General features: G+C 39.9%; 1 protein-coding gene across 1 annotated transcript; it reads left to right on the top strand.

Annotated features, from left to right (window-relative positions):
* Window positions 1-12787: 12787 nt before the first annotated feature.
* LOC132651202 (zinc finger protein 120-like) lies at window positions 12788-54858 on the top strand. The gene is made up of 8 exons (XM_060376454.1): window positions 12788-12853; window positions 12989-13075; window positions 18669-18795; window positions 18991-19026; window positions 21074-21087; window positions 24065-24078; window positions 50272-50343; window positions 50428-54858. The coding sequence occupies exons 1-8, from the start codon at window positions 12788-12790 to the stop codon at window positions 51455-51457; spliced, it is 1446 nt and encodes a 481-aa protein (XP_060232437.1). The 3' UTR covers window positions 51458-54858.
* Window positions 54859-72089: the final 17231 nt, after the last annotated feature.

Below are 72089 nucleotides of genomic sequence, written 5' to 3'. Positions count from 1 at the left end.
ATGGATAAATATATAAAAGAAGAAAGTCGGTGAAATAATAGTAAATATTTGTGAGTTTTAAGCAACCATTCTCTGAATTATCTACATAAAATCCCTATAATACATGTAAGTCCATTCATGAATCTAAACATCGTAACCTAAATATTTTTAATAATGCACACAGATAAGTAAAGTTCACAGATAAGTAAAATTTCATCAATTCATGACTGATGAAAGAAGCTTTTCTTTACACCAACAATCATAACTGAAAAGCACAACCAATCATAAGGCAGAATTCTGGAGAACATTCACACATATCTACAAAACAATTCCCAGATCTAAGGCTCAGAGATCATGCAGCACAGCTGATGAAAAAAGTATATAAGGCAGAGGATCAGAGTAGGTTCTGGTATTTTGTCTCCTAATCATACCAGAAGCCACAGCCATAAGACTTACCAATATAACAAATAAAGAAAAAAAAAAAAAAAAAAAAAGAAAAGACTTACCGATATACTTGCATAAACATGGACTGAAAGTTGAAAAATATAAGACATGTGAACGTGTTCCAGAAAGAAACCACTGGCCTCAATCATATGAAAATCTGTACAGGGAACTGATAAAGGCTGAGAGTGGGATGAATATTCTTCCCAGGAAAGAGCGTACACTCAGTTATCCAACACCAAACAATCAGCCCTGAAAACATCCATGGAAGTCACAGTATTAAACTGAGCAACTAATATTAAGAGTATAATACCAATTAATGAAAAAAATGAATTTAAGAGAGAAGCAGGAGAGGTATGTGGGAAGGTTTGGAGGGAAGAAAAGAGAAGGCACAAAATGGTATAATTATATTATAACCTGAAAAATGAAATAAATATTGACTCTTTAGCTCATGATTTTAAAATGAATTGCTATTGAGTAGTATAAAAAAATTGCAGGTAAAGAGATGGAACTAGAAAAAAAAATCATGTTACATGAGGTAATCCAAACACAGAAAGACAAACTTCACATATTCTCTCCTCTAAGGTTCCTAGCTCTAAACTGAGTATGTATGTACTCAGATGTGAGTCCATATCTGGCAGTAATTGCAATAACAAGGAGTGAAAAAGAGAGCATTTCCAAAATGAGAATGGAGTTGTGGGAGCAGTAGGAAGTAGAAGGGTTTTAGTGATTTGAAAGAGGAAATTAGAAAAACATGGGGGGGTAATAATAATCAGGAGGTGAGTCCTGGTGACTGCCTCTGGCATGCAGACAGAACACTGTACAAATAATAAACAAATATTCTATAATAAAAGAACTACACAGTGAATCATAAAGTTACACTCCCTCCAAAAAGAACATTCACTACCTCTTTAAATAATAATAATAATAAATGAAAAACTTAGTTTTCTCCAAGGCACTTTCATTGGGGCAACAAACCAGAGTAATATGTAAGTCCCATGAGCAACAACAGATAGTAACAGAAACACTCAAGGGTATGCTTGTGGGGTGTTAATGCTTTATATATATATATATATATCATATATATACATATATATCATATATATATATGCATACATATACATATATATGTATATATACATACTGTTCCTTTGTGTATATTATGGCTTCTGGTTTCATGCTTTTATGGTATTTCCATGTGAACAAACATCTGTATCTCTTCCCATATGTATACCTCATATTTTTTCTTCTCTCTTTTTATTAATAACAATAGACACATCAATCATTTTAATGATTTATGGAAAACTGGAGCCTAACAATTTCCTCTTTATAAAATACAAAAGTGTGTGTCTGTGAGATAAAGCCATATTTTCAAACAAGTGATCTTCCCTGCCTTTTAGGGTCCTCTGGGAGTGGTTTTGGCATAGCTCTGTGCGTCTCTGTTACCACTGCTATGGGTTCCAGTCATTTCATGGAGTATTAAGCCTTGCCCAATTGTTGAGGGCAATGCCAGAATTCTAAGCTGTTTCTTGATTATCTGGTGCTGCTGCTGCTTCCTCTGCAGTGATGTGGCGATGTTGATATGTCCAGAGCCTAATAATGATTTGTGTTGGGCCATCTTTAGCACTTATTGGCCATTCCTTGTCAGCCTCTTTGGTGGACCTAATGTACTAGGACTGATGAATACCTATACTTTTGTTTTACCATTCCCAGTGCTAAGAATTTCACCTGATGGTACTGACGGCCCATAGTTGAGATTTCTATGCTCTGCCATAACCCACTTTTCTAAGGTTTAACTGAAGAGCATTTATGACTATTCTGAAAATATAAATCCTCCATGGGACAGCCTCTGTTGTGCCCAATCATGAGACCACAAAAGACCACCAGGAGTTGAGCCATTGCAGAACACATGAGGATCTTTTTATTACAAGCTATAGCTTGGGCCCACACCCTAACTGACTCAGCAATTGAGAGTAGAGTACCTCGTGCTTAGGGTAGGCGGACTTGACTCCTTTCTTTTAGTGAGTGCTCACCCTCCTAATCAAATCAAGGCTGGTCTCAGGAAGGTAGACACATACACAGAGATTATAAATCATTTTTAAAGACATAAAGCCAGGTCTGACATCACATGCCTGTGACTATCAGTGGGGCAAGCAGAGGCAGGTGTCAGTTCCAAGTCATCCAGGATTGCAAAGGGAGTCCAGGACATGCAAGGTCACATAGAGAAACCCTGTCTCCAAAAACAAGGGCTTGCACCCCCTGCCAGTTCTTCACACTCACATGTCTGGACATGTCCTAAGTTACACAGTATGACTTCAACCGGGCTATAAGAATGTCCTGCCTCAAGCATGGTGGTACAGACCTTTAATCCCAGCACTGTAGAGGCAGAGGCAGGAGGATCTCTGTGAGTTAGAGGCCAGCCTGGCCTACAGAGCGAGTCCAAGACAGCCAGGGCTACACAGAGAAACCCTGTCTAAAAAATCCAAAATAATAAGAATAAGAATAAGAATAACAATAATAATATTAAACCGAACATTAGAGACACCCCTGCTGGCAGTTTGCAAAGTTCCTTTCACAAGGAAGGCACACAGTAGAGTTTATAGAAAAAATGGCGGATGGAAGAAGATTTAAATTTTTATTTTATTTCAATTTTTAAATCTCCATTACAAGAAATTCTTAATGAGTTGAAAACAAAAGAAGTCAAAGATGGCAAGAGAAACTACAGAAGACCCAAGGGGCAAAGGCTAGGGGGAGACACAGGGTACAATTTTTATTTTGTATAGAGGACATGTGAACACGTTCTACTGAAGAAGAATGGTGTGAAACACTTGAGGAAATATTCTGCTCGTAAGGTCACATTATCACAGTGCTTCTCAAAATGTGCTTTTCTAGTTGTGATTGCACATTTACTTTTTAAAAGACGTTTGTGTGTGTGTGTGTGTGTGTGTGTGTGTGTGTGTGTGTGTGTCTGTGGAGGAGAGAAGAGGATAGTGGATACCCTGGAGTTGGCATTACAATTGGTTAGGGGTTGCTTGACATGGCAGAGTGATGCATTTTAATATTTTATTAAATGTGCAAGATACATTAAACACATCAAGTTTGGAATTCTTAAAAGATGATAATCCCTACAAACAGATAAATGTACCATCTGCTTCAGTGTTCTCACTTTAGCAGCCCAAGCCTAGAACCCCAGCATTCACAAGGCTGAGACAGGAGGATCACTAGTTCAAGGCTGGCCTTCCCACCTCTCCTTGAAAAGGTGCAATTTACTCATCCATCCAGTTAGATCAGCTAAAGCAGCATATAACCTCCTAGTAATCGTGAGTAAGAAACATCATCCTGAAAACACAATGATAAATTTCATTCACCACATTGTGACATAAGCCATTTAGATGAACTTGACAATATCATTCAAACTTATCTATGACCATAGTAAAGAATCATTAAGACATTTGTTAAGCATCTTGACTACCATCCATTTTGACACTTCACATTGTTTCCTTGAAAAACAATGCCTCCTTCTACATATGTTCATAACACATTCATTTATGTTTTAGAAAATTTAAGCAACATGAAGTAAAGAAAAATGGGACCAGGGCTAGAGAGGTAGCTCAGATGTTAAGAGCATTGGCTCTTGTAAAGTTCCTGATTTCAATTCCCAGCAACCACATAGTGGCTCACAACCTTCTATAGTGAGATCTCATGCCTCCTATGGCTTGCAGCAGTACATGCAAGGAGAACACTGTATAATAAATAAATAAATAAATAAATAAATAAATAAATAAATAAATCAGAGGAAAGAAAGGAAGTAAGGAAAGAAGAAAGGGAGGGAGGGAGAAAGAAAGATAGAATGAAAAAGAAAGGAACATGAACAATTTAATACCATAAATTCCTTCTTAAAAATGTTCTTGGATGAGGCTGGAGAGGTGGCTCAGAAGTTAAGAGCACTACTCACTATTCTTCCAAAGGTCATGAGTTCAATTCCCAGCAACCACATGGTGGCTCACAATCATCTATACTGAGATCTAGTGTGCAGGTAGAATGTTGTATAAATAATAAATAAATCTTTAAAAAGTTTTGGAAACATGATCCTCCTGCCTCTGCCTCCTGAGTGCTTACCCTGCAGGTGTGTTCCCCACACCTACCCTTACCAGGCCACAGAAGAATACAATGCAGCCACTCCTGATGAGTATTTATAGACCAGGATCAGAGGTAAGGGGAGGAGGACCACCCTTATCAGTGGACTGGGGGGAGGGGTACTACTAAGGGATAGGGAGGGAGGGTGAGATTTTGAGGTGAGGTGGGTGGGAGCTACAGGGGGGGATAATAAACTGTAATTAATAAAAATAAAAATAAATTTAAAAAATTCAAAAATTATGTAGCCTTGTAAGAGACATTCTAATTAACAAACATAAAGAGGGGGAGACAAGGAAAAAGATGAACTGTGCTTAGCCCACCTCAGGGAAATTGTATGAACAGTTCCTAAGTATAAAAACAATGGGGAAGCTGGGTGTATTTTGTCATGCCTTTAATTCAAACAACCTTCAGGAAGCAGAGGCAGGTATATCTCATATAGCTGGACAGGAGCCTAGGTTATGCAATGAGTTTCAGAATAGTCAGGGGCACATAATACTCTACAAAAATTAATCAAACAAACAATAGATAAAAGAACTGACAGATCTTTGTTCAAGTTTCTGCAAAGAGTATTTATTCCCTCTAGTTATGTACACATTTTCTAGAAACCTGAAGTCCTTCACTGTAAATTGTAACATTAATATGATCTTCCTAAAATGAAATCTGTGTTTAAACAGTTACAAAAAAAAAGATGAAAGCATCAGCAATGTAAATGTTGGTCAAAAATAGGCAATATAGGGCATGAAAGTTGGCTCACCAGTGAAGAAGTTTATGTGGGAATCAGGAACCACAGGGAATGGGAGTGAGTGGCAAAAAAGCCCCACGCAGAATCCTGGGAATCAAACTCAAGAGACAAGACTAAAACAGGCATATCTAACATCATCATGCATTGTAAAAGCCTTTAAATGACTGAAAGCCCAATCAGAACATTCCATGCTAGCCTCAAGTATCAGGAACAATCAATTTGTTTGGTACAACTATAAGGAAATGTCAATCAATTTGTTTGGTACAACTATAAGGAAATGTGGTAGCTGAGTGGGGAGGCAAGGTCACTTTAGGAGATTCATAAAGAAGGGGGAAGCAGTCATCACCCTTGGCTACCATCCATTTTGACATTTCACTAGTGTGCCAGCAGTCCCTAGTAGATCAACACTGTGTGCAGTGGATCAGGACCTTTCAAGGAGTCGTAGGAGTCACTGACGTTTCACTTGCTATCACTATGGAACTCTGAAAGTCTTAACGTGATATACGTAGGAGCACACACCTATCCATTACTCTAAATTCAGAAGTACTGAGACCATCTTTTGACTGCTACAAGGATCAGACACACATGAGAAAAATAATAGTATTCATTAAAAAAAAATTTAAGACAATCACTAAAAAGGAAAAAAAAAGTACCACACAGTTGAAATAATATAACTCAGAAGGTTCAAGTATTATTAATATCCTGATAAAGATCAACACAAGAGTATATGCTTGACATGTACAAAACCTACATTCCAGGCCTATCAGATAATAATATAAAAATGACACAAAAATGCCTGGAATGTGAGCCACAACCTCCATAAGATTAACTCTAAATGGATCTTACACCTGAATGTTAAATGCTAAGGGTAGAACTTGTTGAAGATTTTGAGAAATTAGTGCTCTCTGGGTTTGGCATCTTAAGAAAGATGCATCTGCACACAAGCCCCTGCTCCAAAAGTTGGCCAAATGTAGCCTCATAGTGAAGTTATTCAGAGGCCACCCTGGGTCAAAGAAATGACTAGGATTATAAGAGACCTAAGAGGTAGCTGAATATGGTCACTGCTTACCACCCAATTTCAGCGAGAATCCACCACACCAGCTCCTGGAGCTCAGCTTCTTGATCTTCCCAATTGTGGGCAGTGAACCAGAGCTCAACTTGCCAGACCTCCACTTCCAGTACCCTGTGGTGCTCAGAGGTGCTGCAGCAAGCTCAGAAGCAGCAGAACCTGCAAGTTGGGGCCTGGAAGAACACACCTCCTCTTATGCCTGCAGGCCCTAAATGGACAGTGTGTCTTGAGTGACATGAGCCCCTCAGGGTTAGTGTGTCGTGAAGGGGAAAAGCATAACACTACCAATTCTGGGCTTCCAGTTCAGGGCCATGCCTTTTCCAGGTGTGCACACGTTTTCATTTCAGCAGCCCTTGTGCCTGTCCTCCCATAGTTTACTCATTTGTCTTCTCATCCAGCAAGACAGGAACCACCACTCCTGCCAGCTGTGTTCAGCAGCCTGCTCCTCCCGTGGTCAATGACCCTCCACTCACCAATTTCAGACTTCAGAACTTGCTCTAGCTTCCCTCACAAATCCAGCAGCAGCTCTTACATCTCATCACACATGGACATTCCGCTCAGAAACAGCAGAACCTAGAGCAGGGCACCTAGAAGGACCTGCCTTCTCTTCTGCCTACACACCCTGATAGGCCAGAGAGTCATGAGTGACATGAGTCCTTCTCTTAAGGATGGAACATGCTGAGGGACACAGCATAATACTACCAGGCCCAGGTTTCCAGCTAAGTGCTGGGCCTTTTCCAAACCTACAGAGATTTGTATTTCAGTAGCACTTGTGTCTGTCTTCCATCTGTCTTCTCAACTATTTCCAGGCAGGAACCACCACTACATCTAGCTCTGATCAGCAGCCTGCTCATCCCATTTATGGGCAGTGACCCGCCACTTACCAAGTCCAGAATTTGGAACTTGCTTGAGGTTCCCTCTGAACACATAGTAGCAGTGCTCATAACACCTCACACAGAATCATTCGAGCCTGATCAGCTACAAAGTAGAATCTCTAGCATGACTCCCCAAAGAACCTGGCTCCTAGTATGACAGGCAATTCTCACCAATGTACTGGTTCTCCAGATAAAACCCATATTTTTGGCCTGGGAAGCTGTCCTGGGACTTGTGAGCCTAAGAACAAGACAGATCTGAGGAGAGATGGTATCCCAATGAAAAGGCATCCTGAGATATGGGAGCCCAGAAACCACACAGCTCTGAGGTGGGACAATGTCCCTATGGAATGGAATTTTGAGAGAGGAGGGCCAAAGAACCACAGAAGTCTGAGAGGAGGCCTCTTCAGCAGAGGTGTTGCAGCTCCCATGGGAGGGTATCCCCAGTTGAACTGAGGAAGGACATCAGGAGCCTTGGCCCTACTCCTACTTCACCTCTCCTTTGCCGTGCTTCTTGGCTCCTTCCAAGCAGAGTCAAACCTGGCAGTAAATCTCATAAAAGGGGTTTATATTGGAGGATCTAGCCAGTGCAGGAAGAAATCCAGGAGTGGCTGCCTCTGCTCCCTGGAGAAGGCAGCAGAGAAGTGAGCAGACACAGCCTTTTAATGTGATTTGTTATGGGGTAGAGCTTTCTAGGGCTGAGATTTTCAGAGTGAGGACTGGGAGGATTTCAAATTCTGTGGTTAGGGGATTTCAGGATTTCCTGGTTTTCCTATTCAGAGATTAGTCTGAACTCCAATTCATGGATAATGTGGGGAGGGGGGAGGTGTATCTCAGGGATTCCTGCTCAGATATTAGTGAACTATTGTTTAGGGTTTTCACCTAAACTTAGCATAATCTGAGGTGGGTCCTACATAGTGGCTCAAGATTGCCATAGTGACAGTTACAGAGGCAGAAAATGCCATTGTAATAGTTACAGCAGTGTGTAATAGGTAAGGGACCTATTGACTTCTGCCTCAAGGGGTTTACACAGACTTCATCTCTGAGCTAAACAAAACAACTTTACTCAAATAAACTGTGAATTTATCCTGAAGGGGCAGATACATGATCAAGTTCACCATGCCAGACCAACTAAAGTTCTCTGAATCAGGGGAATGGCTAATTTGTACATTGTTGCCACAGATATGGTGCTGGAGCTCACAAACTAACTTCATATAGATAAATCAGTCATCAGCAGCCCCACCTGAGGCTTCAGGAACTGCTGCCGTCTCCTCCTTTTATGGCTATGTACATTATTTCATATCAGTTTTCAGAGTTACACACTTAATGTAGTATGCTAAACACATGATTATGTAGAATAATATCTTTTACCCATTTGCATTACTGTAAACAACACCACTAAAATAATGTCTTAAAAAATAACAATTTGCAATTTGCAGTATAAATTCAATACAATTCAAAGAACATTTTTGGAAATGTATAAGAGGAAAGATGATTCCAAAGCTATGTGTAATTACAAAACTTCAGAATTCTCATTAGGACTATGAAGAAATTGTATGCACATTGGGACAATGTGACTTCTGTACTCAATACAAAGCTACAACCATCATGAATGTGTACAGTATTTCTGAAAGAATTAGTGGGTGACAAGAAAAAGCCCAAAATATAAGCCTAAAATATATTCAAGTTTCAATCCAAAGACCTAAGGAAGGTCTACCAAGACAAGTGTGAGTTTGACCCAAGTTCATTCATTCTATGTGTAAAACAAAATAATGCAGAGTTTACACCTCCTACAAAAACAACTCGAAGTGACCCCTAAACTAATGTATTTTTAACCCTTCACCTACTACTGATCTCTCTTCCAAACTGATGTTTTGCTCCTGTGACAGAACTGTGTTTTTCTCCAAAAGAAAACTGCAACTTTATGGCACACCAGGCTTTACTGTTGGCAGTGATTCTGTAATGGTTCACTAAGCAGCTTGTTAGATGCCTCTACTTTGACATGGAGATTGGCCAATGGTTGGAATAAATCAGGGATGTCTCCTTGGTTATAATTGGGGACAAATTTTTTGACAATTCTCTTGAGGAAACATGTTTCCTAGCATCCTAACATCTAACACGCCTGGTTGGCATGCTACTTATCTATGGGGTGTTTTAAAACATCCCTTGGCTGTCACTTGGTGTGACTTCTTGTCTCCTAAGCACTGGCAAATCCTTTATATCAACAATTATATCTGTTTACATCACAGCTTTCTAATGCAGTGCTACTCAACATATATGTTATTTACAACCTTAACAACATTAACTTTAAGTGAATCTTACACCTACATGTCAAATGCCAAGGGCAGAACTTTTAGGAGATACTAACAAAAGGAGGCCTCTCTGAGTTTGCATCCTGACAAGGACATTTCTATGTTCAAGCTCCTGCTGAAAATGCTTTTTGAACATGCAGCCCCATTGTGTGTAAAGAGGCAGCCTCCAGAGCCCAGCCTTCTCCAAGCAACTCTTATATTTCACTTCCCTATTTTGCAAGAAAAGTTAAAACAACTTCACATTCCCAAGTTTGAAGAGCAGTCTACCACCTTGCTCTTTGAAACATTTTCCTAAGTATCTGTTAACTGGTTAAACTGTTACCTTAATGGAGGTGCCTAAATTGTAAAATATATCACCTTCAAAGCCCTCACTATGGACAAAGGACTCACTTCTTTGTTCCCTTGTCATCTTGATCTCTGGATCAAATTTCTAGCTGTATAAAATAAGGACCTTAGATTTCAGACTTAATGTCTTGGAAAATAGTTAAAGGCCTTGAGTCCAGGTGTCCTGGATCAGCACAGCTTCCAACAGAAACTCCTTTGCTTAATCCATATCCAAAATTAACTGCCAGAGGACCCTGGTTCGAGCCTCACTCCCCACTACATTGCACCTCATGGACAAGGTGGCTCCTGAGGCACCTAAGGGCAGGTATCGAAACTGCCTGTGGTGTGTGAAACTTTTAGGATCCTGGGGATGGGGAGGGAGTGAGCGATCCCTGGGTGCCCGGGTACCCCGATCTCTGGGTCTCTGTTTCCCAGATCTTCTCCGGCCTTGGCCATTTAGAGATTTCCTTGCCCAAGGCTGTTTCAGCCTCCGCGGCAGAAGGATTGGAATGGGCAGCTTGTTCTTAAGCAGCTGCAGCTGCACCTACACTCCTGTCCATGTCTCTATGCCCGACCTTAGATAGATAGTCTAGAGAAACTTATTACATTGACGCTGAGAAACTAGGAATGCTGCTGTGTGGCAGTGTGTAAAAATTTGCATGTCCCTGGACTCCCAACACACACAATGGCCAGAGGCCTGGGGCGAGGTCCTTGCCCCAGGCGGGCCCCTGGCCCCTGCCCCCTGCCCTATAGGTGTCTGTCTCTTGGCTCCCACCACTTGGCTTGCCTCGCCCAGCCAGGACTCCCCCAAACCCAGAGGGCAAAGGATGGCCGCCCAGGGCGGGGCCTCCTCACAACAGCCTTGGCCTCCTTAGAGCAACTGGACCCCAGTCTATGGATGGCTCCGCCCACAGTGGGCGTGGCCGCCGTGGCCTCCCCTCCTCCACCCCGGCATTCCCCAAGTCCTGCAATCTCATGCCTTCTTTCCAGGGACCCAGAATCCAAGCAAGCCCCAGGGTCGGTCATTACTTCTCGTCATTGCTTTTCATGGGTTTGTGTCTCTGAGACGGGATCTCTCTGTGTAGCCCCGCATGTCCCAGTGTTGTGCCAGATTCTCGAGACTCTCTCCCTCCTTTTTCTTTCCCCATTCCCACCCAGAAGACCACCAGAAGTTGAGTCGTAGGCCAAATCCAGGAGGACGTTTTCATCGAGAGCTGTCTCTGTGGCTCACCTACCCTCCCTCCTGGAGTCTGATCCCTCTGGCTCCCAGAGAGGGTGAGTGGGAATATTCCTGCCTGGTGAAGGTCTGTTGGTGGAAACAAGAAATCAGATGATGTCGCCTTCTGAACTGACTGACTGTGGGAGGGAAACCCCCCCAATCCTGAATGGTCTGGCTTCCCCTATTTGACAGTACTAGGAGAGGAGGAGACCGTCCATTGCCTGCAGTGAGCTAGACTACAGAATTCCTTTCCCGAGGATTCCCTGGGTCCCCAGGTCCCCTTTCCCCTATCTTCTCTGGCCCTGGCTCTTTAGGGATTTATGTACCCAGGTCTGTTTCAGCATCAGCAGCTGAGGGAATGGAAATGACATTTTGGCAACCCTCGCCTCCCTGTCCTACAGTGGCAGGTCAAAGTTCAGACTGCGCCCAGAGGCCCTAGTCACTATCACCAGGGCACACCCACCAGGGCACATGCAAGTCTGCTCCCTTTGTCCCCCACCCCCCACCTGCGGGAGGGACACTCCTGCTCAGAGGTTGTGGCAGGAGCCTTGGAACGCTGATGGGAGGGAAATGGCAATGGAAAGCCCCATCCATTTTTCCTACCAATTCTACCCACCCCTCCTTACTACCCATTCCCTCTCCCCATCCCACTCCTCTTTCTAACCCTTTCTCCCCACCCCTCCATCATAACCCTCCTCCCCACCCACTCCTCCTCCCCACCCCACCCCCAACCCCCCAACCCTGCAACTCCAGGGACCAAGAATCCAAGCAAGCACAGGGATCTAACATTACTTCTTTGTTATTGTTTTTAATTTTTTTTCTGAGTCAGGCTCTCTCTCCACTTAGCCCTGGCTGTCCTGGACTTGCTCTGTAGAGCCGGCTGGTCTCCAACTCACAGAGATCCTCCTGCCTCTGCTGTCCAGAGCACAGGGGTCACAGGCATGCCACATTCAGCCCTGATGCCCTAGTCTCTACTTTGAAGAAGTTGATTTCTATCAGGCAGGGTTGTACTCTTCCTCTCCTCTCTCCTGCATGCCTGTCATCTGCCACACCTCCAACCTGCTCTCTTTCTTTCTCCCAGGACAAGAACAAAGCCCTCCCTGCCTCCCTCCCTTCATCTGGCCCCAGGCAGCCTAGCACAGGCATATGGGAGCTGAAGGTGCCGCTTGGAGAATGGACTTCACACCTCCTCCTGATCCATCACCTGTGATCTGACACCTGTGAAGAAGAAGATCGGTACTAGGGATATAAGTAAATATGGGGATGCTGAGGATGTAGCTCAATGGTAGAAAGCATGCTAAGAATGTATGAGAGAGAAGATTTCATCCTCAATGCTGCAAAAAATGCGCCTTATTTTGTTTTGTTTTTCCTTTTCAAATAGGACCTCATTTAGCTGAGGATAATCATAAACTCACTAGCCAAGGATATTCTTAAAATTCTCTTTCTCCCTTTGTGTACCTCCTAAGTGCTTTGATTACAAGTAATGCTATCATGTCAATTTTTATGTGGTGTTGGACTTCAACCCAGTAGGAAAGCACTGTACTAACTGAGCCACAACACCAGACAATTTTTTTCTGTGATTTCACTGAAAAAAAATCTCACTGCATTTTCTAAAATTACTCTTTAATTATTAATAGTCTTGGCACCCTTCCACCTATGGGACAGATTGTTTACTCTGCTACAGGTTGAATAATGGACTGTGCAGCTATCCACCTTGATTCCAGGAGGAAGATAAGTGTGCCTGCTGGAAGAGAGAGGGTAAGCTAGGGAAAGACAGGCACAAATGATGATGAAGCACAAATCTCTGCAGATCTGGAAAAGGTCTGGCTCTGAAATGGAAGCCTGGTGTGGGAATCGCTAAGACTTTTTCCTTCCGTATATGCTAACCCTAAGGGAGGTGCTAATGTCACTCGAGACTCGCTGGCCAATCAGTACCCTGAAGCTGTCTCTTCAGTGAGAGGAAGAGGCGGGTTCTTCCGGGTACCGTGCTGCATGGTCGCTCTGTAGCTGAGCAGGCTTGAATAGTCTGTGTGCTGTGGTCTGAGTGCAGCTGCCGTGTGCTGAGAGGGGATTTCAGGGGAGTTTCAAAAGTCGCAACATGGTGAGTGTGTGTCCGCTGCCCCAACCTGGTGGAGTAGGAGGCTGAACAGCAGGAACTGCATTTCAGTTCCTTCCGGGGGCTGGGTAGGAACCAGCAGCCAGAAGCAGCCAGAGAGAGATCCCTTGCCCTAGCCATGAACGCAGAAGGGCATCTGAATATCTTAACTGTATTGGGATTGGGGTAGAATCTGAGAAAACTTACTACTGGAACAGAAGGTTAAAATGAAAGCTTTATTTTCTGAGCTCAGGGAGGTGGCCCATTCAGGATCTGAACGGTGCCCCAGGGTAAGCTTTATTGTATATTTAAAGGGTTAAATCCACAAGGAGAGGGCCCCTTGAAAAGAGTCGGGGTCATCCAATCAAATTTTCACATTGGGTTAAGCAAGGGAGTTTCTGTTGGAGGCTCTGTTGATCCAGGACACCTGGGCTCAAGGCCTTTAAATGTTTTCCAAGACATTCGATCTGGAATCAAAGGCCTCTAATTTGTGTCCCTTGACTTTAGTTCCGGAGCTCAAGGTGATAAGGGAACAAAGAATTGTGTCCTCTATCTGTTAGTAAGTGAGGGCTTTGTAAGCGATATAGTGTTTACAATTAAGGCACCTTGGTTAAGGTAACAGCAAGTTTAACCAGTTAACTGATAATTAGGAAAATGTTTCAATGTGTTCAGTGGAAAACGTCGCTGCAACCTTGGGACTGTAAAGTTAGATTTATCTTGCCAGTAAAATGGAAGAGCTGCTTGGGGAAGGTTGGGCTCCTGAGGCCACCTCTTACACTATGTGTATGCATGTTTTGTGGAAGTTGTAAATGTACTGAGTAGCACTTCAGTGTAAAGCTGTGATGTTATTGTATAGAACTGTTGATGTAAGGGATTTATCAGTGCTTAGGTGACAGGACGTCACACCAAGTAGAATTTAGCTTAGGGCTGTTTTAAAACACCCCATAGATGAGTAGCATGCCAACCCCACCTGTTAGAGATTAAGATGCTAGGAAACATGTTTGCTCAAGTCAACAAATTTGTCTCCAGCCATAACCAAGGAGACAGCCTTGATTCATAGCAACCTTTGGCTCATTTCCATGTCAAAGAAGAAGCATCTAACAAGCTGCTTAATTTTTTAATTAAGCAGACTCACAGCCATGACTAAAGCCTGGTGGGCCATAAAGATGCACTTCTTGAAAAAGCATAGATCTGTCACATGGGCGAAAACCAATTGAACAGGGAAAACTCTGTTGTGTTAAGGGCTACCTTGATCAAACAAAGCTTTCCCTGAGGTCCTCATGTATGGAGAATGACCTAACTTCTCACAGTCTTCAAATATGTTTGAAAGAGCCAGTACAACCTGTGGCCTAGGCCTTGGGAGATTTCCCCAAAATTCTGCGGTATTTAAAATAAATCAGTGTTCCTTTTTTAAAACCAGGAATAGGGTAAGCTGTGGGGCCAGGGCATTTGAGGAGGGGAGGGCTTGCTTTAAGATTCTGAGAACCCAACTCTTTCCAACACATGGAGATATACTCATCAGTTCCAAAGTCAGTTATTGATTTCTATTAAATTTGTCTCTAAGTGTGTCACTGCTCTAATCTCTCATGTGTTGTTCTTCCCTGATGTTTCCCTGTCATTGGAAATGTCTTTCCATTTTTCTCAAGTGCTGTTGATTATTTTTTTCTATATAGAGCAATGTCTCCTATAGCCCAGGCTTGCCACATGCCATGTTATCAAGAATTGCTTTGAACACCCTATCCTACCTCTGCTGCACAGTGCTGGGGAAACAGTCCTGAAACTCCTTCCACACTGGGCCTTGACCAGTCAGTGAAGAAGAGAAACAGGCCAGTAAATGAGGGTCCTCCAGTCTTTCTGGCTCTTATTCCGCTTACAAATGAAGAAGGGCTTTTGCAAGAATTGAGCTCTGTGCCTTATTCTGCCTCCTGAATTCTGGGATTAAAGATTTATTTATTTGTTTGTTTATTTTTTGTTTGTTTGTCTTAGTTACAAACTTTTTGTTTTATATGTGTTTGTCATCTAAAGAGGTCAAAATAATTCTTGGTGTCCTGTGGAGGTGGATCAGCTGCTGTGAGCTACCCTAAGTGGCTACTATGAATCAAACTTAGCTTTATTTTTGAAATAGCAGCAAGTGTTCTTATCCATTCCTTTAGCCCTCTCCTTTTTTTTTTTTTTTTTTTACTTTTAATTGATATAATTAACTTTGGGGAATTTGACCATGTAGCTCAATGGTAGAAAGCATGTTCAGCATGAATGAATGAATGAAACCAAAGATTTCATTCTCAATGCTGTAAAAAAAAAAAAAAAAAAGCTTGTGTAGTTTTGCTTTTCCTTTTCAGACAGGACATATTGGAGCCAATTATGGTCATAAACACACTAGCCAAGGATGTTGGCTATTCTCCCACGTATACCTCCTAAGTGTTTTGATTACAGGCAATGCCACCATGTCAAGTTTTATGTGGTGTTGGGCTTGAACCCACAGCTTCATGAATGCTAGGCAAGCACTGTACCAACTGAGCATCATCCCTTCCTTTTTTTCATTGCGTTTTCTAAAATCCCTCTTTAATGCTTAGTATGCTTTGCATCCTGCCACCCGTGAGACATCCTGTTCACTCTGCTGCAGGTTGAATAATCGCCTGTGCATCTATCCACCTTGATTCCAGGAGAAAGAGGGACAGTGCCTACTGCATGCTGGAAGACAGAGGGTAGGCTAGGAGAGGAAAGGTACAAATTATACTGAAATACAAATCTCTACATATCTGGAAAATGTCTGGTCCTGAAATGTAAGCCTGGGCTAGAAATCACTGTAACTTTTTCATTCAGTTCACTCTAACACAAAGGGAGGTACTCATGTCACTCAAGACTCACTGGCCAATCAGGATCTTCAGGCCATCCCTATAGTCAGAGGAAGGGGCAGGTTCTTCCGGGTGCCACCCTGCTTGCTCACAGTTTAGCAGAGCAGGCTTGAGTGGTTAATGTGAGTGCAGCTGCTGTGTGCTGTGAGGGGATTTCATCTGGGTTCCAAAGTCACAACATGGTGAGTGTGTGTCCCCAACCTGATGGAGCCAGAGGCTGAACAGCAAGACCTGCTTGTAGAGTCCTTCCTGGGGCTGTGTGGGAACCGTCATCGAGAAGCAGCCACGAGAGAGATCCCTTGTACTAGCCATGAACGCAGTGGAGGCATCTGAATATCTTCACTATATTTGGGTTCACGGTGAAGGTTGAAAAAACTCACATCAGGAACAGAAGGTTAAAATGAAAGCTTTCTTTTCTAAGCTCAGAGAGGCAGCCAGTTCTGGATCTGAACGGTCCTGGAAGGTAAACTTTCTTGTATATTTAAAGGATTACATCCACAAGTTGAGGGGCCCTTGGTGAGTGTTGGGGTCATCCAATTAAATTTTAACATTATGGGTTAAGCAAAGGCATTTCTGTCAGAGGCTGCACTAATCCAGAACACCTGAGCTCTAGACCTTTAACTGTTTTCCAAGGCATTCGGTCTGGAATCCATGGCCTTAATTTATACCCGTAGATATTTGGTCTAGAGCTCAAGTTGATCAGGGAAAAATGAAGGTGGTCATCTGTCCATAGTAAGTGAGCTCTTTGCAGGTGATATAGTTTTATAATTTAGGTGCCTCAGTTAAGGTAACAGCAAGTTTAACGAGTTAACAGATACTTAGGAAAATGTTACAAGGGCCGGGTGGGAGATAGCTCTGTAAGTAAGGTTGGGAATGTGAAGTTAGTTTATCCTTGCTACCAAAATGGGGGAGAAGGCTGGGCTCTGGAGGCTGCCTCCTTACACACCATGGGGCTGCATATTCACAGCATTTGCAGCAGGGACTTCAACATAGAAATGTCCTTGGCAGGACACAAACTTGGAGAGGCCTAGTTTCCTTAGTATCCTCTCAATGTTTTGCTCTTGGCATTTGACATGTAGGTGTAAGATTCATTTGGACTTAATCTTGTGGATGTTGAAAATACATATGTGTTCATAGCACTTCATTAGAAAGCTCTGTTGTAAACAGGTAGCATTTTTGATGTAAAGGATTTACCAGTGTATAGGCGACAGTAAGTCATACACCATGTTGACTTTAGCTAAGGACTGCTTTAAAACATCCCATAGCTTACATTCCCACCAGCAATGGAGGCAGGTTCTCTTTTCTGCACATCTTCTCCTGTGTGTGTTGTCACTTGAGTTTTTTATCTTAGCAGTTCTAATGAGTGTAAGGTGAAATCTCAGGACTGTTTTGATTTGCATTTGTCTGATGACTAAGGATGTTGACTATTTCTTGTGTGTTTCTCTGCCATTCAGTGTTCCTGTATTGAGAATTCTCTGTTTAGCTATGTACACCATTTTTTAATTGGCTTACTTGGTTTGTTGGTGTTTAACTTCTTAGGTTCTTCATATATTCTTAATATTAGCCCTCTGAATTTTTAAATTTGGCAGAGTATATTCTGTTTCTGAGTCTTCAGGATATTGCATTCCAGGTGCATGACATTCTTACTACCTATCTGTTTTGAAGTTTTTTTTTGTTTGTTTTGAAGTTTTTAAATGAATGAATATGAGTATTTTACCTGTATGTATGAATATGCCACCTCTTGTGTGCCTCACAGTAGTTAGAAGTAGTCCTCAGGTTATTCATGAGATGACCTCAGAGCTTCTGAAGTTGTAATAGTGGATAGTTGTGAGCCCCATGTAAATACTGGCAACTGTGTTCAATTAATTTCCAGATCAGCAGGAACTCTTCACTGCTGACGCATTTGATCTGCCTTATGTTGCTTATGTATGATCAACACCTGAATTTCTAATATTTCATTTGTCCATTTATAACTGTTCAAACCTGCATATACTTTTAGTAAGATTTTATTAATATTATCGTTTAAACTGGGACCCTTCAGGTTTTTAGAAGGTCAATAAAGAGCTTAGGTGAATTTATACTTCTCTGAAGGGAAATGAGGAAAATCCCCTGAGTCCTTCGATTCATTTATGTATATTAGAGTGATTATTGCATTTTATTTGGAGCCTTGATATGTACATATGCCTGTCCTAGGACAAATACCATAAACCAGGATGGAATCCAGTTCAGTGAGATACACCTGTTTTTGCCTCAAAGTGCTAGGATTAAATGCATGAGACAACACTCACAGCTTGCGCATCAATTTTTGTAGTTAGTAATTGTTCATACAAGTTCTCTGATGTGTGCTCAGTACTTTTCTTCTGTTGGTTGCTTCTCTCTTTTTCTGTCTGTGAATTGGCATTTCTCTTGCCCGGCCATATCCTATGCAAAAGCTGAAGAAAATACAGAGGTGAACCTTATTAATTTTCATTCTAAAATGACGTAGTGATTTCATTAGTACTTCTGTGTCAGGAAATAACTTGAGGAAGCACGAGACTTTTGTGAATATATTTTCCATGATATATACAGTTACAGTGATGCCACTATCATGGTTTCTGTTGTACACATGTATGGAATATTGTAGGATGCATTGACCTATGATGATGTGCATGTGAACTTCACTCGGGAAGAATGGGCTTTGCTGGATCCTTCCCAGAAGAGTCTCTACAAAGATGTGATGCTAGAGACATACTGGAACCTGTTTTCTATAGGTAAGACTACTAATTTACTTCACTTTCTAAAACTATGGGGCAACTGTTGTTGTTGTTTTTGAGGTAATTCTGTAATTTTAACTGTAATGAAGGAAGAATAACTCAGGCATCATTCTGCAGTTCACAGAGGATAGTAACTTTTTATTTGTGGGATTTCTTATAATAGATCATTACATTTTCTGTTATACATTTTAGGTTACAATTGGGAACACCATAATACTGAAGAACCTCGTCAAAGTTCTGGAGGACTTGAAAGGTAATCTTCATGTGCAAACGGACGCAAATATGTATTTTCACAGTGCCTCTGAAGAAATGTTAATGTGTCCCAGAAGTTTTAAAGAAAAGCAACAGTGTAAAAAACACTACTTTAAGTATATTGATGATTATTAAATTCTCGCAAGTCCAAATACCTGAGTGTCAGGTATATGAATTGTGTTTGCAAGGCATTCCTCTAAGAAAGCAGAAAAGGGAACAATGGATTAACAGATATCAACCATTAGAATCATAGGTACATCAGAGCTATGCTGTAGAACTCCAAATGTATTATCTCATGCCACTCAGACATTGCAAAATGAATACGCATTAAATAAGTGAGAAGTATATGTCCAATAATCTTCTAATAAGCAAATAGTCCACAGTAAAGCTGGTGATACTCATTCATGTACTTGCTAGTAAGAGAGGCATTTTTTAAGAGTGAAGAATATTCTTGTGGAGAAACCTTAATCCTTAAAGCACATGTCCATGAGTAACAGAATGTCAAACTGTGAATGTGGTAATCTTTCACCTAGTATTTTTCTTTTGATAGGTATATCATTTGTCAGAATAATTGCAACCCACATGGGCATAAGGATACTGAATGAAGCAACATATTTCTCTCTTTGAATAAAGTTGAAAAATATGTAGCAGTCCCCACTTTGAGTACAATTTCTGACTGTGATACAAGATTAGTTCCTTTATTATTAATTAATAATTAGTTAATAATGGTTAAATTACTATTAAATAGTAAAAAATCACTGTTCAACCTGTAGGCATGGGGTTCTTGTAGTTCACCAACATCACATGCTTGTAGAGACTTTTCTTAGTGCAAATCTGGCAAAGTGTACTCTTTCCAAGTGAAGTTCACATTTGCAACATCATAGGTCACTACATTCTAAAATATCCAATACATCTATACAATAAAAAATTGGATAATGAGAACACTGTGAATCTATATTTCATTTTAGTTAAATAATTAATTGTTAATAAGTTCATTGTAAATGTGTATCACATTCACAAAATCTGTTCTACCTGGGGGATTACTACTCCGTTAAACTAATATAATTAACTACCTTTTCGACTTCATTGGGAATACATCTATGATCTTACACTGTGGAAAATCCCTGGAAGTACTATGAATGTGGAATTTCTTCTGTTAGTCCTGGTTCACTTTACTAATGTAATATGACTCACTCTATAGAAAAATCTATTAATGCAAATCAGTATCATATAGCACTGAGTTCTTCCAAATAAAGATATGTAAAATCCTCATAGTAAAGTACACTATAATGTGAGCCATGTAATTAATGTTCTCACCATCACAGGTATCTTCAAAGAAACAAAACATTCCACAATGAATGGGAAAACGACGAATGTGAACAAAGTGATAAAACCATAAGATTTGATTTTTCTTTACAATTAGACAAATTATAAAATTAACTCATACAGATAAGAACATTTATCACTTTATTAAATATGGAAGAGCTTACACATGTACCAATTGTTTTTGCAGGCATGAAAGAACACATATTGGAGAGAAACTGGCCCAGGCCAGTATATATAGTCTTCCCTGTAGCTCCAGAAATTCAGAGCCATGGAACCAGCAATTATTTGCTAAGGTATTTACTACTTTGTGTTTTCCAATGTTCTGTTTCCAAGGCAGCATAGGGTCAGATTCCTGTTAGTCATTAATGAATGGAACTCTGCTGAGAGAGACTGTAGTTAGGGCTAGTTGAAATGAATCTTTTTGGTCCTGCATATAAGTGGTTGTGGCTTTATTCTGAGCCAGACTCGTCAGGGGCAAAAGCCACTGTATTCTGAAGTTAGAATAGCTCAGTCTAGGTTTCATCTAAGAACTGCAAACACAGTGTTCATAATTAACTTTTCTGTGATGTTTTCTACATTAGTGTTCTCTCTCCTTTGTATATGTGAGAACTTCCACAATCACAAATCCTTTTAGATTATATATTATTGTCTAGAAGATAGATTTGCTCTCTAAAACTCTGTGTGCTTATGGGGCTAGACTTTCAGTCTTCTGTCCCTATTGGAATTCTTCAAAGTTTAACCTGGAACCTGAACCTAAAAAAGAGATTTAAGGGTGACAACATACATGGAATGTAAAATCTGTTGTAGTCAGTTCCTCTTTAAGCAGTATACAGAGTTGAATGCATTCTATCTTTGAAGAAGTTTTTCTTCATTAAACTCTTAGATGTAGGAAGTGATTTCTCCCTGTGAAAGATGTAAATTCTAGAACGGCTGCAGCTCAAGGCTTCTAGAAAAATGTTTCTGAGTGAAGTTCTTCTACATTGACTCAGATGACCTTGATCCCAGTCTGTTACTCCTCAGGACAATGACCTTGCCATCTTGATTATGGTAAATAAAACTTTCAGTTAAAGGGCAGTACCATCACTGAGTTTGAAAATTACTTATTGGGGTCATATAGTCAACTCTCCATTGCAATCACAGGAAAAAATATGCATGTAGAGCTCAGCTTCTGATTTCAGCTAAGAATAGGAGGACTGGCTTATTATGCACATCACAGGCAGAAATAGATTAGGCCAACAACTGCTGATGTCACCATTTTAAAAAAAGGTTCTGATCATGATTTTGTTATTTCACCGCATATATGAATTAATGTCAGATAAATGAAGACAAACCAGATTGGTGGGTGTACAATTTGGGGAGACTAGCTTGATCCAATGTATATTGAATATCCAAATGGAGGACTGTCTTTTGCAGATATGTCTAATCCACTTACACATTTATGCCAGTCCTGAGGGTTGAGACAAAGGCTGTTCACTGTAGCTGTGTGTGTCAGGTTACAGAACTAAGCAACATCACAATTGAGGGAAGGTCACACAGTATCTTATGAATGCTATTACCTCTGCCAGGGATTTGCTTGAGCTTTTTCCAAGTCACTATACCTATGGTCTATTGCTTTTTAAATTATATTTATCTTTTTAAAAAGTCATTATTGATTTCTATTATATTTGATTGTCTCTAAATGTATCACTGCCCTTATCTCTTCTTATCCCCAGTGATTCTATATCATTGGGAATGTCTTTCCATTTTTCTCAAATGCTGTTGATTATTTATTTCTGTATAGAGAAATGTCTCCTAGATCCCAGGCTTGCTTCATGCCATGTTATGGGGAATTTCTTTGAAAACCCAATCCTACCCCTGCTGCCCTGTGCTGGGAAAAGAGTTCTAAAACTTCTTATAGGCTGGACCTTGACTGCTCAGTGAAAACGAAAAACAGGCTACTGAATGTGTGTCCTCCGGTCTCTCTGTCTCTTATTGGGCTTACAAATGAAGAAGGACTTGTGCAAGAATTGGCCTCTATGACCAGATTTTAAACTGGTATAGTCACAGCACAGAAAGTGATGGAAGAGAAAGAGATGGACAGCTTTTTTGCATTGACAGTAGTTGGCACTAGCTGTTTGTAGTGAGGTAACCAATGTTATGATGATCAACAATTCTCAGGCCAGTACACCATGGTACGCCTATGGGGAGTGGGATTCAGCATTATCTTCTGGGAAGTCCTGCATGTTCATTTCTTCAGGAAGCTGGGGTCTAGATGGGTCAAAATCATCAACAATGTATAGTCCTCTCAGAAGACAAGAAATGATTTTTATGGTGGTGCCCCTGATGAGGAGGAATGCCAGATGATCAGGCTGAGCTGATGTCTATGGATTCAGTTGGGAAACTTCTCATTTAAGAGGCAAGGCATGGGATGTTGAGGAGTCAGAAGGAAAGGGCACAGGGTTCTGATGTTGGGTACAGGCCAGACACATAAGACAAACACAAGTGAGGGGTTTAGGATGACGTAAATAAAGGAAATGGAAGTACAGATGGGAGGGTTTCTGGGACACTGCTGGTGGATTGGTGAGGGACACACATGGTGAAGGGCAGTTCTATAGATTGGTGTATGGGAAGCCAAGGATAGGTTCTGAGAGAGGGGTCCTGTGAAAGATGTCTAGGGATCCTGATCTGTGTGGGGAATTGTGAAGAGGAAACATGAGGTCCTAGAAGCCCTGAGAGGGATGTGGAGGGAGACTGCAAACGTGGTGGGATGAGGATCGAGTTCCAGCGTCCAGAGCTGGGAATGCTTTGTCCATGCTTCTAGCATGGTTGTGGAGGTGAGGTGACCCCATGTCATGCCCTAAGCTTGGCTTCCCCCACAGTGCCTGGGAGCACTTGATGCCTCCAGGAGAAGAGGCCATCTGGAGCAGGTTTAGCTGCATTGAGAGCGCCACAATCACAGAGCAGAGCTTCCCTGTCCTTTAATTGCTTCTCCAATGCTCGTGATCATATCTGTGCAACCCATGCAGGCCAGGCTGTCTCTGAAGGCTTCCTGGGGCCAGAAACCATTGACAGGTCTGCAGGTGCCATTTCATCCACTGAAGGGAGCAGCTGCCCTCCCCCCCATCCCAAGGAGATTCAATCAATTTGCCACCCCCCTTAGGTCCACCACAGAAGACTGATAAGAGACATGGCCATTTGATACGTGATCCATGAGGCTGGACCCTGGTTAGGGGATTCCTACCCAATAATGAGAGGTCCTGAGATGTCCATTATTTTCTACTTCAGTCTCAGCCCTGGTAACTGTTGAGATGGGAGAAGGTGTGCTGTGAAGAAGATTGTCATCTAAGCAGCCAGTGATACTGGTCAAAGGTGGGCTCTTGTGGTATTTGACCAATGGAGTCATGAGAATGGGAATAAGGTTGGAGTCCTGGGCAGCGGGACTTAAGGCCAGAGTCTGAATGAAATGGAGGAGGAGCTAGTGGAGGGGCATGTTCCAGTGTAAGGATAGGCGGGATCAGACAAGGGTGGGGCTTCTGGTTTGGGTCTTAAAATGGGTATGACCAGAAAGAGCATCTTCAGAGCCCAGGTCTGGACCAAGGGAAGGGTGGTTAAGGTAGGTCTTAAGCCTCCATGTTGGGTGAATCTGGCGTCAAAATTCAGACTGCATCTTCCACCCATTCCAACTGTTACCTGTCTTGGGGCAGAGTAGGGTAGGGAGGGCAGGTGTGTGCATGTGTCAGGTCTTTTGAGGTCAAGAGCCATACATGTGAAAGCTGCTTGTAAAAACTTGAAGAAAGAATGAATGGGCCCATGGTAGTTTTGTCACCCCTTCCTCTTTCTTTCCCTTTCCTTTTTATTTATTTTTCATTTTTTTTTATTTTTGAGACAGGATCTTCTATAGATCAGGATGACTTCAAACTTTTCCATATAACAGCGGGTGACTTTGAATTCCACATCCTCCCTCCTCACCTCCCTTTCCCCATCATGGCCAGACCCTAGATTCTTTAATAAGTGAGGGAAAAGACCATGTTTGGGCCATCAGTGACAGCCAGCATGACTCATAAAATAGATTATTCTAGGATGTGGGGATGGGCCTTGGACAGGGTGGGCAGGTTGGGATGTGTAATAGAAGCAAAGGTGAGATCATAGATACAGCAGGCATGGTGGTTTTCCTCTGGGGGAGACTGCTGAGTGCTGGAGGGCAGCCTGATTCACAGAAAGAGTTCTAGACCATTCTAGGTAAAATAAAGCTCAGTACAGTAGCTGTAGATAGGGAGACAGGAAGAAAAACAAGGTCTATTATATAGTTAGGGGTTCTCTTTCATTTTGTGAATAACAGTTGACATTCATGTGGCCTTTTTTTTCAATTTATGTTTGACATTGGGTCTCAACACAGCCCAGGCTGACCTCCAACTCACAGCACAGCCTAGGCTGGCATCAAACTCTGGATTTTCCTACCTCATATTTCAGAGTACAGAGAATCCTGGAGTGTATTACTGAGCTTACACATACTCTTTCCCTCTACATGGTACCTACTAAAATACTGAAGGTGTCAAGAAAATCTAAACACTAAAATTTCATGTGATAACAATTCAATTAACTTCTCCTGCCATCTGTATTCCTCTATTTCTTTACCCCATTAAAAATATGTTCTTCTATAGCCACTTTGTATGCTGGCTTCTGTTGAACATTAACATGAAATGGGCCTCCTGTTGAGGCTGTAGCTCAGTTGGTAGAGTGACTACCTAACATGGATGAAGCCCTGGGTTTTATCCTCAGTACTTTTGTAAGTGAGAGATGGTAGTAAACATATGTAGTCTTTAGCACAGTAGAGGTGAAGACAGAAAGACAGAAGTTCAAGGTCATTCTCAGCTATATAGAGTTTGCAGCCATCCTAAGTTACATGGAACTATGCCTCAGAAGGGAAGGAGCACCTGACCAGGTAGGTAAGGAGTTTGCTCTTGCACAGGACCAGAGTTTGTTTCCCAGCACCCATATCTCATGGCTCATATCCAACTGCAATTCCAAGTTTAGGATATCTGATGCCTCTATATGCCTTTACTGCAATGAAATTAAATTGAAAAAAAATTAAATTCTCATATTTATTTTTGTTTTTTCAGAACAGGGTCTCATTATGTAACCCTGTATGTCCTGGAATTACTCTGTAGACCAGGCTGGACTTGAACCCACAGGTATCAGCCTGCTGCAGCTGTCATTAAAGACTTTATTTATTTGTTAGTTTGTTTGTTTGTTTTTGTTTGGTTCCTGTGTTTGTCATCTGAGGAGGCCAGAAGAAGTCATGGGATCCAGTGGAAGTGGATCAGCTGCTGTGAGCCACCCTAGGTGGATACTATGAATCAAACTCAGGTTTATTTTTGGAATAGCAGGAAGTGTTTTATCCACTGAGCCATTCCTTTAGTTCTCTCGTTTTTTTTTTTTTTTTTAATTTTAATTGACATAAGTACATCTGGGGACTTGGAGGATGTAACTTCATGGTAGAAAGCATGTGAGGAATGTATGAGAAATGATTTTATGCTCAATGGTGCAAAAAAGCCATGTTTTGTTTTGCTTTTCCTTTTTAGACAGGACCTGAGGATAGTCATAAACTCACTAGCCAAGGCTATTCTTAAACTTCTGATTCTCCCATGTGTACTTCCTAAGTGCTTGGGTTATAAACAATGCCACCATGTCAAATTTTATGTGGTGTTGGGCTTGAACCCACAGTTTCATGAATGCAAGGAAAGCACTGTACCAACAGAGCCACTACACCAGCCAATTTTTTCCTCTGATTTCATAGAAAAAAATTTCCCATTGCATTTTCTAAAATTTCTCTTTAATTATTAATAGTCTTGGCAGCCTTCCACCTGTGGGACATATTGTTCACTCTACGACAGGTTGAATAATGGGCTGAGCAGCTATCCACCTTAATTCCAGGAGGAAGAGAAGAAACATGCCTACTTAGTGCTGGATGACAGAGGGTAAGCTAGGGGAAGACAGGCACAAATGATGATGAAGTACAAATCTCTGCAGATCTGGAAAAGGTCTGGCCCTGAAATGGAAGCCTGAGACAGGAATCACTAAGCCTTGTTCCTTCAGTATACTCTAATCCTAAGGGAGGTGCTCATGTCACTCAAGACTCACTGGCCACTCAGGACATTGAGGCCATCCCCCCAGTCAGAGGAAGAGGCTGGTTCTTCTGGACATCATGCTTCCTGTTCGCTTTGTAGCTGAGCAGGTTTTAATGGTTGGTATGCTGTGGTCTGAGTGTAGCTGCTGTGTGCTTTGAGGGAATTTTAGGGTTCCAAAGTCACAACATCTTGAGTGTATGTCCTCTGCCCCTAACCTGGTGGAGCAGGAGGCTGAATAGTCGGAGCTGCTGTGTAGGGTTCTTCCTGGGGCTGGGTGGGAACCTGCAGCCAGAAGCAGTCAGGGGAGAGATCCCTGTCCTATCCATGAACACAGAGGGGACATCTGAATATCTTCACTATATTGGTTTAGAGTGGAAGCCGAGAAAACTCACTTCAGGAACAGAAGGTTAAAATGAAAGCTTTATTTTCTGAGACCAGGGAGATGGCCAGTTCAGGATATGAATGGTGCCCTGGGTAAGCTTTATTATATATTTAAAGGGTTAAATCCACAAGGGGAGAGCCACTTGATGAGTGCTGGGATCATCCAATCAAATTTTAAAACTGTGTTTAGTTAAGCAAGGGAGTTTCTGTTGGAGTATGCACTGATCCAGGACACCTGTCTGCAATTCCTTAAACTTTACTCCCAGGTCTGGAATCCAAGGTCCTTAATTTACATTCCTAGATGTTTGTTCTGGAGTACACGGTGATAAGGGAACAAAGAAGTGGGTCCTCTATCCATTAGTAAGTGAGGGCTTTGTAGGTGATATATTTTAACAATTTAGACATCTTTATTAAAATAATAGCAAGTTTAACCAGGTAACAGATAATTAAGAAAATGTTTCAAGAGGCTGACTGGGAGATGGCTCTGTAAGTGTGGGAATATGAAATTATTTCACATTGCTAGCAAAATGAGGTAGCAAAGTGTAAGAGTTTCTTGGAGTAGACTGTGCTCTGGAGGCTGCTTCATTATATGCCCTGGGGCTGCATATGCACAAAATATTTGTAACAGGGGCAGGAATGTAGAAATATATGTGGCAGGATGCCAAACTTGGAGAGGCCTACTTTCTTTAGTATCTTCTAAAAGTTTTGCCCTTGGTATTGGACACGTAGGTGTAAGATGCATTAAGAATTGTGGAGGTTGTAAATAACATCTATGTTGAGTTCAGTAGACGTTCAGTAGAAACCTGTTATGGAAATGAGTAGAATTGTTGATATAATAGATTTACCAGTGCTTAGAAGCTGCAAGTCACACCAAGTATAATTTTGTTAAGGGATGTTTTAAATCATCCCATAGATAAGTATCATGTGAACGCGGCCGGTTAGAGATTAGGAAACATGCTTGCCCAGGAGGATTGTCAACAAATTTGTCTCCAACCATAACCAAGGGGACAGCCTTGTTGCATAGCAACTATTGGCTCATATCCATGTCAGAGAAGAGACATCTATCAAGCTGCTCAATGGTGCATTACAGAATCACAGCCAACATTAAAGCCTGGTATGCCAAAAAGTTGCAGTTTTTTTCTTGAGAAAAGCATAGTTTTATCACATGGGCAAGATATCTGGGGACAGCCATTTGAACAGGAAAAACACTGCTGTGTTGAGGGCTGGCCTGATGAAACACAGCTCTCCTAGGGGTGGTGATATATGGAGAATGGCATAAGTGCTTCTCACCCCCCTTCTTAGATATACTTAGCCAAGTCAGTATAGCCTAGGGCATAAGCATTGAAATTTCCCCAGGATTCTGAGGTATTGATAATAAAAAAGAGCTCATTTTCTAAAGCCAGGTATATGACTGTTGAGATTTGGGTCAGGGTGTTTGAAAAGGGTTTGCTTCACATTTGGAGAGGCCAACTCTTTCCAACACATGGGACTATGTTTCAAGGCCACTGTGGTTTTGGTAAATAATGTTCACCTTTTGCAGCATTGTTTCACGAGACTCCTCATGATTTTCTCCCATTATATGAATTTCTGATCAATTCATAGATGTGTCCTGTTTCCTTCCATTTATTCTCTGGAAGGATACAAGATGGCATTCTTCTTAAGAAGCTTAGTTAGGAGAAGACATAGCTTGTGTCAGACCTTCTAAAACCAGCTTTTATACTTTCTCCCTTCAACTTTTCCTATCATTTGAAACCTCTGTTCCATTCCACACATGACCGTGACACTGTATCAGGGGAGTGGAGTGCTTAAATAATTCTAGTAACATCTTTGCTGTACAAATCTCCCATCTGCCTCACTGGCCATACTTGAAATCTCTAGTCCATATTGAAATTGTTTACTATGGGGACTGAGCTTAAAAGATACTTAAGGATGACTGCATATAGGGAATTCAAAATCATTTTAAAGCTGTATTCTCTTTTAGCATTAACTAGAGCTGGATGCATGCTAGTATTAAAGAGAATTTTTTATTAACAACTTAATTGCATTACTTTCTCCCTGGGGATGCATACTAATTATAGAATATGTCCATCTTCAAATTGTTGGAAAAATATTTCTCAGATAAGATATGTTGGTTCAGGTCACATTGATCACAGTCTGTTGTTTGCGAGGGCTTTCCTCTTAGTTGAAACTCCTAAATTCTTAAAGTTAAAGGTTGTACCACAGCAGAATTTTAAAAATTACCCATGTGAGTCATGTAATGAGCTATCTATTTTTGTATGCAGTGGAAAGACAGCTTGGAAAAATGATGGTCAAATTTATAGACGTTTTCAACATTGCTTTGTAAATTCATTTTTTGCAATAAAATTAATTTACACATCGGTTAGAAACTGTTGTCAAGGAAGGACTGTAGATCAACCTTCAGCAATATTTGATTAACATCCTTTAAACTTTCCACAAGTAGCAACCACAATGATGTGATTTAAAGAACTCAATTCCAACATATAAAAGGAGTTTTTGAGCTGCAAAGGTGTCTCAAGTGTGCAGGCTATGTTGCAGTTAGATAGGGCAGATTTCATATCTTGTGCTATATATGATGTGGCTGGAAGTAGACATAAAATTACTTTTTAATTTTGTTTTCTTTATGGAAATGAGAGGGGGTGAGATTGTCTTAAATCGCACGGTGAGTGGAGGGACTGTAGTGCCATAGACCACATTTCTAATGACCTCCATTTACAAAGAGCTCTAGCACATGGAAACTCTGTTCAAAAAAAAAAAGATCAGTTGTATCAGAGGTTTACTTGAACAGGATAGTGTTTACTTGAGTTATTTTTGTGAGAGTTTTGATGTTTGTATTTATTTCTACATGTATAAAATCATAGGTAACATTGGACTACTTCACATTTTTTTGTGGCTGAGTTCCCATAGATACCTTGATGAAAACTGACTATTTTGTTGGACTTTTGTTCTTGGCATTATTTTCTGCCTTGCTTTATTCTTTCACAAATAATTGTGCACAATCCTCATTGCTGTGGCTGTACAGTAAATACAGCAGTCACTTTTTTTCTGTGTGTAATATGCTTTCTCAATCATAATGAGAATTCTGAGTTGTTTTCACATGGTGATTTCATTTGACAGAATGCCATCATAAAATGGCTGGATCCCACCAACCATAAAGCATGCATGGACTGGACCTGAGCATCTGACATATATCTTGCTATGGGGCAGCTTTGTCTTCATGCCATTCGCCTAACAGTTGAAGTGGGGGCTGTCTGTGACATGGACAGAGTTGACTGCTTTTGGATCACTTTCCCCTAACTAGGCTGCCTTTTCTGGCCTGAGTGGAAGCAGATGCACTTAGTTTGTATGCAGCTTGATGGGCTGAGGAGAGTTAGTATGGAGAGGGTCCCCTTTTTTGAGAAGAATGGAACAAGGAATCGCAGGGACAAGGAGGGTAGGAGGATGATATCAGGAGTAGAGGAAGTATGGAACTGCAAGCAGGATGTAAAGCAAAAATAAATAAATAAACCATTGAGAAAAATGGCTGGTTTCTGTGTATGTGAGAGATTCTGTTGATTGATGGTTTCTGTGGAAGGGTCTTCCATTGATGGTGGCAATATTCCTAAGCAAGTGGCCCTGGAATGGATAACAGAACTAGCTGAGCATGAGACAATGTAGAAACAAGAGAACAGGCCATGAAACATTTGCCTGGTTTTTGCCTTAGGTTTTTTGAAGCCATATTCTGTAGGTTTCTGAAGTTTTTGAAGACTACCTATCTTTATGTAATCGATCTGTCTACAGATTTATATCTATCTGTGTAACCTAGGATGTATACTCCTATGATAAATTATACTAGTGTCTTACACAACTATGACTTGATTAAAAATTTAACAAGCATTCCTTGTTGTTCTCATGGATTTCTTCTAGCTGACATTTTGGACATGCAGAAATCCTTTTAGGGGTCCCAAAGGAAATTGGGAAAAATCACCAATTAAGCAAGCATTATCATCTGTGGTCTAGTCCTTGAATGTTGAGAAATTTCAGGCTTAATGAAAGTCCTGTTTGGAACAGTCTAAAATTCTGGACAAAGTGAAATTAGTAGCTTTCTTCAGCGTTCTCTTGGGAGCATGCTTTGATGAAAAATCACTATTGAAGCAGTTGAGGAAGGAACAAGCAGAATGCTGGAACTTGTAATGCTGGAACAGATATGTCAATGTCTCAGCATGTTCAAAGGATGATTTCTGTCAGGTTTCATCTAGTGTCTCTAGTGTCCAGTCCTTTTGTTCTGCAAACATACAACTTTCCACAAGCATTATGCAGTTATAAAATTATAAATGTATGAGATGTGCAGGATAAAACTAAAATGTAAGCCATTTTTATCTATGCCAATTGAAAGAATGGCATAATAAATTTTGAGACTATTATAGCCAAGGATTTCTTGGCCGTGTATTGTTGAAGTTCTTACTAGAGACATATTTTATGTGTCAGTCAGTTTCAGAGTTTTTCCCATGTAAAGGGATCAGCAATATAAGTTACCATTATTATTGAACATACAATCATTATCATGTTAAAAATCAAAACAAGGTTGTATAGATCAAAATTACATTTTTGGGCTCTTGAGTGCCTGTTTTATTAGGCCAAGCTGCTACCTATTTCCTGAGAGAAGACCTCCCATTGCTGAGACAAATTGGTTGCCTTGAGCAATTAAAAAGGCATGCTTTAAGTAAACTTCATATAAACTCCTTTTTTTAATTTAGAGTTTAAGCATTCCCTGGCCATCTTGTACCTGTTTAGAGGTTTATGCCTAGGTTTTTACATAAGTTGTAGCTGTTTTTGTACTATCCTCTATAGTATGGGCAGTTATCCCTTCATAACCAAACTTAATAAAAACTCCGTTTTACCTTTAGTATTTAAGCAAACCCTAGGCATCTTGTACCTAGATTTTTACATTGGCTGTGGCTATTCTTTGGCTTGTCTCTTTTTTATACAGAATGGGAAATTAAGCCTTTATAGCTAAACTTTATATAAACTCCCTTTTACCTGTAGCATTTAAACATATCCTAGGCATCTTGCACCTGGGTTTTGACATTTGTTTTGTCTATCTTTGGCTTGCCCCTTCTTTGATATGGGATGGACAGTTCTGCCTTTTAAACATATGAATTATAAATTTTGAGCTTTTAGGACTTAACTAGGCTGGTGTGTACTTTGCCATCTGTAAGCCTCCTGTGTCTTTTTTTACATCAAGCATGATCAACATTTGTCTCCTGTGAACATGTCTCACAGTTGAAAGGATAAGCCTGCTTCCAGAGCAGTGTGACATCTTAATTTAGTCAGCATTTAAAAGTTTTTATACATGGGAGACATGCAGTTTGCATGTTTGTCTCCCAGCCTAATTTTGAGTACTGACATTGACCTACAGAACATATTTCTTAAGCCAAAATACCCTTTTATACCAGTTTTGTGGAAGTACCAGTTTTTGAGATTGGCTGGCCTTTTTAGGTCAATGTGATATAATTTCTCTCTACATAAACCTAAAATTAGTATGTATCCAATCTTTAGAACAGTAAAGACATAGAATTTATTATTAAGAAAAAAAGAACTTACATGGTAACCTTAAGGAAAATGTTGTCATTTTGAATCTTATCTCTGCAAGTGGCTATACAGCAGGAGATACCACCCTTTTATTATGTAAATTAGACTGATCAGGAACTCTGTGATATGCCTGTTTCTTTTTACTTTGTGTTGGGATTAAAGGAATGTGCCTTCACCAACTTGTTTAAATATTCTCAAATCCATATCATTGTAAAGCAAAGCCTTTAAATGAAAATCAAGCAAAGAGACAAGAAAATACTACATTTTGGGTCAGTTGTGTGAATTAGACTGTAACAAGCAAGTTGGTTATTTTTTGGATTTAGTTGTTGTTATATTTAAATGGTGGACCTTTACCAGAAAGAGCTGACAAGTATCTTGCAGTCAGAGAGTTTTGGATTTTAGTCATTATTAATCTAATTTTTGTTAGGGGGAATGCCCTTTTTATTGTCTGTAACTTAGTATTCCAATCTTTGGGTTTTCTCCCATTTTCTCCTTGAACTTTCTCTTAGAAGGCATGGAGAAGACCCATCACCCTTAAACATATTGCAACCAGATCCATGACTATGACAACCAAAACAAAGCCAAAGGGATTAAAACCCCCTCTGCCATGGCATTTTTGTTGTTGTTTTAGACGCACTTCTATCCCAAGCTCTGTCTAGAGATCTGTCTGCCTACAGTTCCTTTTCCTTCCAGCCATGGCTGCTGCTGTTGCTCTAAGCCAGCCACAGTGTAAGGAAGCCATGCTTGTGTCCCCCTCCTGTTAGACTGTAGCAGCCTTCAGTTTTATTATGTTCAGTCTCAGATCTGCCCACAGTAGGCTGTCTTTTGCTCTTGGGCCTGTTTGGGAGTCTCTCTTAAAGGGACAGTAATTGACCAGGAAGATTTTAGGTTTTAAATTTGAGTTGTATCACTGGGAGCTTATTCCTCCCACCAAATTATGTTGAAGTATGATCTAAAGGGTGTCGATACTTAGATTAGTTGGGTGCCATTTGTTGTGTTTCTTAATGATTACTATTATTTACCTTTAGTTAAGCAGTGTTTTTTTTGCTGCCCGCAGTGACAGTTGAATCTGCCTAAGTGAGGCCTGGGGGAAAAAGAGCAGGGTGACACAAGGAAGACACCAAGTCAAGACTCTGATCAAGGTGCCATTTATTGAGCCTTTAAACAGTGCTTATAAATCAAAATGTCACAAGCAATTATCTCACGGTAACAGTTTCACTTATCAAAGCAGCTGAGGATTTACTTAAGGTTACAAAAACTTTACTTATCTGGTATCCATGGTTGCAATGAATTTATATCTAGTTCTCAGGGACAGAACACCCAGCTGTAAAGAATGCCCAGGTCAGTCTGTGAGAAACTGAGCTTTAGATAATACCCATGTTTGCCAAGGCCATGTTTGCAAAATTCCAATTACCAGAAGCCACTGCTCAAATTCAGCACCAAACAGCAATATGCACTCTTTTTGGCTACCAACTCCATTTTGGCTGCCACAGTGGTTAATTCTAAACCAACTATATACCCAAATACCATACAGAGAATGGGATTTATTTAATTAACCCAGTGCACAATGCTGGGCAATAGTTATTTCATCTTAAACCTCCAAGCCTGCATTGTTTCCAACGATTCAGATTTCACCCATTATTGCTTTCAGTCATATTCTAGGGTCTGGCTTATCTCTACTCATGGTTCCAAGTTCTCTCCTGCTGATCTCTCCTCCTCACTTTCTTCTCTCCTTTCCTAACCAGGATGTCCTACCTTATTCTCTCCATTGCACAGTATTGGGGCTGGTTGTTTAATTGAAAATATAGAGAAAAAGTGGTGGCATGTTTACACAAACTTGAGACAGGTGATACTTAGAATAAGCATCACAATGCAGTGTCTGGATTGAAACCAGATAGTGGGGTAGAGAAATCAGCCTTTGAATGAACAAGGATAAATTGTATATATTCCAAGAGAACATAATACGAACCTATATGTTCAATAATATTCTAATAAGCAAATAATCCACAGTAAAGCTGGTGTTACTCATTCATATACTTATTTAGAGAGGGGAAGTTTATGAGAGTCAAGAATGTTGTTGTGGAGAAATCTTAATACTTATACCACATGTCCACAAGGAATAAAATGTCAAACTATATGAATGTGGTAATCTTTCACTTGTTATTTTTTTAATAGGGATATAATTTGTCAAAATACTTACAAGCCATGTGACTCTAGGGATACCTAAAGAAGCAACATAATTCTCTCAGAGAATAAGCAGAAGATATGTAGTAGTCACTACTTTGAGTGCACTTTCTAGTTGTGATAGAAGATTACAATTACATTGTTATTAATTATTAAGTAGTTAACAATGGTTAAATTGTAAAATAATCACTGTTCAACCTAAGGAATTTGTAGGTCACCAAAATCACATGCTTGCTGAGCTTTTCTTAGAGCAAATCTGGCAAAGCGTACTCTTTCCAAGTGAAGTTCAGATATACAACATCATAGGTGAGTACATTCTAAAATATCCAATACATCTTTATGATGAAAAATTGTATAGTGATAACACTTTGAATCTATATTTCATTTTTAGTTAAAAAATTAACTGTTAATAAATTAATTGTAAATTTGTATCACATTCCCCAAATCTATTCTAATAGATCACTAATACATTAAACTAATACATTAAACTAATCACTGATACATTAAACTAAAACATTATACTAAGATAATTAATTACTTTTCCAACCTCATTGGGAATACATCTGCAATGTTACACTGTGGAAAATACCAATAAGTATTAGGAATGTGGAATTTCTTCTATTTGTCCTGGTTTAGTTTATTAATGTAATGTGACTCACGCTACAAAAAAAAAAATCTACTAATGCAATCAGTGTCATATAGCTCTGAGTTCTTCCAGATCAAGTAATATATATATATATATATATACTTATCTATGAGGAATGTTGTTTTCCTTTATCATCCAGTCTGTTATAACTCATTTAAAGACTGGGGCAGATTTCTATCATTTTACAGAGTGAAACTCAGGCTCAATGAGATAAACGTTTTGTAATGTGTAACTGCTCATCTTACTCAAATAGTCATTCTATAACATCACTAAATGAACTGAAGCCACAACAGCCAGGTATTGCAACACAAGTCTGTAATCATGGTGCTTACAAAGAGGAGGCAGGAATTTCAAGGTTTCAAAGTCACCCAAGGAAAGAATGGTCAGTGGTATGGTGGGAGGCCCTCAGAACAAAGAGAGGTGTTGATTGGCCCAGGACACTATCCATAGTCTTCCCTGCGGCTCCAGAAACTCAGAGCCATGGCACCAGCAATTATTTGCTAACATATTTACTTACCACTTTGGGTTTTCTAATGTTTCTTGTCCAAGGCAGCTTAGGTCACTTCAGGGTCAGACTCCTTAAATGGAACTCTCCTGCAAGTGGGAAAATTAGCCTCAGGTGGGGATGAGCTCCCTCATTACATATCCAGTGGAAAGTCTTCAGCCCTGAATCCATATACACAGAAGCAACAGAAATGGACTCAGGTATAATTCATATATTTGCACATAATTGCTCACATACTTAAAAAGAAATATTGGAATGGAAGAATTTGGGAAGAGATGAAGAAAGGACATGGCAAGGGGAAATTGATGTAATATATTTTAATTAACATGTAAAATAATAAATTTTAAAGAAAAAATGGCATAGCACTTAAGAGCACTGGGTGTTAAGAGGACACAGATCACATTTCACAAACCAGCTAGTAGCTGACCATCTGTAGTTTCATTTCCAATGAATTTGATGGCCCCTTCTGGCATCTGTAGGTACTGTGCAAAGACACATGCCAAACATCCATATAAATTAAAATAAAGCTTAATGAAATGGAATTTGCTGCAGTGATGTCATAGCCCTGAGAGAGACTGCAGCTAAGGCTAGTTGAAATGAACTCATTTTGGTCCTGCATATTAGCAGTTGTGGTATTGTTGTGAGCCAGCCTCCTCAGAGGCAAAAGCCACTATATTCTAAAGTTAGAATAGCTCAGTATAACTTTCATCAAAGATCTGCAAACAGTGCTCATAGTTAACTTTTCTGTGATGCTTTCTGCATGAGTGTTCTCTCTCCTTTTTATGTGTGGGAATTTTGACAATCATAAATCCTTTAAATCTATCTTATAGACTATATATTGTGTTCTAGAAGACAGATGTGCTCAGTAGAATTTTGTCTGCTTTCAGGACTATACATTCAGTCTTCTGTCCCTATTGGAATTAGTCAAAGTTTAACCTGGAATCTGAACCTGAAAGAGATTTAAGGGTGACAGCATATGTGGAATGCAAAATCTGTGTAGTCAGTTCCTCTTTGAGCAGTATACATAGTTGAATTCATTCTGTCTTTGAAGACATTTTCTATATTAAAGTCTTAGATGTAGGGAGTGATTTTTTTCCTGTGAAGGATGTTAATTCTAGAACATCTACAGCCCAAAGCTTTTAGAAAAATGTTTCTGAGTCAGCCTCTTCTATGTTGACTCATTTGACCTTGATCCCAATATGTTGCTGTTCAGTGCAATGATATTGTTATCTTGATTAGGGTAAATAAAATTTCAGTTACAGCGCAGTACCACCACTATTAGAGTCATATAGTTAACCTTCCATTGCAGTTAGCAGAAAAAAAAATGCACTTTGAGCTTGGCTTCTGACTTCAGACGAGAATAGGAGGACTCACTTATTGTGCACATCATGGGGAGAAATAGGATAGGTAACTAGCTGCTGGTGACACCATTGTGAAAAAGGATCTGCTCATGATCTAATTATTTTACAGCACATATGAATTAGTGTCAGATGAATGAAGACAAACTAGATTGGTAGGTGTAAAATTTGGGGAGAATAGCTTGATCCAATGAATAATGAATATCCAATTAGGTAACTGTCTTTTTCAGATATGTCTTATTCACTTACACATTTATGTCAGTCCTGAGGGTTGAGGCACAAGCCATTCACTGTAGCTGTATGTGTCAGGTTACAGATCTAAACAAGCAACATTGTGCTTGAGGGAAGGGCACACAGTATCTTATGAATGCTATTAACTCTGCCAGGAAATTGCCTGATCTTTTTTCAAGTCACTATAGCTGTGGTCTTTTTATCAATTATATTTATCTTTTTAAAAATTCGATTATTGAGTTCTCTTAAATTTGATTGTCTCTAAATGCATCACCGCTCTAATCTCTTATGTGTTGTTATTCCCGATGTATCCATGTCATTGGGAATGTTTTTCCATTTTTCCATGTGCTGTTGATTGTTACTTCTGTATAGAGCAATGCCTCTTATAGCCCTGCCTTGCCTCCTGCCATGATATTGAGAATTGCTTTGAACACCCTACCCTACCTCTGCTGCACAATTCTGGGAAAACAGTCCTAAAATTCCTTCTATGTTGGATCTTGACTGGTGAGTGAAAAAGTAAAACGGGCCATTGAATTGAGTGTCCTCCAGTCTGTCTGGCTGGCTCGTAGTGTGCTTAGTAAGTGAAGGCCTTGTGCAAGAACTGAGCTCTATGACCAGATTTTAAGCTGATATAGTCATAACACAGAAAGTGATGGACAAGAAGGAGGGGACAACTTTCCTGCTTTGACAACAGTTGACATTAGCAATGTGTAGTGAGATAACCAATTTTATGATGATCAACACTTCTCAGGCCCACACACGAGGGTGTGTTTAGGGGGAATTGGTGTTAATTTTATCTTTTGGGAGCTCCTGGGTGTTCATTTCTTCAGGAAGCTGGTATCTAAATGGGTCAAAATCAGCAACAGTCTATATTCTTCTCAGAAGACAAGAAGTGATTTTTATAGTGGTGCCCTTGACCAGAAGGAATGCCAAAAGAGCAGGCTGAACTGATGTTTATGGATGCAGTTGGAAATCTCATTTTAGAGGTGAAGCATGGGTTTTTCAGGGAGTCAGAAGTAAAGAATATAGGGTTCTGTTGTTGGGTTCAGGCCAGCCACATAAGATTAACACAAATGAGGAGTTTAAGAGGACATAAAGGCAAGGGAAGTGCAGATGGGAGGGTGTGCGGGAACCTTCTGGTGGATTGGAAAGGGTCATGCATAGTGGAGGGCAGATCTACACATTGGTGGATGGGAGGCCCTGGACAGGTTCTTAGAGAGGGTTTCTGGGAAAGATGTACAGGGATCCTGATCCTGTGTGGGGAGCCCTGGAGAGACAGGAGGTCCTACATGCCCTGAGAGGGACTTGTAGAGATATTGAAAAAGTGGGTGGGAGGAGACCTGAGTTCCAGGGTCCAGAGCTGGGAATACTTTGTTAATGATGCTAGCATGTTTTTGGAGGTGCGGCAATGCCAGGTCATGTTCCTAGCTGGTATTCCCCACAGTGCCCTAGAGCACTTGATGCCTGCAGGAGAAGAGGCCATCTGGGACAGGTCTACCTGCATAGAGAGTGCCACTATCTCAGTGCCAAGCTTCACTGTACTGCTTCTCCAATGCCGGCGGTCATGCCCTACAACCCCTGCAAGCTGGGCTCTGTTTTTAGGCTTCCTGGATCCAGAGGACATTGACAGCTCGCTAGCTGCCATTTCTCCCACTGATGGGAGCCACTGCCCTGACTCACTACAATCACATTCAATTAATTTACTGCCCCTTAGATCCAGTAGAGAAGACTAACAAGAGAACCGGCGCATCTATATGTGACCCATGAGGCGGGGCCCATGCTAGGGGATTCCTACCCAGTCATGAGAAGTCCAGAGATATCTATTTTCTACTACAACCTTGGTCCTGGCCCTTGGCCCTAGGAGGAGGTACGCTGTGAAGAAGATTGATGTAGAAGCAGCCAGTGATACTGGTGGAAGGTGGGCCCTTGTGGTATTTGACAAATGGAGTCATGAGAAAGGGGATTAGGTTGGTGTCCTGGGAATTGGGACTTGAGGCCAGGGACTAAATGACATGGTGGAGGAGCTAGTTGAAGAGGCATGTCCCAGTGCAAGTATAGGTGGGATCAGACAATGGTGGGGCTTCTGGCTTGGGTCTTAGAAGGCGTGAACAGAAAGAGTATCTTTGGAGTTCAGGTTTGTGCCATGGCAGCGTGGTCAGGTCAGGTCTGTTGTGCGATTCTGGCATCAAAACTCTGATTGCATCATCCACCTATCAGAACTGTTACCTGTGTTGGGGCATAGCCGTAATGGGAGAGGGCAGGTGTATGTGTTTTGTGTCAGGTCTTTTTGGTCAGCAGCCACGCATGTTAAAGCTGCTTATAAAAGCTTGAAGAATGAGTGAATGAACCCGTGATGCTTTTGATTCCTCTTCTCTTCCTGTTCCTTCCCCTTTCCTTTCTTTTTTTTTTTAATTGAGGTTTGAGACAGGCTCTCCTGTAGATCAGGATGACTTTGAACTTTTCTATGTAACAGAGGATGACTTTGAACTTCAGATCCTTCCTCCTCCACCTCCCATTCATCACCATGGCCAGACCCTAGATTCTCTTAATAAGTGAGGGCAAAGGCCATGTTTGGATCATCAGTGACAGCCAGCATGACTTATAAATTTGATATTCTATCTTTGTGGGGATGGGCCTTGGACAGGGTGGGTAGGGAGGGATGTGTCATAGAAGGAAAGGTGAGATCATAGACTCAGCAGGAGTAGTGATTCCCCTCTGGGCAAGACTGTTGAGTAGTTGATGACAGCATGATTCACAGAAAGAGTTCTACATGAGTCTAGGTAAAATAAAATTCAGCACGGTAATGAATAGCTTAACTTAGCTTGAGTGACTCCATTTTGAGGTGAGAAACCATCCTGTGTGCACCTGTGACAGGCCACTGAACTCCAGTTCCAGGAAAAAACATGGAATGTACATTTGGCAGAAAACAAAGTGAACTCCCTAGCAACAGCCAATGAAAGCAAAATAGAATATTCCCAAATGTTCCAGATGTACTTTCAGATAGCTTAGAATAGCAGTTATTGTTAAGCATCAGTGGTCACCTCACTCCTGAGGTGTTACCCCGTCCCATAACACCAAGGCATGGAAAAATCCCCTGCTTGCAGTTTTTCCCTTTAAAATCCCTGTTCACCCAGGGCTCAGGGTCACACTTTTCTACTGCTGTAGCAGTGAGATGTAGGTCCCAAGATTGATTGCTCTCTCAATAAAGCTCTCTTGTTTTCTCAAGGGAGTTGTCTCCTGGTGGTTTCTGAGGATCTCAAGATCAGGGCATAATAGTAACTGTAGATAAGGAGACAGGAGGAAAAACAAGGATATCTATTTAGAGTAAGGAATGTCAGGATCTCTAAAGTCTGAGATCTTAACCTTTCATTTAATTAGGGGTTCTGTTTTATCATGGGAGTAACAGTTGTCATTCTCGTGGGCCTTTATTTTTTTTTTAATCAGGTATCATCATGGGAGGAAATCTACCCTATCAGGGCACTAGGGAAAGGGCATAAAGGGAGAAAAGGGAGGGTGGGTGGCATGAGAAGGAGATGAGGGAGGGGGCTGCAGCAGGGATACAAAGTGAATAGATTGTAATAAATGAATGAACAAGCAAATAAATATATATATTTTTTTAATTTTAAAAAAATATTTTATTTTTGATATAGTTTCTCTACATAGCCAAAGATGGACTTCAACTCACAGTGCAGCTGAGACTGGCAACAAAGTCTGAATTTACCTACCTTGGCTTCCAGAGTATAGATATTACTGGTGTGTATTACTAGGGCCACACATACTCTCTTCCTCTACATTGCACACATTAAAATTTTGAAGCTGTCAAGAAAGTCCAAAGTATTACTAAAATTTCATGTGAGAAAAACCAATGAACTGCTCCTGCCATCTACTTTCCTCTGTTCCTTTATGCTATTTTTAAAAAGATGTTCTTCTACAGCCAGTTTGTGTGCTGGCTTCTGATGAACAGCATCAAGATGATATGGACCTCCTCCTGAGGCTGTAGCTCAGTTGGTAGAGTGACTAGCTAACATGCATGAAGCCCTGGGTTTGAGCCTCAGCACTTTTGTAAGAGAGATATGGTAGTAAACACCTGTAGTCCCCAGCACAGGAGAAGGGAAGGCAGAAAGATAGAAGTTCAAGGTCATTCTCAGCTACATGTAGAGTTTGCAGGCAGCCTAGGTTACATGGAATCATGTCTCAAAAGGAGAGGAGCCAGATGGGTCAGGAGTTAAGATTGGTAGTTACTCTTGCATATGACCTGAAGTCACTTCCCAGCACGCACATCTCATGGCTCATGGCTACCTGTAACTCTGCTGTAAGGTAGCTGCTTTGCCTTTTGGCCTGTTAATGCACTGAAATTAATTTGAAAAAAAATTAAATTCTCTTATATATTTATTTGTTTGGTCAGTTTGTTGGTTTTGTTTTTTCAAGACAGTGTCTTACTATGTAGTCCTAGATGTCCTGGAATTGCTCTGTACACCAGGCTAGACTTGAACTCACAGGAATCTGCCTCCCAAGTGCTGTTATTCAAGGCTTTTCTCTTTCTTTCTTTCTTTCTTTCTTTCTTTCTTTCTTTCTTTCTTTCTTCCTTCCTTCCTTCCTTCCTTCCTTCCTTCCTTTCTTTCTTTCTTTCTTTTCTTTCTTTCTTTCTCTTTCTTTCTTTCTTTTGTTTTCTCTTCTTTTATTCTTTTCTTTTCTTTTCTTTTCTTTTCTTTTCTTTTCTTTTCTTTTTCTTTTAGTTCCGTTCCTCTTTTTGTCATCTGAGTAGGCCAGAAGAAGTCACAAAATCCTGTGGAGGTGGACCAGCTGCTTTGAGCCACCCTAAGTGGATACTGTGAATTAAACTTAGATTTATTTTTGGAATAGCAGGAAGTGTTTCATTCACTGAGTCATTTAGCTCATTTTTGCCCTCTCAGGTTTTTTATTATTATTATTTTTAATAGATATAAGTAAATTTGGGTAAACTGGGGAGGTAGCTCAATGGTAGCAAGTGTGCCAAGCATATATGAGACCAAAGATTTCATCCTCAATACTGAAAAAAAGCTTGTTTTGTTTTGCTTTTCATTTTCAGACATGACCTCATTTAGCTGAGGATGGTCATAAACTCACTAGCCAAGGATATGCTTGAACTTCTGATTCTCCCACATGTACCTCCTAAGTGCTTTAATTACAGGCAATGCCACCATGTCAAATTTTATGTGGTGTTGGGCTCGAACCCACAGCTTCATGCATGCTAGGCAAGCACTATACCAGCTGAACCACATCCCCAGCCCATTTTTTTTCTGTGAAGTTACAGGAAAAAAAAAAAGCTCATTGCATTTTCTAAAAATATTTCTTTAATTCTTAATATTCTTGGCACTCTTCCACCAGTGGGAAAGATTTTTCACTCCCCTTCAGGTTGAATAATGGGCTGTGCCATTATCCACTTTGATTCCAAGAGAAAGAGGGAAAGTGCCTACTGAGTGTTGGGAGACTGAGGATAGGCTAGGGGAGGACAGAGCAAAATGATACTGGAATATGAAACAGCAGATCTGGAAAAGGTGTTGCCCTGAAATGGGAGCCTGGACCAGAAATCACTAAACCTTTTTCTTTCCGTACACTCTAATGCTAAAGGAGATGCTCATGTCACTCAAGACTCATGGTTGGGTTTCCTTAGGTATCTGGATGGACATTTGACTAGATTATTGGGCTTATGTTCTAGGAATTTTTGCGTTATTCTTTCACAAATATTGTGCACAATCTACATTGTTTTTGCTGTAAAGTAAGTGCAGAAGTTATATTTTGTCTCTGTGTGTAAAATGTCTTCATAATCCTGAGAATTCTCAGTTTGTTTGTTTTTTTTCACATGGTAAATTCAGTTAGCAGCATGCCATCATAAAATGACTGGTTGTCACCATCCAAAGAAAATGCATGTGCTGGACCTAGGCTCCCTACATACATCTAGCTGATGGGCAGCTTTTCTTCATATCAGTCATGTAACATTTGAAATGGGGGCTATCTGTGACATGGACACATTTGCCTGTTTATGAATCACTTTACCCTTGTTGTGCTGCCTTCGCTGGCCTCACTGGAGGAAGATGCACTTAGTTTGTATGCAACTTGATGTGCTGAGAAGAGTTGGTATGAGGAGCCTCCCCTTTCATGAGAAGAGGAGGAGGAGTAGGGGAAGAGGATGGGAGGATGATACCAGGAGGAGAGGAGGTATGGAGCTGCAAGGAGTATATAAAGTGACAAAATAATGAGAAAATGGCAGGTTTCTATGTAAATGAGAGATTATGTTGACTGAAGATTTCTATTGAAGGCTCTTCAATTGAGTATGACAATATCTCTGAGCAAGTTGCCCTGGGCTAGAAAAGAGCTAGCTGAGCATGGAATGATGAAGATACAAGAGCACAAGGCAGTAAACAATATTTGCCATGGTTTTTGCCTTAGTTTTCTCGAAACTTTAGTTTCTATCCTAGGCTTCCACAATGATGTACTTTGGTCTGACAGGACTAAACAAGTAAACCCATTCATGACCTGAGATGTTTTTGTTTAGAGTATTCAATCACAGCAGCGCAGTAGCAGGTTAGGAAAAAGAAAATATGCCGAAAGTGACTTTGCTCCTGGACAGACCTGAGAATGTTCTCTTTTTAGAGGATTGTGGAATATATCAGATCTTGAGGTGGCAAAAGTCCAGAGCTTAATTGGCTCTTCCTTTAGGACCTGGAAGTTCAGAATGTTGAGTGTAGTATATACAGAGGAAGTGGATAGCCTAGGATTTCTGAGGAAAATTGACTCCATAAAAATTTAAGCTATAGGTCATTTGAGTGGTAATTTGGCCCCCAATCTTTCTTAGTCTGCTCATGTTCTAAGAAATTAAGTAAGGTAGAACTGAAAAATGCTAAATGATTTCCTAGATGGTGATGCTTGCTTTCAAAGCTGGCTTGGATGTTAGCCAAGGCTACATTTGAAATCTTGATTCTCATGTGAGAGCCTTCGGAGTATGAGTCCAAGGATGGAAGATGTACCCACAATATGTTCTATGTTGTCAACATAATTTACCAATGTTAATATTAAAATGCTTAATAGAATATATGTATATATGTTTGTATGTATTGTTTGAAGTTACATGCATCTTCATGTTGTCGTTTGTTACTATAAGGGACATCATGCTGAAGTTCTGCCTTCTAAGAGAATTATCTAGATTACTAGATAATGTAACAACAGTGAGATTTGTTTTAAAAAATGCATGTTATATGTGTGTAATGTAACTATGAGTTCTTAGGCCATGACAGATATGTGAAGACATGATGAGAATTTTTGGGATTTATTGTGATCATTCCTACATGATGGTCAAGATCATGTTGCCAGTTTGCACTCTGGATTGTTTAGACAGTGTATTTTTTGTTTTTATTCTCTTTTATTTATTACAATTTGTTCTTTTGTATCCCAGCTGCAGCCCCCTCCCTTATGCCTTTCCAATCCCACTGTTCTTCTCTCTGAGTCTATTAAATTAATATATATTGTTTTTTGACTTTACAACCCAATGTGATCCCTCCTTCCTGTGCTCTCAGTCCACCCTCAGACTTCTCCCTCTCCTCCCAGAGAAGGGATGCTATGCTCTCCTCTCCCTGTATCAACCCCTTGCAACACATTAAGTCACATCAGGACTGATAGATCCTCATCCACTGAGGCCAGGCAAGGCAGCCCTGACAAGGGGAGGCAGTAGAGTTCACATTACTCCACTTCGCACTCCACCCACATGGACCAAGCTGCTCACCATACAGATAAGTTCAGTGGGCCTAAGTCCACACTATGCATATGCATGCTCCTTAGTTGATGTCTCATTTTCTATACCCCTGCTGGGTCTGGGTTACTTGTCTCTGTTGGTCTTGTGGCATTCTATCCCCTCCAGGTTCATCAATCTTTACCCTAGTCCTTCCACAAGACCCCCCGAGATCCACCCCATGCTTAGTTACAAATTCCAACTTCTGTCTCCATTGGCTGCTGGGTGGAGTCTCTGAGATAACAGACACGTTTAGGCTCTCCTACAAGCTTAGCAAAGCAAAATCTACAGTTTCATTGGCTGGCTCTCTAGTGTTAGGTAGATCTCAGGCTCGCCCAATTATTGGTTGGACTTTCCCTCAATCTTTGTTCCCTCATTATCATCCCTAAACTCCTTGTAAGCAGGGTAATTTTTGGATCAGGAGTTTTGTGGTCCAGTTGTTGTTTCTTCTCTTCCCTAGTCCTGACTGTCTAGGAGGTGGTCACTTCTTTTTCTATGTCTCTTTTTCCCTGCCCCTCTGTTAGAAGTCTCAGCTGGAGTCACACCCAGTCACACCCAGGTCCTCTCAGGAACCTTCCCTATCAAATGACTCCAAAGAGAAACCGCCTCAGTCTCCTTTCTTTTTCTCAACCCTCTCACCTCCTACTACAATTCTCCCCACATCTGATACCCACATTTTTCCCCTCCCTATTCCAACTTCTGCCCAGTTTCCTGCCCAGTTCCCTCTTTTCATCCACATCTGCTGTCTGTTCTGTTTTCTATTCTGAGTGATGTTCTGGCAACCTCCCATGGACTCTTCTTGTTACTTAGCTTCTGTGGGTGTGTGGATTGTAGTATGCGTATCCTATACTATACTATAGGTCTATTAGCAATGTGTTTCTTTCTGCGTCTTGGTTACCTCTCTCAGAATGATCTTTTCTAGTTCGATCCATTTGCCTGCAATTTCCATGATTTCTTATTTTTAATAACTGAGGAGTGTTCCATTGTGTAAATGTACTAGAAGTTCTTTATCCATTCTTCACTTTCTGGCAGCTATGAAAATAGTAGAACAAATGGAACATCTTTTGGATGTAGTCCCTGGAGTGGTATAGATGGGTATTGCGGTAGAACTATTCCCAATTTTCTTGAAGGTACCAGTTTGATTACCAGGGAAGTTGTACAAGTTTACACTCCCATCAGCTCTGAAGGAAAGTTCTCTTTTCTCCACATCCTCACCAGAATGTGTTGTCACTTTAGTTTTTTATTTTAGCCATTTGAGTGGTGTAAGATACTTCTTTTTTCCATTGTATGATTTTGGCTTCTTTGTTGAAAGTAAAGTTCCAATAGGAGTGTGGGTTTATTTCTGTGTGCTTATTCCAACTGTACAGGATTCTACTGCTATCAAGGGTGTTTTATTTTTCCATTTGAAGTTAATGTTTGCTCTTTCAAGGTCTGTAAAGAATTGTGTTGGAATGTTGTTGGGAAATGGATTGAACCCATAGACTGCATTTTTTAAGAATGCTGTTTTAAAGAAGGGGGATAAAGGGAGGGTTTTGTGAAGGAAGGAGGAAGTGTGCTACAGGGGGGATACAAAATGAATAAAGTATAATTAATATTTTAAAAAAAAAAGAATGCTGTTTTACTATGTTAATCCTATATATCCATGAGTTTGGGAGATCTTTCTATCTTCTGATATTTTTTTTCGTTTCTTTCTTTAAAGACTTCAAATTCTAGTCATAGAGGTCTTTCACTTCATGTTGTTTGTGGCTACTGTTCAGGGTGTTGTTTCCCAAATCTCATTCCCAACCCATTTTTCATTTGTATACAGGACTAATGAAATTTTTAGTTAATTGTGTTCCCAACTACTTTGTAGAAAGTGTATATCAACTGTAGGAATTCTCTGGTAGAATTTCTTGGGTTACCGAGGTATACTAGTAAATCATCTGTGAATAATGATACTTTGAATTTTTCCTTTCCAATTTGTATTTCCTTGATAACCTTTAATTGTCTTATTGCTTTACTAGGACTTAAGGGGTATAGTGAAAAGATATGGAGAGGGGAGGCATCCTTGTCCTGTACCTTATATGAGTGGAATTTCTTTAAGTTTCTCTCCAAATAATTTTATGTTAGCCCTCACCTTGCTTTTTACTGCCTTTATTATGTTAAGTATGTGCCTGATTCCTTATATGCCTGATTTCTCCAAGTCTTTTAACATGAAAGGGTGTTATATTTTGTCAAAGGCTTTTTCTCATCTAATGAGATGATCATGTGATCTTGATCTTTCAGTTTGTTTATATGGTGGATTACATTGATGTATTTTCATATGTTGAACCATTCCTGTATCCCTGACATTAAGCCAATTTGTTCATCGTGTATATCTTTGATGTGTTCTTGGATTTGTTTTGCGAGTATTTTATTGAATATATTTGTGTTACAGACAGCTATTAGCTGTCCTGTGGGTGTGGGAATTTAATCCAGGTCCTCTGGAAGAACAGTGTTCTTAACCACTGAGCCATACCTCCATTCCCTGTGTTGCCTATTGATGATCAACATTTAAATTGCTAATATTTTCATCTCTCCTTTTGTAATTGTTCAAGCATACATTTCATTTTTAAAAAGATCATATTAATATTACAGTTTGAAATGAGGCACTTATGGTATCTAGACATGTATGCAGAACTGGAGTGAATGTGTAACTCTTTGTAGAAACTTGAGAAAGATCTTTAAGTTTTTTATCTTGTTTGTTTGATTAATTTTTGTGTATTATTCAGGATCTGATTATGTACCCCTGAGTGTCCTGGAACTTATTGCATTGAGCAGGCTACCATCCAGCTCTATGAGATACACCAGCCTCTGTTTCCTGAGTGATTTTGGAATTAAAGTCATCAGATAATACACCCAGCCTGCCCATTCTTATAAGAGTCAGGAATTGTTTATACTATTTCTCTCATCTGGGCTCAGTACTGTTGATCTGTTTACTCTCTCTTTATCTGTTGATTGACATTTCTCTTGCAAGTCTGTATCCTAGTTAAAGGATGAGAGAGATGAACTTCACTATTCAGTTTCCTCCTAAAAAGAGTTAGTTATTGCCTTAAAACTTGTGTGTCACAAAATAAGTAGAAGAAAAACCAGAATACTTTGAAAATATTGTAAATGAAGGATACATTTCCAGTATTCTAAGCATCATGCTTTCTTTTATACATGTGTGTGGTTATTTTAGACTGCATTGACCTACAATGATGTGCATATGAACTTCACTCAAGAAGAGTGGGCTTTGCTGGATCCTTCCCAGAGGAATCTCTATAAAGATGTAATGCTGGAGACCTACTGGAACCTTACTGCTATAGGTAGGACAGTGAATTTTCTTTACTTTTTAAAATGTGGGGAAAAAATCTATATTCATTATTGATGTGTTTCTGTAATTTCTCTTGAAAATATGGAAGAATGAGGTGAATGGTTCTTTGATTGACCATAGATCACGATTTTAATTTTGTCTTATTTCCAATAATAAAGCATACATTTTTTGTTACTATGTTTTAGGCTACAGTTGGGAAGGTCATAATATGGAAGAGTATTGTCAACCTTATAGAAGACATGCAAGATAATTTTCATGTGTAAGCTTATATGAATATGGTTCTGAGAAAGTTTTAATATGTTTTGGAAGTTGGAAAGAGAATGGACAGTGTAAATGAACTGCTTTAAGTGTATTTATTGATGATGACTAACTTGTTACTAAACCATGTACCTCCATGTTAGGTATTTGATGTGTTTTTGCAGGGCATCCTCTAAGAAAGAATGCAAGGAAAACATACCTTACACAAGGTCAATTTTTAACTCATAGCCTCATTACTGTAATAAGGTAGAACTGCAATTTGTTTAGTCTCCTACAACTCAGATATTGCCAAATGTATTCAAAGTAAAGAATGATGAAAGTATATCCAAAACATTATACTAATCAAGTAGTCCATAGTAAAACTAGGTTACTAATATACTTGTAGTAATGTTGCTAAGTTTGTGGAAAAACCATAATCCCTATAGCACGTCTGTGATGAAAAAAATCAAATGTCTGAATGCATCATGAAACCATGTCACTTATTATTCTTTTAATAGTTTTATCATATATCACAATGAGTACAGTCATGTTAGTATATGTATATTGAAATAAACAATGTACTATCCATAACAACTAAAAGGTATAGTAGTCCCCATTTTGAGTAGATGTTTAAAAATTGATACCTGTTATGGATTATATGCCCTAATTAGAGCTGTCAGCACTACAAATAATGACACAGAGGCTTTTTAATATTTTAAAGCTTAGGCAATTTTCCTGGGCATATTCTGAACCATTTTTTCCCTAACACAAATAAACCTAGCACAGTGTCCTGATGCATGGCCAGCTCTACTTCTCTGTTCATATTCACGTCCTTCTGTTAACATCACTGGCCTGTGGTGAATTGCCCTCATTTGCTTTCTTCCCAGCAACCCTCTCTCACTCAGAAGTTCTGCACTCCATTTTGTGCCCTGCTATCAGTTGTTAGCTCTTTATTATTCCCAATAGATAAGTGATGAAAGACAAATGTTTACAAAATATAGGACAGGTGATGGGCCACAGAACTAACAATACTATGATCTCATTAGCACGTATCTCTCTGCTGACTTAGCAGTCGGCATTCACACACTTTCACAAAGTATGCACCAGCATCAATGAACTTGTTATGCATCTTCTTTAGGAGTTCTCACAAAATCACACTACAGAAAATATAAGTTTTAGGAATCTGCAAATTACTCTGCGTGTTTTCTTTGCATATTTAGTATGGTGCACAGTATAGGGAAATTGATGAATCCTGTCAGTGTGTTAAAGGTCTGAGGTCTTGCAGTTTTCTACAAATCTGTGGTAAAACATTATATAGAAGAAAGTGTAATATAAATGTGAGACAGGTAACAAATATTTTTACCACCACAGGTATTTTGAAATATGCAAAACAACCCCCTAGATAATATCACCATGAATGTAAAAATAATGATGAAAACTCAAGATGTAATTATTCTTTACCTTCCCACCGAATTGAAAAATTAAGTCACATAGACAATAGCATTCTTTAGTGCAATGAATGTGGTAAAGCTTTCGTATGTGCTGATTATCTTTGCAGGTATGAAAACAGTCATAGTGGAGACAAACACCCTGAAGATACTCAATATGACGAAGTCTTTGCACATCACAGGTGTCCCTACACATATAAAAGTGCGCATACTGGTGAGGATCACTATGAATGTAACGAACATGATAACACCTTTGCAAATAACAGTCTTGTTCTAAGACGTAAAAGGACACATATAGGAGAGAAAACTCATGAATGTAACCAACGTGGTAAAGCCTTTGCATGTAACAGTAGTCTCAAAGTACATAAAGGAATTCACACTGGAGAGAAAACATATGAATGTAACGAATGTGGAAAAGCGTTTGCATCTAACAGTGATTTCCGAAGACATAAAAGAACACACACTGGAGAGAAACCTTATGAATGTAATCAGTGTGGTAAAACCTTTGCATGTAACAGTAATCTCCTAATACATAAAAGAAGTCACACTGGAGAGAAACCTTATGAATGTAATCAGTGTGGTAAAGCTTTTGCATGTAACAGTAATCTCCTAATACATAAAAGAAGTCACACTGGAGAGAAACCTTATGAATGTAATCAGTGTGGTAAAGCCTTTGCATGTAACAGTGATCTCCTAATACATAAAAGAACTCACACTGGAGAGAAACCTTATGAATGTAACCAATGCGGTAAAGCCTTTGCACAGAGAAGTACTCTTCTAATACATAAAAGAACTCACACTGGAGAGAAACCTTATGAATGTAACCATTGTGGTAAATCCTTTGCATGTAACAGTAGTCTCCAAATACATAAAAGAACTCACACTGGAGAGAAACCTTATGAGTGTAACCAATGTGGTAAAGCTTTTGCACGTAACAGCATTCTCCAAATACATAAAAGAACTCACACTGGAGAGAAACCTCATGAATGTAATCAGTGTGGTAAAGCCTTTTCATGTAACAGTACTCTCCTGCTACATAAAAGAACTCACAGTGGAGAGAAACCTTATGAATGTAACCATTGTGGTAAAGCATTTACACATAAGGGTAATCTCCTAAAACATAAGAGAATGCACACTGGAGAGAAACCTTATGAATGCAACCAGTGTGGTAAAGCCTTTGCACAGAATAGTCATCTGGTAGCACATGAAAGAACTCACACTGGAGAGAAATCTTTTGAATGTACCCAATGTGATAAAGTCTATGCATTTCCCGAATCGTCTCTAAAGACAAAATGAACACATCCTGGAGAACAACCTTATGAATATAAGCAGTGTGGAATCACCTTTGTACAACACAGTCATTTCCTAATACATAAAAATCCATGTTGCAGAAAATCCTTATGAATATTGTCAATGTCCTAAAGTCTTTTCATGTAAGAGTCATCTTGAACAAGAACACTTTCTGGAGTGAAACCCTATGAATGTAACCAATGTGTTAAAACCTTTGTATGCCATAATAATCTGCATGCACATAGAAGAATGCACACTGGAAATTGTATGAATGTAACCAATGTGATAAAGTATTTTGACAGGATAGTAATTTCCTATAACATGAAGACATACTGGAGAGAAACCTTATGAATGTAACCAATGTGGAAAATTTGCTCCTCACAATCATCCTCAAAGTCATGGAAGCATTCATATTGAACAGAAAGACTATGAATGTATTTAAGGTGGTTAAGCTGTTCCACATTTGTATAACCATCATCATGAAAGAATTAGAACTGGAGAGAAACTTTATAAATGTTTCAAAATGTGAGCCCTTTGCATATGTCTATCGTCTTCATCATAAAAGTTTCATACTGGACAGAAATTCTGAGTACATAAGCAACATGGTAAGGCCTTTGTGTTTTTCGGTCCACAGAATCCAATACAACTCAAACACATGTTCAAGGCAAATGACAAAAATGTATTTTCACCCAGTCACTACTGGTTGGTTAGTGGTACATAACATTCTTGGGAACTGAACTGTGATACCTATCCACCCACTAAGCCAGAAAGTTACAGAGGTTCTGAGTTGAAAATCATAAACATCTCTGCCATTTTACAACTAAGTTATTTCCATCAGTCATGGTTAAGGATATGGGATTTGTTTATGGCATTGAGGAATTCACCTGATGCAAAAGTGTAGATTTTACAGTCCAAACAGTCATATCCATTTGTTCTTTTGTGGTTAGGAAAAGGTATTATGTTTTAGGGAAGAGAAAATGTGGTTTGGGACAGTCACTATGTTTGGCAAAGTGAATATATGGTATGGAACAGTCGTGTTTTGGGAAACAAAAGATGAATGATGAAAGCTTGTCAGCTATTGGGAAGTCTGCAGCTTTCCTAGGAATGATGAACTTAAATTTGGGTTCACCCTATATTTCATTGGGAATTGTTATCTAAAAAGCAATACATATAGAAAATTTTTTTAGCATATTCACACCTACAAATTACTTTTTCATGTTTTGCATGTCAAAGTCAACTTCAAGTCTATAAAAGAGTAGATAGTAGCGAGAAACCTTGCACATGTAATCAATGTGATAAAGTCTTTTCTTAATGCAGTTATTTCCACGTACTTAGAAGAACACATACCTCAGTGAGACCCTGTGAATATGCAATGTGGTAAATCCTTTTCATGGATTTGTCTTTGAAATCATGAGGAAAAAGTCATGCTGCAAAGAAACCCCATGAATGTAGTCAGTACAGTAACCTTTTGTACTTCGTATTACCATTATAGAAGAGTAAAGGCTTTAGTGTGTGAGCAAGCTCTTAAAGCCTTTGCATATCACAGGAGTCATTGAGAACCTGAAAGAATTCATTCTCAAGAAAACCTAACAGGATAAAAGATTTGTTGAGGTCTTTGACAAGTCAACTTGCATTCAGTTACAGGAGATTTGGGAGGAAAATTGTAACAAGTGTCAACAATGTATTCATGCATTATGATATCCATCTTCATTTTGTTTCCAATTAAAAACTGATATGGACAAAAGACCTAGGAATTTAAACCACTAGGTAAACCTTTTAGATTTTAAAATTCTCTTCAGTTACCTGAAGTAAATCGTCCAGTTATAAATTTTACATGTATGTATTATTGCCCTTTCTGTGACAAAACACAATGTCAAAGGCAACCTCCAAATGTCTTTAATTTGCCTTAAGGTTCCAGAGGGATATGGGATCACTATGAAATGGGCATCACAAGTATCATATATGGCAGATAAAGTAGGAAGCTTGGCGTTCACATCCTCAACCTGCAGCATGAAGCAGAGTGTGAACTACAGATGAATACAGTTGAATACTATCATGCCCTTCCCAAGTAAGATACAGCCTCCAAGAGTGCTGTATTTCCTAAACATTCACAAATGATACCACCAACTTAGAAGGATTCATTTCTCTCACTTCACCCTACACATTTGATTTCACTTACATGAAGGAATTTTTGATGAAGAAAAATTCTGTGGATAAGACTGTAGTTGCCTCAACCCTTGAGTTACAGGAATGCATGCTTACACAAGTAAAACATTCTTGAGTAAACATATATTTGGTTAAGAATTTATTTTAATTTCCATCATTATCTCAGTGTGTCTTTGTGTGTTTATATGCCTGTCCATTCTGGTTTCCATTTGATCTTCTTGTAACAGGAATTACAGAAAGTTGTCAAAAACCTGACCTAGGTCCTGGGAATGAACTTGTCTTAACTTCACAGCCATGTCTCTAGTACTGTAACTATGTTAAATCTTTATATATCATCTTGATGTCAAGAAGTAGAAAAGAATTCCTAGAAGAGAGCAAACCTATTTTTATATAAGATGTGATGACTTTGGACATAATAAATATATTCTCTTTCAAGAAAAGAAACTCCTTTAAATGTTTTTCTCATAGTCTTGGAGGAAGTAAATGATTTACAATATTCACTTAAATGTAATGGAGGAGATCACCAGCTGTGGTTGTGGTCATTATTTTGAAACACTGGAGTAGATATTGAAGTATGCTGTATGTGCAGCAAATCTATTCACAGAAGTTTATTAGGTTGTTCTGATATTCTTTCTGTGGTGGCTTTCATGTTCTAATGCATTTCCACTTGGTGAAAGTTATTTTTCTGCTGCAATGTATAGAATGGGATCTCCATCATCTATGTGGCCCATTGCTTATTTATATCAGGCAGTCTGTGATCATAGTTTTCAAGGAAGGGTCTCTGAGAAAGTGTGGTACTTTTTCTATGTTACAAATTCCATTAAGACGTTTGTTTTCAGTCTTGCTTGGTTGTCAGTAATTAGTATTAAGATGCTCAATAGTAAGTGTTTATATATGTATATATTGTTTGAAGTTCCATGCTTCTTCGTGTTCACATATTTACTATATGTCACATCATCTTGGAGAACTGACTTCTAAGAGAATTATCTTGAGGTGTTAGATAATGTAAAAGCAATGAGATGTATTTCAAAAAAGCATGTTGTGTGTGTGTAATGTAAATATGGGATCTTAGGCCATGGCAGATATATGAAGGGTGTGTGACACTTTGTGGGTTTTGTCATTGTTATATGATGTTCAAGGTTATGTTGCCAGTTTTACATACCACAGTCATTCCCCCACCGAGTTCATTGATACTCAAATAAACTTAGTTGAAACAGTACATCAGTATAATATTGTCTTCTATTCAGATTGTAAACAAATTGTCATCTGAGGATGGAGGAAAAATGATGTGACTTGAATAATAAATGCTATTAGCAAATGAAAATAATTTACTGTTTTGTGTTTTGAAATGGGTTAGTTCATTCTTAGGAGTAAAGACTTGTTCATAACACTTTCTCAGAACTACAAGTGAATGTCAGAGAATTGTCTCAGTGGGTAAAGTTGGTTGTTGCTAACCTTGATTTGAGCTCAAACTTTGAGTAGCCTATATCACTCCTACAAATGTTTTTAACATTTGTAAAATTGTGCTGTGTATATGCAAACTCACACACTAGCACATACACAAATATTTTTTCAACCTAAATAAAGGCCATTGTGGTCACTGGCCAAAAGACTCTTTGAGTTCCATGCTGAGAACTCACATATGGGATGCAGATAATAAATAGCAACAAGTTGTCCTCTCACTGGCACATATACACACACCATAGCATAGGTATGTACACAGAAACACTCAAACAAGTTTAAATGGATAATATTAACAAAGCAAAGAACCCACTTATTGATGACAAATGATTTTCAGGTGTAAATAATTGTAGCATTTGAAGATTTACCACTGTTCATTAAAAGAAAAATGTTTCCTTTGTACATCTTATTTTATCATTTCGTTCCTTGATTCAAGGATAGGTCATTTTAAAAACATATCTCCATTTGGATCAGAAGTACATCCCTGTCAGCCTAGACCTGGGAGTCCATGGTAGGCTAATTCCTCTGAGATTATGGTCATCTTGGTCCACAGAGTGAGTTGTCTGCTTGTTTGTTTGTTTGTTTGTTTTACAGACAGAATTTCCTTGTGTAGCCTTGGCTGTCCTGTTCTCAATTTGTAGACCGGGTTGGCCCCAAATTTGGGCTTCATCCTTCCTGAGTGCTGTTATTCTAGGTGTGTGCCACCATGCCCAAATCCACAGATTAAATTCTAAAGCATCCATTGTTATGTGGAAGTATTATGTATCAAAACGATTCCAAAAATATACAGTATATTGCATTTTCCCCTCAAGGATACTGGCCCCAGTGCTGACAGATGTATATTTGAATTGAAGTTTTGTGAATTGGTGCTCTCTGTCCTTTGTATAAGTGGGAAATGTAGCATTAAAACATCAACCTGATAGATCAGAAATCATGATTACTAGAAGGCATTGCCTACTGAGCAATCTACTTTAGTAGAGTCATTTACTTAATTTTCAGGTAAGAAATTGTGGTCCAAAATAAAAGTTCCAAAGGCATTTCTGTCCATCATTCTTTGAAATTACATATATTTCAGCATGACTTTGTGCAAAGAGTGCCCTTAAAGCTCTGATTTTACATTGTGATTACATTCAGAGTAGGATTTAATTTAGCATAGATATTATTTAGCATGGCTCAGAGTAGGTGAACCCACATTTGGCCATATCCATATTCCCTAAGTGAAATCCCAGTGCTTGCTTTGTTGAAGAAAACCATTGCTTTGGAAAGGCCTCACATGCTCTTATTGCCTGCCCCAGCAAAAACCTCTTTCTCGGTTTTTCTGCATTGCCTAGTGTGATGGCTAATCTAGGCAGTCATTTTGACTGTATGTGGACCTATGGCAAACACAAAGAGTTGGGTACTGTGGGGAATTTTTCATACTCATAGCTTTTAAAGTGGAAAACAACCCTTCTTTAGTCTCATCCACAGCTAGTGTCTAGTCTGATTATATTCTATCTATGTAAAGGACATTGAAAGTATTAGCTTTTTCTCTTTTTCTGCTTGCCCTACCTCTGGCTACCAAGTTCATTTTTTTTTTTTTTTTTACTCTCATTAAGCCTACTCCTTGGAATTCTGTTATACACTGAAGACCATCTGAGATATTCAGCTACCTGCACTGAATAACTATTTGCTTCTTCAACTTTCGATTGGTAGTCAGCCATTGTTTGGACTAGTTGCACCACAGCTTGTGAGATATTCAAATGAATAAACTTTCTATATACATAGAGATTTAGTCTATGAGTTCTGTTCATCTATGGAACCTTGAATTATATATATATATATATATATATATATATATATATATATATATATATATATACAGATATATATATATATATATAATATATATATATATATATCTGTGTTTCTTTTTCCCTTCCTCACTGAGGAAGATGTACAGGCTAACAATAATGCACTTCAGTGTTTATCATCACTTTCTTGCTCTTTTGTTAGGTTTGTCTCATGCCTACCATTTAAAAAGTAGCTGTAGTTTACCTGAACACAACATAAAGAAAAAAGCTCAAACCCTTGTTTCCTAAACTCTCTTTTTGTAATTGTGGGACAGACTGATAACTCCAATTTCATTATACTAGTTATCCACCTTGATTCCAGTATGAAGAAGGGGAAGTATTCATTGGTGCTATTACTTGCTGAGTTTGGTATCACTACAAACAAAGCGAAGGAGCAGGCAGCTGAACAGAGCAAGCTGAAGTGGTTAGTCCTCCCTAGACTGGATGGGAAGACAGACAGGAAGGCAGGAGGAAAGGACAAATGCTGCTGAACTGTGAATCTCTGCATACCTGGAAAAGTTTTGTCCTTGGATAGGAAGCCTGAACCAGGAACCAATATGCTATGTACCTTAAGCACATTCTAACCCTAACAGAGGTGTTGATATCACTCAAGATTAAATGGCCAATCAGGGTCTCCATGCAGAAGAGAAGGCAGGTCCTTCTAGATGCAGCACTCTAGGTTCTGCTCTGTTTCTGAGCAAGCTGGAAGGCCCCAGTGTTCTGAGATTTGAGAGTGGACATTGGATCTTTTGAGGAAAGCTCAAGGAAGTTCTGAAGGCCCAAAATGGTGATTGGAGTGTCATTGTTCACAAATAGGAGGTGCAGGATGATGAGCATCACTAAGTAAAGTGCTGGGTCCTCCCTGGGCTGGATGGGAAGACAGGAAGGCTTTGAGATAAGGCACCAAGTGTTATTGAATTACAAATCTCTGCATACCTAGAAAAGTTTTGTCCATGTATAGGAGACCTGAATCCGGAACCAACAGGCTAGGTACCTTCAGCACATTCTACCCCTAACAAAGGTGTTCATGTCACTCAAGACAAACTAGCCAACCAGGGCCTTCAGGTAGACTTGCCTGTCAGGCCAGGAGGCAGGTTCTTCAGGGAGTTATGCTGGAGGTTTTGCTCTGTTGCTGATCAGGTTTGAATGATTCCATATGAAGTGCTCTGAGCACTGCTGCTAGGTGTTGTGAGGGAAGTTCAAGCAAATTCCAAAGTACCAACATGGTGAGTGGTGTGTCACTGCCCATAAATGGAAGGAGTAGGCCACTGAGCAGGGCTGATTGAAATGATGGGCCCTGCCTGGTGGGATAGGTGGAAAGATAGATGGAAGACAGGCACATGTGTTACTGAAATGCACATCTCTGCAGGTCTGGATAAGGCATGGGCCTGAATGGCTAACCTGGGACTGGGACTATTATACTGTGTACCTTCATCAGGCACTAATCCTAAGGGAAGGGCTCCTGTCACTCAAGACACTGGCCAATCAGTGTCTCCAGGGAGACTTGCCTGTCAAACTAGAAGGCAGGTTTCATTTACTGTGCATTAATTTTAAATTGATGACTACTGTTTTTATTAATTGTTGTTACTGTTTGACTTTGATTAAAGGTGGGCTGCAGGGGTTCTCAGCTATGAGGTAGGAATATCAACACTGGACTTTGAATGTGTAATTGAATGTGGAAATGAATGTGCCTTTTAAGAGGAACAAGAGCTCCTGGAGATTGGAAAATTATACAGAAATAGAAATTTCTCAGATGAGGGCCCTGTTTGCCCCTAGCTGGAAAGGCCTCAGCTGTCTGAGTCATTTGATCTCTGATTCCCAAGTAGAAGACCTACTCACTGCTAATGTTCTGAGGTCCAGCTGGGTTGTCCAAGTTAATAGGAGACTCTGTCAAGGCCTAGTAATCAGGAACATCAGTAGAAGATAGTATTCAAGTTCTTTCCTAGATTCTCCCCTGATGTAGCTATTGGACACTCTGAGGGAGGCTACAAACCATACAATGGTATGTGTGTGAAGTGTGTTTTCCCTGGGCCAGGATAAACAAGTCTGCTGAGCTATGTATAAGAATCTACTGGGAATGACATGGACCTGGGTCAGACTGTGGTTCTATTGGTCTATTGGGTGACATGGGCAGAAGCCCTTGTCATCTGACCCTTCCCATGTGTGGTTTCCCAGGAACAGGGAAGCTCTTTAGCCCTGGCAGTGGAAAGGTATCGTTGTTATACTAGTACTGTCAGTGTGCACAAACAGTTATTGCTTCTGGTGTGCTATTGGATGACTGATTAGAAAACAAAAAGTCTTGTTCTTAGAAGTTCTGAACCTTGCCTTCTACATCCAATTTTATGTGACAAACTCTATACATAGTTTTGAAACTAGTAGACGTGACATGATTAGGATCATGTTTCAGCAATACTTGATTAGAATCTTTATTGGCTTTCTAGTACCACCAGTTTCAATGGCACAATGCAGGGAAATTCAATTTAAGGATACTAAAGCAATTTCTGAGATGCAGAGGTTTCTCAGGTGTGGATGGTGTTAGGTAGGTTGGATATGGCAGATTCCACATCCTGTGACACAGTCCCTGTGGGAGGAAGTAGATGTTAAATAATTTTTCATCCTTGTTATGTATATGGGATTCAATAGGGCTGGATTTGCTTGAATACACAATTGGGGGTGAAGGGCTGCAGAGCCATAGCCCACCTTTTGATAAACATTATTTCCCACAGAGACTGCTTGAGTATGGGGCCTCTCTGTTTGGAAGAGAGATCAGTAGTAGCTGAAGGGTTAGAAATACAACAGTATTAAGGTATCACTTGCAGTTGTTTCTGTAGGAGCTGTGAAGTCTGTTTCATGTATTTTTTTGCACATAGAATGAAAACTTACAGGTCAAATTCACATTTTTCTTTCCATAGTTCCCTTAGATCATTTGGTTAGAACGTGAATATATTTTAGGCATGCATTTTTGGCTGTGTCTTACCATCCCCTCATTCTTTCAGAAATACTGTACATATTCTTGATTGTTTTAGCTTTGTGCTAAGTACAGAAGTCACATTGTCCCAATTTGTGTACAATTTCTTTGTAATCCTTTTGAGAATTCTTAGGTTTTTTTTTTAACATGACACATAGCTTTGGGATCTTATACATTTGTAGAAATTTCCTCTTATACATTTGTAGAAATTTTCTTTGGATTGCATTGAACTTATGCTGCAAATTGAATAGAGCCAACAGTTTTTAATACATCATTTCAGTTGTGCTATTTACAGTAGTATAAAGGGGTGAAATACCATTTGTTTTTCAAAGGACACTAAGTGTGTACATCTGAAAACTGATATGAAAGAATGTATAAAGCCATAAAAGGAGGAGAAGGCAGCAGCTCTTGAAGCCTCAGGTGGGGCTGCTCCTAACTGACTTATCCATTTGGAGCTAGTGAGTGAGCTCCAGAACCATCTCTGAATGAATAAACTAGTCATTCCCCTGATGCAGGGAGCTATACATGGTCTGGCATGGTGAGCCAGGGACCAAAGCCAGGTATCTGTCCACTCAGCATAAGTTCAGAGTTTATTTGAGAAAAGTTGTTTTGTTTAGCTCAGAATTGAAGTCTGTGAAACCCTTGAGACAGGAGTCCATGGGACCCTCTCCTGCACACTACTGTAACTGTCATAATTCCACTTTGCCTCTGTAACTGTCACAAAGGGCATCTCCATCCCCTATGTAGGACCCATCCCAGATTATGCTAAGTTTAAGTGAAAACTCTAAACAAAAATTCACTAATATTTGAGCAGGAAAGCCCATCAATTCCTAAATTAACCCCCCCCACACACACACATAAATTATCCCTGAGTTGGAGATCAGACCAATCTCTGAACAACAAAAAACAAAAACAAACAACCAAAAAAAACCAGGAAATCCTGAACTCCCCAAAGCTCAGAACTTGAAATCTTATCAATCCTCACTCTGAAAATCTCTGCCCTAGAAAGCTCTACCCCATAACAAATCTCCTATGAAGACTGTCTGCTCGCTTCTCTGCTGCCATCTCCAGGGAGAAGAGGCAGCCACTCCTGGATTTCTTCTTCCACTCGCTGGATCCTCCAATATAAATCCTTTTTTTGAGGTTTACTGGATGCTCTGACTCTTAGTGGAAAGAGCCAAGAAGCACAGCAGAGAAGAGGCAAAGGATTAGAGCTGAAGATCCTGATGTACTTCCTCAGTTCAATTGGGGATACCCTTCCATGGAAGCTGTAGCACTTCATGCTGTAGAGACCTCCTCTCAGAGTTGTGTGGTTCTTGGGCTCTCATGTCTCAGGATTCCATTCTATGGGGACCCTGTCCCACCTCAGAGCTGTTTTTTCCTGTGTTCCCAAGTCCCAGGACAGCTTCCCATTTGAGCTGGCAGGCCAACAGTTTAGTTTTTGTCTGAAGGAATGGTCCATTGGTGAGAGTTGCCTGTCAGGCTAGGAGGCAGTTCTTCAGCTAGTTATGCTGGAGGTTCTGCTCTGTAGCTGATCATGCTTGAATGATTCGGTGTGAGGTGCTCTGAGCACTGCTGCTAGGTTTTGTGAGGGAAACTCAAGCAAGTTCCAAATCCCAAAATGATGAGTGGAGGGTCACAGCCCATAAATAGGCAGAACAGGCGGCTGAGCAGTGCTACCTGGAGTGGTTGGGTCCTGCCTGGTGGGATAGGTGGGAAGACAGATGGAGGACAGGCACAAGTGCTACTGAAATGCAAGTCTCTGCAGGTGTGGAAAAGGCACAGCCCTGGGCTGGAAATCTGGGCCTGGTAGTATTATGCTGTGTCCCTCAGCAAAGTCTTCCCCTAATAGAGGTGCTCATGTCACTCAAGACTCACTGGCCAATCAGGGAGTCTAGTCTAAAGAGAAGGCGGGTCCTTCTGGGTGCCCTGCTCTAGGTTCTGCTCTGTTTCTGAGCAAGCTTGAACATCTGCCTGTGATGAGATGTGAGAGCTGCTGCTGAATGTTGTGAGGGAAGCTCACTCAAGCCCCAAATTCCCAAAATGGTGAGTGGAAGGTCATTGCCCACAAATGGGAGTAGCAGGCTGCTGAGCACAGCTCGATAGAGTGGTGGGTCCTGAAGCTGGATGGAAATACAGATTTGTACACTGTTGGAGGACAGTCACAAGGGCTACTGAAATACAAATGTGTGCAGATCTTGAAAAGGCATGGCCCTGAACAGGAAGCCTGGTACTGGTAGTGTTATGCTTTTTTCCCTTCTGCACACTCTAACCCTAAGTGAGGGGCTCATGTCACTCAAGACACACTGGCCAATCAGGGCCTGCCTGGATAAGAGGAGGTGTGTTCTTCCAGGTACCAAGGTACAGTTGTTACTATTTAGGCAGCTTGCTTCTGGGTTGCCTAGCATCCCTGATGTCATCATGTGTCATCTGCCAGGTAGCCACACCTGACAGGCATCGTTAAGTTTCTCCTCAAAAGGATCAACCTGCCACTTTGTCTCTCTCTTGCCCTCTTGTCTCTTATCATCTCCCTTTTCTCTGTTGGGGCGCACTACTCTCCTCTCCCTATTATGTCTTAATCTCTCCTTCTCACTCTCTCCATTTCCATCTAATAAACCTCTTTCATATAAAATCTGCTGTGTGCATCATCATTTCATTGGTCCTGACATCTGGGCTTTTTGTCAGGAAGGACTGTCCTGGTAGCACCCGGTCTAGTCATTAAAGGACCCCTTTAATCTCTCCAAGAGGCCTGCAATATTTTTCCTGTTCTATCTATCCCTAACCACAATTTAAAGCCTACACTTTCTCTCAGCTGCCCTTACTGCACACGCCTGTACCTCTGCTCAAGGCTGCTCAGACTCAGCATCCTGTCAGATGCTCTGACCACCAAGCACCAGGGAGGAAGCTAACTCAGGATGCACCAAAACCAGTTTGAGAAAACTGCTCACACCATACGCTGAAACTGCCACTTCAGACGCAGACACAGCCTGCTTCTAAGCTATTGCTGTTAGGTAAGCAATTGCTGGGGACCCTGTGCACACAGAGATGGCTTTAAATTGCACTGCTGCCTCAGGCCCCATGGGAGAGATTTTAAATTTCCTGCTGAATGCCTGCCCTGAGAGGCTGTCTTGCAGAGGAGGGTTTTCAGTTGTGCAGACTTCCAATCAGCTGTGCCACATGCAGGCAGATTTTCAAACCAGGGCATTACAGCCTTCCCACCAGAAAGCACCTGGCCTCTCTGTGTTGCCACAGTTTCACACCACACATGCCAAGCTGCCATGTTGATTTTAAAATAGAGAAGCCACGCCATGTACTTGCTCCACCCTCATTCCTGCAAAACTCCATACAGCACATTATAAACACTGGCTCTCAATATTTCTGACCTCAAATGTACTACTTCCAAGCTTTTAAAAATCTTTTCTTCCTGATTTCTGTACAGTATGCTCTTAATATATGAATATATTTAAATGCTATAAATTCTTATGTACTTATTTTTATAATTTTCTCTGTGTTTACATACATAAGATTCCCTTAATCATAACTAACTCTGTTTATTTTATCTCCTTTTAGACTAGGACAACAACAAGCCTCATTTTAAATTGGTATCTATTAAAATTCAGTTATGTTTTACAATATATATGATTCAGCCCTGGTTCAAAATAATTTTTATAATGCTAAAATTGCAAAGTTAAAAAGTCTATTCAATTAAGCTAATTTAAAATGTATGTCTAACTGCCTATGTCTTTATCAATTCCTAAATTAATAAATGCTGTGTCTCCTGCTATGAACTGCCTGTGATCCAGATTCACCATTAGGCTTTCTGGCTAACAGGTTTGCTATACTAAATTCAAATGTAAATTTAAAATCGTTTTATACTGTTCTACTCTATTGTTTGTTTTAAAACTCATAACTCAAGGGTTACTATGTACTATTAGTAATAATACTTTATCAATTGTTATAATAAATTAGGATCTATTAATTTTAGAGGCATTTATTTATGTTAAAACTTGATCATTGTGCTATATCTTCACTATCAAAAGGTTAAAATATGCTTGATCTTCTTTTCTTAAAAAAATGGTATCATTATTAATGTGTTCTATAGCCTTAGACTTTTATAAGCTATAAACTTTTTATATACTAAATCACACAATAAAATTTCTGTGTTGTCACTTAAATGGACTATATTAATGACTTTTAAGGCTCCAACTTAACAGGAACAAAACCTAAAGTCCTACTATTTGATGGTTAATAAATGCTAGTTAATAGTCAGTCATCTCATAGCTGATCAAGTCCTCTAACAAATCCAGAAATATATTTATAGTCCTACAGATGCAAACATGGTCTCACTGCCTTCTTTAATAAACAGCTGAGAATGGTCCTTAGGTCACCATACCGGAGGTGGTAAAAGTATAGAGCCTTCCCGAAAGGCTCACCTACAGCAAAAAGTATGCTCCAGAACTTGGCTGCTGGTCTCAGGCATTTGGCTTTCCCGCACAGAAAACAAGAGGTCTGCAATGCCCCATTCCACTGGGGTATAGCCAAAAGTCAATTCCACAGATGAGTGTTTCAAATGCAGCCAGAAAATGCTGGTCACATAGCTGCCTCAACAAGCCATGGCTGCCTGCTGGCAGACTGCCTCTGGAAGTCAAAATGTTCCCATGCAGGCTTGTTCTCTGTGCCCAGCCATGGAGGCTCAACCAACACAAGAGCCATAGACAATTCCAGCCTTCCAACTCCTTGGCCTGGCAAAGGACAAATGGCTCCTTGATTCAGAGACCTCCACCACCCTCGCTCACCCCAGGATAACATTACAGGTCTGTTTTGGCCTTACAAGGGGTCACACAGACATGTTACCAACTTCTGTCTTGGGAGACTTCAGATGTCTTCTGAGTTCTGTTCAGATGCAGGAGACCAGGCTTAAGCCTGGGTCCTAGAGCTCTTACTGTCAGTCCTAGACACAACATGCCTTGTTGTCAGACTCAAGAAATAGGCCAGGATATAACCTTTTGTCATCTTGGTAGCTAAAGGACAATAAATGTTCATAACACTCTCAACTATGTCTCATGGTAAGTGACTAGATTCTTAGGCCTAATGATGTTTGAGTATCTAAGAAAATATTTTAAGGTTGGTGAAAACTTATAGATGTTTGCAAGTTTAAATGTTTTAAGGTTGGTAAATGCAAGATATAAATGTTGCAAGGTCTAAGGTGATTTAAGGTATCCTAAATAGGTAAAAAGGCTTAATATTTCCTCCTCTTGCTATGCTACTGTTACTTTGATGGTCCCGAGCTTTGACCTTTATCAATAGAGTTCTGATTCATTAATCTGACTCTAATTCAAAACATTCTGCTATACTACACACTTTCATGGTTCCATTTTAAATCTCTATAAGGTTAAGATCAAGTGAGCTTTTGTCCCTTCAACTTCACAAAAGTTTTTTGCTTTCTCAGAGCTCACCTTAAAGAATGCTTATCATGTTAACACAAATTGTATGTCTACTCCATTTTCTACAAGTTATATTTCAGTGCAGATTACAGTTGTTATGCTAACATGTCTAAAGTTTTATCTCCTTCATAAAACTTAAAAATAATTCTTGTAAACTGAAGGTAATTCATCTGAATCCACCTCTCGGGTCAATTGGGCTCCAGGTAAGGACTACACTTATTGTCTATATCAGAGGGTGGTATTCTTCCCCTTTCCCTGGTTTTGGGACTTCCCTTTCCTGGCTACCTGATTGCTGCATTCCTACATCCAACACTGGCTTATTGGTGAGTCTTTCCTTCTGGTTGGTATCAATTCCTTGCTACATCCATACATCCAACACCAGCCATTTGGTGAGTCTTCACTTCTGCTTGGGGCAAATCCTACCATTCTCACCAACCTACATTCAAACCATTCACCTAGGACCTCCTTCTCTCTTGGTTAAGACTTTCCTTCTACTGGCATGGTTTCTCTCCATCCACCTCTCACTTGTCTATGAAAATCCTAGCTAGGTAAACCATATCTGCTATATGCTACTGTGCCCTTGATCTCTGGCCAGTGCTGACCAGCTGTTGGAACAGATTGTACATACTACTATAATTAAACCTTGCTCTTTGGATGCCGTGACAGTCACTGACTCCTACCTCTCCAGTAAATAGTCCATTCTTCCATTCCTCTAGATTCTCTTCTGGGATGTCTTCTGGAGAACTTAAGATTTCTACAGCTAGTGTTCACTTTAAGTGCCTCTAAGCTTACACACCTCTGTAACCAAACTTGACTTCAATTTTCTTAAATGACAGATCCAAAGCAGACCCTTCCTAATTACAGCCAGTGATTTGGTAAATGGAAGTTACTTTAATTAAATGTAGGTTCCCATGTTCAAGTCTCTTTGACCCAAAGTTTCCAACTCTGTTCTCTCTCTCAAAAGTTTTAAATGTACACCTGAATAAATTTTCTGCATAACTTACTTGACTTTGTATTATATATATACATATATGTATGTGTATATATATATAGACAGAATACCAATATATAATACATATATATAGAAAGAATACAAATATATAATACATATATACATATATATATGTATATATATATAGACAGAATACAAATATATAATACATATATAGAAAGAATACAAATATATAATACAAATATGCATATATATATACAGATATATAAAATACAAATATATTTTTTCAGTATCCTGCCAGATGCAGATATTTCCTATATCCACAACAGCACCAAAGCATCTACCACAAGTATTCCAGTCTGACCTCACACACTTCCTCAAGCTGGACTTGCAGTTTTTCTCCCAGCCATGGATGTTCTCACAAACACTAAACAGCATCAAAATAGCTTGTTCTTCCTGGACTTAACCAGAGTTTCAGCCTTTTGACCTACCTACAGAGCCCCCCAGTATCAGCAGGACATATCCAGAAGAGAATCTACACCCGTTATTCACTTATTATTATCAAAAGCCCAGCATGATGTGTTTCAGTCCCAGTACAGGTAGTTCCAGGTTCTCCCAGCATTCCTCAGTCCTTACCTGTTAGCTTGCATGGCTGGCAACTCTACAGCCAACCCTCTACCCTGAACTTTCCAGGGCAGTGGATTCTTCTCCTCCTCTTGACCATGTAATCTGGATATTTTGTTATTATCTCTCTCTCTCTCTCTCTCTCTCTCTCTCTCTCTCTCTCTCTCTCTCGGCAACCAAGAGCTGCTTCCAATGAACCTAAATGTATATACTTTAACTTGCCTTACATGAGAAGCAGCCCAAGGTCTTTAGTTTTTTAATTATAGAAAAAGGGAAGAAAGTTAGCATTTAGGCAGCCTGCTTCTCAGTTACCTAGCAACCTATGATGTCATCATGTGTCACTGACCAAATAGCTACACCTGGCAGGCATGGTTGCATGTTTCTTCTTAACAGGTTCAACCTGCCACTTTGTCTCTCTTGCCCTCTCTTCTCTTGCCCTCTTACCCTCTCCCCTTTCCTGTCAAGGCATCCCCTCCCTTTCCTCATCCTGTCTCTCATTCTCCTTCTTTTTCTCTCTTCATCTTCTTCCAATAAACCTCTTTCATATAAAATCTGCTGTGCACATCATCATTTCTTGGATCCTAACAGTCCTGGACTTTGTCAACCAGGCCAACATTGAACTCACAGATACAGCCTGTGTCTGCCTCTCATGTGCTTGGATTAAAGGCTTGTGCAACCATGCCTGGTAAGACCTTAGATTTTTAAGGATTTGATTAAGGGAGGGTTTCTTATATCCTAATCTTTTTATAAGATTTCTGAGTGGCTGGATGAGGGGACCTCTGATTATTATCTCTGTGTGTGTGCCTGTGCTTGCACAGATGTTAAATCAGACATTGCTGCCATCCTCACAGTCCTTCTGAGATCAGAGTTTTTATTCTCATATTTAAGAAATGTTATTTTTTAGAAAAATATCTCTTAGCCATTTTGTTTGTGTGAGATCCACTGGAACTGGATTCACACACAGTGATAGGTGTTGGGGATTGAACCTAGGTCCATCTGGAGGAGTAAGCACCACTTTAACCACTGAGCTGTCCCTCCAACAGTTCATCATTATGTTTAATGATGAGAATAGAGTATTAATTACTGTCAAACAAAACTGTACAATTCATCTGGCAGTGGGATTTTTGGGTGAATAAAACTTAGAGACCCAGAGCTGGAGAGATGGCTAAGAGGTTAAGAGCACTGTATTGTTCTTCCAGAGGTCGTGAGTTCAATTCCTCGCAACCACATGGTAGCTCACAACCATCTACAATGAGATCTGGTGTCCTCTTCTGGTGTGCAGGTGTACATGCAGACAACATTGTAATATAATAAATAAATTAATATTTAAAAAGTCAGAGACATGCTTGCCACTGCTTGCAGGAATGCTGGGGTAGCAGGCATGTGCCGACACACCGGCTTTATTTTTTTTTAATATTTTAAAAAGATTATCTGTGTCTGACTCCCAATGCTATAATCAAAGGCGCAAAGACCCAAGACTACCTTCTCAAAATGCCAGGGACTGGACATGTTTTAATGAAGCAGCACCACCAGCTCCTGATGTGGTGACTTCTGGGAAAAGTGACTGTGCGATGACCTCACGCAGCTCCTGGCCAGTTGTGATCCCAGGGACACTACGGCATTGCAGGGAGACCAGGGGAAAGGCTGTGTGGGCTCTGAGGATGACAATGGGCCACAGCTGCTTACAGCAGCATGAAGAGGCTTTCTGAGCCTCCTACTTCCAGGCTGCTCACCAAGTGAGCGAAGCTGAGGAAGAAGGACACTTTATATTGGCAATAGCACGTGGTGGATTCTGGGATTCCTAGGTGGCACCCAGGCCACAGTCCAGGCAGAATACTGGCAGAGACATAGATGCCTGACTCTAAGCAATCCCAGTATGCATTGCAATGCCAGTATACCGTTTATATAGTTCTCAGCTACAATCCCAGAAGTCCATGGTCTGAAGCCATGTTTGTAGTTATCAGGCAGGTGGACCTCTGCTGCAATAAATCTTGGGATGGTTGGTACTTCCCTGACCAGGGAGCACTCTGAAGTGGGACCTGAAGGGATAGAATTCTGTATGTGACTAGAAGCTTTGTGTTTACATCCCCGGAGCAGCGGCCAGGCCAGGGAGATGGTGGTATGGCCTTGGAGACTCTGATCCTGGAAGTCTCTGCTCCCAGCAGGGTGGATCCGGGAGCAAAGACTGAAAGGGCTGGACTTCTGCTAACCTGCGCCACTGTCAGGACTGGTTTTCCCTCGTCAGCATCCTTCTTATCCCAAGCTGTTTGCCTAAACTCTGAGTCCCACTCACACGGGGAGGCTGTCCATCTTTCTGTCTCCCTGAAGTCCATGAGCAGCTTGTGCATGAGGCTCCACCATGTCTGCATGCATCCTGGAGGAGGTGGGTGCACACTGCCAGGGGTTCAGGCTGTGCACGACCTTGTATAGATTGTATAGGTGCCCTCAGCTAGCCTTCAGGTAAGCAATAAGGCAGGACACTATAAATAATTTTTAGGGTGCTGGAGACTGATTAGGTAAGGTGCTCTGTTCTTAGTGGTTAGGGTACTTGGTCTCAGTACATAAGGATCTCGCCGCATCTGTTGACCTGAAGGTATACACACATGCTGAACAGTGTATAAATAGTGTTGAGGGTGCAGGGGCCTGCGTAGCTAAGGTGCTCTGTGCTTTGTTGTTAGGGTTCTTGGGACTCAGTACATAAGAATCCTGTCACGTCTGCTGGCCTGAAAGCATACACACGTGGGCAGAGACAAAAATGAGGAGGATAAAGAAGAGGAAAGGGAAGAAGAAAAGTAAGAAAGATATCTGTGTGGTTTTTACAGAAAAACTCCCAGCTAATTGAAACATGGGTACGATTTAGTGTTGATATGCTTTATTTGAACCAACATACACAGGTAAATGTGCAGGCATTCTATAGTGACATGAATAACTGATGTTTTCTGGATGGTAAATAAAATATTTTCAACCAGAAGGAAGGTGTGGAACATGGCAAAACAACACATTATATTTAGAGTCTGTATCTAATAATAATGGTTTGGTAAACTTTTTCAGAGGAAGCTTCTCATATTCAAAGACAAGAACTATCACTGGCTTAAAGCATTTTCTCATATACCCTCCCAGTATACGTGTACCCAGGAGAGTCTTAATTCCATAAATTCTGGATTGCCAATTTTGATTGCTTACTTCCTGCTTTGCTATCTGAAAATCATAAAACATGCCCAGCAAATATTTTTTATAAAGATTAAACCAGAAAAAAATGGTGTGATGACCATTTGTGAGTCCATCTACAAAATATGGAATGCAGTGTATGCAGTGGCCTATGTCCTCCGTAAAATGCTGTTGAGCAAAACAGAAAAGGGTCTAAAGAAGACTAAAACAAGCAGGGGCTTCTACCATGGCATGGAAGCCTCACTCATAAGCATCGGAAGCATTAAGATCTAACATCATTAGTAAGTAATTTGCAGTTGTCAAGCCAATACAATATTTTTTCTTATAATTAAATACATAAGTTTAAATGGAAAAAAGGTTCTATCACAGGCTATTTGTCTATATAAGTAATTATCTTACATGATTTTAGGACTGAAAGCACTGACTTTAAGACATTGCATTTAAATATATTTCAGCAAATGTTTTCCTAGGGTGAGATGAACCTCTGTTTCTGACATGAACTCAGTGGGAGGCTCTTTGTACACCTACCCTGAGCAGCCTGGCCAGGCCACAGAGGAAGACAATACAGCCAGTCCTACTGAGAACTGATAGGCTAGGGGCAGAAGGAAGGGGAGGAGGACCTTCCCTATCAGTGGACTTAGAGAAGTGGTTGGGAGGAGATGAGGGATGAGGCTACAGATGGGATACAAAGTGAATAAACTGTAATAATATAAAAAATAAAACGTTAATAAAAATGACAAAGAAGTCATAAAAAGATATATGGCTAATCAATGTAAAAATATAACAAGTTACTCTCAGCCAGCCCTGAAGATACCTGACAAAACAGGGTCAAATGAAAGGGGAGGAGGTCCTCCCCTATCAGTGGACTTGGAAAGGGGTAGGGAGGAGACCAGGGAGGGAGTGTGGGGTTGGGGAGGGAATGAGGGAGTGGGATACAGCTGGGACACTGAGTTAACAAAATGTAACTAAAAAGAAAAATAAAATTAAAAAAAAGAATAAACTTAGCTCTACTAAAAAAATATAACAAATTAAAAAAAAAACAAAATTTTTGTAATTTCATTCAATATGCCAAATGCCATAAGATACAGACAAAGGGATCATATTCAAAGCAGCCATTTTACCTAAAATATAAGCTATATTTATGACACAAAACTTTAAGAAGATCCTTTTGTGGACAATAAATAGTTTGTTCTACAGTCAGCAGTAATTGAAAAGTAAATGCTTTCACAGATTATTGAGTATTAATAAGTTAAGTTGAAGGTGAAACCAAAACTGTAATTCCATTATTAAATTTTAGAACACACACAGTGCTCATAAGCCCGGGCCATATCTCAAGATGTTAGTGATAAGTTAATGTGTGGGTTTCAACCCAACAAGGTATAAACTTAGGACTCATTTAAATGTACAGGCCTTCAAGGAGGGTATCACTGAGAAGATGGCTGAGCAAGTCAATTGAACTTTTCATTCAGTCAATAAGTAAATAAAAGAACTGTGAATGTTTAGTATACTGTGTAATTTTTAGTATTATGCAAATCAGTAATATTTGACATTGACATTGACATAGTCTGTAATCAGCTTCTAGTCATACTATGTTAGGTAAGTTAGTACATCTCTTGTACACATAACTGTGTACCTGTATAGAAGTTCTTTATCACAAGTTATTAATTAGCTACAATGTTAGGTTGCATTATTAATTTTCAGAAGTTGATTTTTTTTGTTATCAAGATAATACTGGTGTGTCAACAAAAATATGGAATATTTTTTCTTTTATTTATCCTTTTCTCTTCTGTGGAATACTTTGAGGAGCATTTCAGTGAGTACTTTGAGACCCTTGTAGAATTCATACTGAATCTATAGATCTAGGCTTGCATTATTTTATTTTTACATTTAATTGAGAAATTTAAATTACTGTTTCTATCATGTTTGTGATGTGTCTGTTTAAATAATTTACTTCATCTTGATTTAATGTTAGATTTTATAACTCTAGAAGTCTACATTTTTTTTTTTTACAATTTAAAGTTTAGTT

Source organism: Meriones unguiculatus (assembly GCF_030254825.1).
Source record: "Meriones unguiculatus strain TT.TT164.6M chromosome 13 unlocalized genomic scaffold, Bangor_MerUng_6.1 Chr13_unordered_Scaffold_41, whole genome shotgun sequence".
Classification (NCBI taxonomy): Eukaryota; Metazoa; Chordata; class Mammalia; order Rodentia; family Muridae; genus Meriones; species Meriones unguiculatus.
The sequence above is the reverse complement of the archived record's forward strand: the minus strand, read 5'-3'. Positions and strand labels throughout refer to the sequence as shown.

Excerpts from the sequence above, each read along its gene's own strand:
- LOC132651202 (XM_060376454.1), top strand. The coding sequence starts at position 12,788 with ATGGACTGTGCAGCTATCCACCTTGATTCCAGGAGGAAGATAAGTGTG. Across the intron at positions 13,076-18,668 it reads GAAGAGGCGGGTTCTTCCGG|GATGCATTGACCTATGATGA; the intron begins GTACCGTGCTGC and ends GGAATATTGTAG. Across the intron at positions 18,796-18,990 it reads CTGGAACCTGTTTTCTATAG|GTTACAATTGGGAACACCAT; the intron begins GTAAGACTACTA and ends TATACATTTTAG.